Source organism: Dromiciops gliroides, chromosome 4 (assembly GCF_019393635.1).
Source record: "Dromiciops gliroides isolate mDroGli1 chromosome 4, mDroGli1.pri, whole genome shotgun sequence".
Classification (NCBI taxonomy): Eukaryota; Metazoa; Chordata; class Mammalia; order Microbiotheria; family Microbiotheriidae; genus Dromiciops; species Dromiciops gliroides.
In genome coordinates, this window is record NC_057864.1 from 453,843,093 (window position 1) to 453,915,181 (window position 72,089).

Here is a 72,089-nt window from a genome sequence, read left to right on the forward strand (position 1 = left end):
GTTACCTAGAAGATGAAGATGTATTTTATAGAAATAGAAGATGACTGCTCATGGAAATATTACTGGCTGCGAATACTTTAGAGAACACTAAAATAAGTAATATTCTGAGTCAAGCTCAGAACCAGAGCCTGAGCCTGAACCTGAGCAAGAACAAGAGTTAGAACCAGAGCCAGAGCCATATTGGCTAGAGCTGGAGGACTGCTGGGAACTAGAACTATGCCCTAGTCTACCACCACTGCTTGACCTGCCACCTGAACGTGACCCATGTCCCTTGCTGTTGGATGACTGACCTGAACCTGACCCATGCTGTCCAGAGCTAGAGGACTGCCTGGAGCTAGAGCCGGATTGCCTTGAGCTAGAGGACTCTTGGGAACTGGAACGATGCCCTTGTCTTCCACGACTGCTTGACCTGCCACTTGAACTGGATCTCTGTCCCTTGCTGCCAGATGACTGACCTGAACCAGACCCCGGTCGACCAGAGCTAGATGACTGCTTGGAGCCAGATCCAGAGCTAGAGCCAGAGCCAGAGCCAGAGCCAGAGCCAGAGCCAGAGCCAGAGCTGGAGCCATAGTGGCTAGAGCTAGAGGACTGTTGGGAACCAGATTTTTGCCCTTGTCCTCCACGACTGCTTGAACTTCCTCCTGAACTAGATCCATGTCCCTTGCTGCTAGATGACTGACCTGAACTAGAGCCCTGTTGGCCAGAGCTAGAGCCAGAACTTGAGCCATATTTGCCAGAGCTAGAGTTCTGACGTGAGCTGGAACTTTGTCCTCGACGCCCACAGCTTCCTGATTCATCCTCTGAGCTGGACCTGTGTCTCCTGTGAGAGGAGGATTGACGTGAGCTTGAGCCTGACCTGGAACCATGTCTTCCAGAGCTGGAAGAATGGCCTGAGCCAGACCCCTGTTTCTTAGAGCCTGATGACTGGCCTGAGCCATACTCTGAGCCAGATTCAGAACCAGATTCAGAGCCAGAGCTGGAACCGGAGCCTGAGCCTGAAGCTGAGCAGGAGCCAGAGCCAGAGCCAGAGCCAGAGCCATATTTGCTAGAGCTGGATGACTGCTTGGAACTTGATCTCTGTCCTTGTCCTCCACGACTGCTTGACCTGCCACTTGAACTAGATCTATGTCCCTTGCTGCCAGATGACTGACCTGAACCAGACCCCTGTTGACCAGAGCTAGAGGACCGTTTGGAGCCAGAGCCAGAGCCAGAGCCAGAGCCAGAGCCAGAGCCAGAGCCAGAGCCAGAACAAGAGCCTGATCTGGATCCTGACTTAGAGCCTGAGCCTGAACCATATTGGCTAGAGCTGGAGGACTGCTGGGAACTAGAACTATGCCCTAGTCTACCACCACTGCTTGACCTGCCACCTGAACGTGACCCATGTCCCTTGCTGTTGGATGACTGACCTGAACCTGACCCATGCTGTCCAGAGCTAGAGGACTGCCTGGAGCTAGAGCCGGATTGCCTTGAGCTAGAGGACTCTTGGGAACTGGAACGATGCCCTTGTCTTCCACGACTGCTTGACCTGCCACTTGAACTGGATCTCTGTCCCTTGCTGCCAGATGACTGACCTGAACCAGACACCTGTTGACCAGAGCTAGATGACTGCTTGGAGCCAGATCCAGAGCTAGAGCCAGAGCCAGAGCCAGAGCTGGAGCCATAGTGGCTAGAGCTAGAGGACTGTTGGGAACCAGATTTTTGCCCTTGTCCTCCACGACTGCTTGAACTTCCTCCTGAACTAGATCTATGTCCCTTGCTGCCAGATGACTGACCTGAACCAGACCCCTGTTGACCAGAGCTAGAGGACCGTTTGGAGCCAGAGCCAGAGCCAGAACAAGAGCCTGATCCAGATCCTGACCTAGAGCCTGAGCCTGAACCATATTGGCTAGAGCTGGAGGACTGCTGGGAACTAGAACTATGCCCTAGTCTACCACCACTGCTTGACCTGCCACCTGAACGTGACCCATGTCCCTTGCTGTTGGATGACTGACCTGAACCTGACCCATGCTGTCCATAGCTAGAGGACTGCCTAGAGCTAGAGCCGTATTGCCTTGAGCTAGAGGACTCTTGGGAACTGGAACGATGCCCTTGTCTTCCACGACTGCTTGACCTGCCACTTGAACTGGATCTCTGTCCCTTGCTGCCAGATGACTGACCTGAACCAGACCCCTGTTGACCAGAGCTAGATGACTGCTTGGAGCCAGATCCAGAGCTAGAGCCAGAGCCAGAGCCAGAGCCAGAGCCAGAGCCAGAGCTGGAGCCATAGTGGCTAGAGCTAGAGGACTGTTGGGAAATAGATTTTTGCCCTTGTCCTCCACGACTGCTTGAACTTCCTCCTGAACTAGATCCATGTCCCTTGCTGCTAGATGACTGACCTGAACTAGAGCCCTGTTGGCCAGAGCTAGAGCCAGAACTTGAGCCATATTTGCCAGAGCTAGAGTTCTGACGTGAGCTGGAACTTTGTCCTCGACGCCCACAGCTTCCTGATTCATCCTCTGAGCTGGACCTGTGTCTCCTGTGAGAGGAGGATTGACGTGAGCTTGAGCCTGACCTGGAACCATGTCTTCCAGAGCTGGAAGAATGGCCTGAGCCAGACCCCTGTTTCTTAGAGCCTGATGATTGGCCTGAGCCATACTCTGAGCCAGATTCAGAACCAGATTCAGAGCCAGAGCTGGAACCGGAGCCTGAGCCTGAAGCTGAGCAGGAGCCAGAGCCAGAGCCAGAGCCAGAGCCATATTTGCTAGAGCTGGATGACTGCTTGGAACTTGATCTCTGTCCTTGTCCTCCACGACTGCTTGACCTGCCACTTGAACTAGATCTATGTCCCTTGCTGCCAGATGACTGACCTGAACCAGACCCCTGTTGACCAGAGCTAGAGGACCGTTTGGAGCCAGAGCCAGAGCCAGAGCCAGAGCCAGAGCCAGAGCCAGAGCCAGAGCCAGAACAAGAGCCTGATCTGGATCCTGACTTAGAGCCTGAGCCTGAACCATATTGGCTAGAGCTGGAGGACTGCTGGGAACTAGAACTATGCCCTAGTCTACCACCACTGCTTGACCTGCCACCTGAACGTGACCCATGTCCCTTGCTGTTGGATGACTGACCTGAACCTGACCCATGCTGTCCAGAGCTAGAGGACTGCCTGGAGCTAGAGCCGGATTGCCTTGAGCTAGAGGACTCTTGGGAACTGGAACGATGCCCTTGTCTTCCACGACTGCTTGACCTGCCACTTGAACTGGATCTCTGTCCCTTGCTGCCAGATGACTGACCTGAACCAGACACCTGTTGACCAGAGCTAGATGACTGCTTGGAGCCAGATCCAGAGCTAGAGCCAGAGCCAGAGCCAGAGCTGGAGCCATAGTGGCTAGAGCTAGAGGACTGTTGGGAACCAGATTTTTGCCCTTGTCCTCCACGACTGCTTGAACTTCCTCCTGAACTAGATCTATGTCCCTTGCTGCCAGATGACTGACCTGAACCAGACCCCTGTTGACCAGAGCTAGAGGACCGTTTGGAGCCAGAGCCAGAGCCAGAACAAGAGCCTGATCCAGATCCTGACCTAGAGCCTGAGCCTGAACCATATTGGCTAGAGCTGGAGGACTGCTGGGAACTAGAACTATGCCCTAGTCTACCACCACTGCTTGACCTGCCACCTGAACGTGACCCATGTCCCTTGCTGTTGGATGACTGACCTGAACCTGACCCATGCTGTCCATAGCTAGAGGACTGCCTAGAGCTAGAGCCGTATTGCCTTGAGCTAGAGGACTCTTGGGAACTGGAACGATGCCCTTGTCTTCCACGACTGCTTGACCTGCCACTTGAACTGGATCTCTGTCCCTTGCTGCCAGATGACTGACCTGAACCAGACCCCTGTTGACCAGAGCTAGATGACTGCTTGGAGCCAGATCCAGAGCTAGAGCCAGAGCCAGAGCCAGAGCCAGAGCCAGAGCTGGAGCCATAGTGGCTAGAGCTAGAGGACTGTTGGGAAATAGATTTTTGCCCTTGTCCTCCACGACTGCTTGAACTTCCTCCTGAACTAGATCCATGTCCCTTGCTGCTAGATGACTGACCTGAACTAGAGCCCTGTTGGCCAGAGCTAGAGCCAGAACTTGAGCCATATTTGCCAGAGCTAGAGTTCTGACGTGAGCTGGAACTTTGTCCTCGACGCCCACAGCTTCCTGATTCATCCTCTGAGCTGGACCTGTGTCTCCTGTGAGAGGAGGATTGACGTGAGCTTGAGCCTGACCTGGAACCATGTCTTCCAGAGCTGGAAGAATGGCCTGAGCCAGACCCCTGTTTCTTAGAGCCTGATGATTGGCCTGAGCCATACTCTGAGCCAGATTCAGAACCAGATTCAGAGCCAGAGCTGGAACCGGAGCCTGAGCCTGAAGCTGAGCAGGAGCCAGAGCCAGAGCCAGAGCCAGAGCCATATTTGCTAGAGCTGGATGACTGCTTGGAACTTGATCTCTGTCCTTGTCCTCCACGACTGCTTGACCTGCCACTTGAACTAGATCTATGTCCCTTGCTGCCAGATGACTGACCTGAACCAGACCAATGTTGACCAGAGCTAGAGGACCGTTTGGAGCCAGAGCCAGAGCCAGAGCCAGAGCCAGAGCCAGAGCCAGAGCCAGAGCCAGAACAAGAGCCTGATCTGGATCCTGACTTAGAGCCGGAGCCTGAACCATATTGGCTAGAGCTGGAGGACTGCTGGGAACTAGAACTATGCCCTAGTCTACCACCACTGCTTGACCTGCCACCTGAATGTGACCCATGTCCCTTGCTGTTGGATGACTGACCTGAACCTGACCCATGCTGTCCAGAGCTAGAGGACTGCCTGGAGCTAGAGCCGGATTGCCTTGAGCTAGAGGACTCTTGGGAACTGGAACGATGCCCTTGTCTTCCACGACTGCTTGACCTGCCACTTGAACTGGATCTCTGTCCCTTGCTGCCAGATGACTGACCTGAACCAGACCCCTGTCGACCAGAGCTAGATGACTGCTTGGAGCCAGATCCAGAGCTAGAGCCAGAGCCAGAGCCAGAGCCAGAGCCAGAGCCAGAGCTGGAGCCATAGTGGCTAGAGCTAGAGGACTGTTGGGAACCAGATTTTTGCCCTTGTCCTCCATGACTGCTTGAACTTCCTCCTGAACTAGATACATATCCCTTGCTGCTAGATGACTGACCTGAACTAGAGCCCTGTTGGCCAGAGTTAGAGCCAGAACTTGAGCCATATTTGCCAGAGCTAGAGTTCTGACGTGAGCTGGAACTTTGTCCTCGACGCCCACAGCTTCCTGATTCATCCTCTGAGCTGGACCTGTGTCTCCTGTGAGAGGAGGATTGACGTGAGCTTGAGCCTGACCTGGAACCATGTCTTCCAGAGCTGGAAGAATGGCCTGAGCCAGACCCCTGTTTCTTAGAGCCTGATGATTGGCCTGAGCCATACTCTGAGCCAGATTCAGAACCAGATTCAGAGCCAGAGCTGGAACCGGAGCCTGAGCCTGAAGCTGAGCAGGAGCCAGAGCCAGAGCCAGAGCCAGAGCCAGAGCCATATTTGCTAGAGCTGGATGACTGCTTGGAACTTGATCTCTGTCCTTGTCCTCCACGACTGCTTGACCTGCCACTTGAACTAGATCTATGTCCCTTGCTGCCAGATGACTGACCTGAACCAGACCCCTGTTGACCAGAGCTAGAGGACCGTTTGGAGCCAGAGCCAGAGCCAGAGCCAGAGCCAGAGCCAGAGCCAGAGCCAGAGCCAGAGCCAGAGCCAGAACAAGAGCCTGATCTGGATCCTGACTTAGAGCCGGAGCCTGAACCATATTGGCTAGAGCTGGAGGACTGCTGGGAACTAGAACTATGCCCTAGTCTACCACCACTGCTTGACCTGCCACCTGAACGTGACCCATGTCCCTTGCTGTTGGATGACTGACCTGAACCTGACCCATGCTGTCCAGAGCTAGAGGACTGCCTGGAGCTAGAGCCGGATTGCCTTGAGCTAGAGGACTCTTGGGAACTGGAACGATGCCCTTGTCTTCCACGACTGCTTGACCTGCCACTTGAACTGGATCTCTGTCCCTTGCTGCCAGATGACTGACCTGAACCAGACCCCTGTTGACCAGAGCTAGATGACTGCTTGGAGCCAGATCCAGAGCTAGAGCCAGAGCCAGAGCCAGAGCTGGAGCCATAGTGGCTAGAGCTAGAGGACTGTTGGGAACCAGATTTTTGCCCTTGTCCTCCACGACTGCTTGAACTTCCTCCTGAACTAGATCTATGTCCCTTGCTGCCAGATGACTGACCTGAACCAGACCCCTGTTGACCAGAGCTAGAGGACCGTTTGGAGCCAGAGCCAGAGCCAGAACAAGAGCCTGATCCAGATCCTGACCTAGAGCCTGAGCCTGAACCATATTGGCTAGAGCTGGAGGACTGCTGGGAACTAGAACTATGCCCTAGTCTACCACCACTGCTTGACCTGCCACCTGAACGTGACCCATGTCCCTTGCTGTTGGATGACTGACCTGAACCTGACCCATGCTGTCCAGAGCTAGAGGACTGCCTAGAGCTAGAGCCGGATTGCCTTGAGCTAGAGGACTCTTGGGAACTGGAACGATGCCCTTGTCTTCCACGACGGCTTGACCTGCCACTTGAACTGGATCTCTGTCCCTTGCTGCCAGATGACTGACCTGAACCAGACCCCTGTTGACCAGAGCTAGATGACTGCTTGGAGCCAGATCCAGAGCTAGAGCCAGAGCCAGAGCCAGAGCCAGAGCCAGAGCTGGAGCCATAGTGGCTAGAGCTAGAGGACTGTTGGGAACCAGATTTTTGCCCTTGTCCTCCACGACTGCTTGAACTTCCTCCTGAACTAGATCCATGTCCCTTGCTGCTAGATGACTGACCTGAACTAGAGCCCTGTTGGCCAGAGCTAGAGCCAGAACTTGAGCCATATTTGCCAGAGCTAGAGTTCTGACGTGAGCTGGAACTTTGTCCTCGACGCCCACAGCTTCCTGATTCATCCTCTGAGCTGGACCTGTGTCTCCTGTGAGAGGAGGATTGACGTGAGCTTGAGCCTGACCTGGAACCATGTCTTCCAGAGCTGGAAGAATGGCCTGAGCCAGACCCCTGTTTCTTAGAGCCTGATGATTGGCCTGAGCCATACTCTGAGCCAGATTCAGAACCAGATTCAGAGCCAGAGCTGGAACCGGAGCCTGAGCCTGAAGCTGAGCAGGAGCCAGAGCCAGAGCCAGAGCCAGAGCCATATTTGCTAGAGCTGGATGACTGCTTGGAACTTGATCTCTGTCCTTGTCCTCCACGATTGCTTGACCTGCCACTTGAACTAGATCTATGTCCCTTGCTGCCAGATGACTGACCTGAACCAGACCAATGTTGACCAGAGCTAGAGGACCGTTTGGAGCCAGAGCCAGAGCCAGAACAAGAGCCTGATCCGGATCCTGACGAAGAGCCTGAGCCTGAACCATATTGGCTAGAGCTGGAGGACTGCTGGGAACTAGAACTATGCCCTAGTCTACCACCACTGCTTGAGCTGCCACCTGAACGTGACCCATGTCCCTTGCTGTTGGATGACTGACCTGAACCTGACCCATGCTGTCCAGAGCTAGAGGACTGCCTGGAGCTAGAGCCGGATTGCCTTGAGCTAGAGGACTCTTGGGAACTGGAACGATGCCCTTGTCTTCCATGACTGCTTGACCTGCCACTTGAACTGGATCTCTGTCCCTTGCTGCCAGATGACTGACCTGAACCAGACCCCTGTTGACCAGAGCTAGATGACTGCTTGGAGCCAGATCCAGAGCTAGAGCCAGAGCCAGAGCCAGAGCTGGAGCCATAGTGGCTAGAGCTAGAGGACTGTTGGGAACCAGATTTTTGCCCTTGTCCTCCACTACTGCTTGAACTTCCTCCTGAACTAGATCCATGTCGCTTGCTGCTAGATGACTGACCTGAACTAGAGCCCTGTTGGCCAGAGCTAGAGCCAGAACTTGAGCCATATTTGCCAGAGCTAGAGTTCTGACGTGAGCTGGAACTTTGTCCTCGACGCCCACAGCTTCCTGATTCATCCTCTGAGCTGGACCTGTGTCTCCTGTGAGAGGAGGATTGATGTGAGCTTGAGCCTGACCTGGAACCATGTCTTCCAGAGCTGGAAGAATGGCCTGAGCCAGACCCCTGTTTCTTAGAGCCTGATGATTGGCCTGAGCCATACTCTGAGCCAGATTCAGAACCAGATTCAGAGCCAGAGCTGGAACCGGAGCCTGAGCCTGAAGCTGAGCAGGAGCCAGAGCCAGAGCCAGAGCCAGAGCCATATTTGCTAGAGCTGGATGACTGCTTGGAACTTGATCTCTGTCCTTGTCCTCCACGACTGCTTGACCTGCCACTTGAACTAGATCTATGTCCCTTGCTGCCAGATGACTGACCTGAACCAGACCCCTGTTGACCAGAGCTAGAGGATCGTTTGGAGCCAGAGCCAGAGCCAGAGCCAGAGCCAGAACAAGAGCCTGATCTGGATCCTGACTTAGAGCCTGAGCCTGAACCATATTGGCTAGAGTTGGAGGACTGCTGGGAACTAGAACTATGCCCTAGTCTACCACCACTACTTGACCTGCCACCTGAACGTGACCCATGTCCCTTGCTGTTGGATGACTGACCTGAACCTGACCCATGCTGTCCAGAGCTAGAGGACTGCCTGGAGCTAGAGCCGGATTGCCTTGAGCTAGAGGACTCTTGGGAACTGGAACGATGCCCTTGTCTTCCACGACTGCTTGACCTGCCACTTGAACTGGATCTCTGTCCCTTGCTGCCAGATGACTGACCTGAACCAGACCCCTGTTGACCAGAGCTAGATGACTGCTTGGAGCCAGATCCAGAGCTAGAGCCAGAGCCAGAGCCAGAGCTGGAGCCATAGTGGCTAGAGCTAGAGGACTGTTGGGAACCAGATTTTTGCCCTTGTCCTCCACGACTGCTTGAACTTCCTCCTGAACTAGATCTATGTCCCTTGCTGCCAGATGACTGACCTGAACCAGACCCCTGTTGACCAGAGCTAGAGGACCGTTTGGAGCCAGAGCCAGAGCCAGAACAAGAGCCTGATCCAGATCCTGACCTAGAGCCTGAGCCTGAACCATATTGGCTAGAGCTGGAGGACTGCTGGGAACTAGAACTATGCCCTAGTCTACCACCACTGCTTGACCTGCCACCTGAACGTGACCCATGTCCCTTGCTGTTGGATGACTGACCTGAACCTGACCCATGCTGTCCATAGCTAGAGGACTGCCTAGAGCTAGAGCCGTATTGCCTTGAGCTAGAGGACTCTTGGGAACTGGAACGATGCCCTTGTCTTCCACGACTGCTTGACCTGCCACTTGAACTGGATCTCTGTCCCTTGCTGCCAGATGACTGACCTGAACCAGACCCCTGTTGACCAGAGCTAGATGACTGCTTGGAGCCAGATCCAGAGCTAGAGCCAGAGCCAGAGCCAGAGCCAGAGCCAGAGCTGGAGCCATAGTGGCTAGAGCTAGAGGACTGTTGGGAAATAGATTTTTGCCCTTGTCCTCCACGACTGCTTGAACTTCCTCCTGAACTAGATCCATGTCCCTTGCTGCTAGATGACTGACCTGAACTAGAGCCCTGTTGGCCAGAGCTAGAGCCAGAACTTGAGCCATATTTGCCAGAGCTAGAGTTCTGACGTGAGCTGGAACTTTGTCCTCGACGCCCACAGCTTCCTGATTCATCCTCTGAGCTGGACCTGTGTCTCCTGTGAGAGGAGGATTGACGTGAGCTTGAGCCTGACCTGGAACCATGTCTTCCAGAGCTGGAAGAATGGCCTGAGCCAGACCCCTGTTTCTTAGAGCCTGATGATTGGCCTGAGCCATACTCTGAGCCAGATTCAGAACCAGATTCAGAGCCAGAGCTGGAACCGGAGCCTGAGCCTGAAGCTGAGCAGGAGCCAGAGCCAGAGCCAGAGCCAGAGCCATATTTGCTAGAGCTGGATGACTGCTTGGAACTTGATCTCTGTCCTTGTCCTCCACGACTGCTTGACCTGCCACTTGAACTAGATCTATGTCCCTTGCTGCCAGATGACTGACCTGAACCAGACCCCTGTTGACCAGAGCTAGAGGACCGTTTGGAGCCAGAGCCAGAGCCAGAGCCAGAGCCAGAGCCAGAGCCAGAGCCAGAGCCAGAGCCAGAACAAGAGCCTGATCTGGATCCTGACTTAGAGCCGGAGCCTGAACCATATTGGCTAGAGCTGGAGGACTGCTGGGAACTAGAACTATGCCCTAGTCTACCACCACTGCTTGACCTGCCACCTGAACGTGACCCATGTCCCTTGCTGTTGGATGACTGACCTGAACCTGACCCATGCTGTCCAGAGCTAGAGGACTGCCTGGAGCTAGAGCCGGATTGCCTTGAGCTAGAGGACTCTTGGGAACTGGAACGATGCCCTTGTCTTCCACGACTGCTTGACCTGCCACTTGAACTGGATCTCTGTCCCTTGCTGCCAGATGACTGACCTGAACCAGACACCTGTTGACCAGAGCTAGATGACTGCTTGGAGCCAGATCCAGAGCTAGAGCCAGAGCCAGAGCCAGAGCTGGAGCCATAGTGGCTAGAGCTAGAGGACTGTTGGGAACCAGATTTTTGCCCTTGTCCTCCACGACTGCTTGAACTTCCTCCTGAACTAGATCTATGTCCCTTGCTGCCAGATGACTGACCTGAACCAGACCCCTGTTGACCAGAGCTAGAGGACCGTTTGGAGCCAGAGCCAGAGCCAGAACAAGAGCCTGATCCAGATCCTGACCTAGAGCCTGAGCCTGAACCATATTGGCTAGAGCTGGAGGACTGCTGGGAACTAGAACTATGCCCTAGTCTACCACCACTGCTTGACCTGCCACCTGAACGTGACCCATGTCCCTTGCTGTTGGATGACTGACCTGAACCTGACCCATGCTGTCCATAGCTAGAGGACTGCCTAGAGCTAGAGCCGGATTGCCTTGAGCTAGAGGACTCTTGGGAACTGGAACGATGCCCTTGTCTTCCACGACTGCTTGACCTGCCACTTGAACTGGATCTCTGTCCCTTGCTGCCAGATGACTGACCTGAACCAGACCCCTGTCGACCAGAGCTAGATGACTGCTTGGAGCCAGATCCAGAGCTAGAGCCAGAGCCAGAGCCAGAGCCAGAGCCAGAGCCAGAGCTGGAGCCATAGTGGCTAGAGCTAGAGGACTGTTGGGAACCAGATTTTTGCCCTTGTCCTCCACGACTGCTTGAACTTCCTCCTGAACTAGATCCATGTCCCTTGCTGCTAGATGACTGACCTGAACTAGAGCCCTGTTGGCCAGAGCTAGAGCCAGAACTTGAGCCATATTTGCCAGAGCTAGAGTTCTGACGTGAGCTGGAACTTTGTCCTCGACGCCCACAGCTTCCTGATTCATCCTCTGAGCTGGACCTGTGTCTCCTGTGAGAGGAGGATTGACGTGAGCTTGAGCCTGACCTGGAACCATGTCTTCCAGAGCTGGAAGAATGGCCTGAGCCAGACCCCTGTTTCTTAGAGCCTGATGATTGGCCTGAGCCATACTCTGAGCCAGATTCAGAACCAGATTCAGAGCCAGAGCTGGAACCGGAGCCTGAGCCTGAAGCTGAGCAGGAGCCAGAGCCAGAGCCAGAGCCAGAGCCATATTTGCTAGAGCTGGATGACTGCTTGGAACTTGATCTCTGTCCTTGTCCTCCACGACTGCTTGACCTGCCACTTGAACTAGATCTATGTCCCTTGCTGCCAGATGACTGACCTGAACCAGACCCCTGTTGACCAGAGCTAGAGGACCGTTTGGAGCCAGAGCCAGAGCCAGAGCCAGAGCCAGAACAAGAGCCTGATCTGGATCCTGACCTAGAGCCTGAGCCTGAACCATATTGGCTAGAGTTGGAGGACTGCTGGGAACTAGAACTATGCCCTAGTCTACCACCACTGCTTGACCTGCCACCTGAACGTGACCCATGTCCCTTGCTGTTGGATGACTGACCTGAACCTGACCCATGCTGTCCAGAGCTAGAGGACTGCCTGGAGCTAGAGCCGGATTGCCTTGAGCTAGAGGACTCTTGGGAAGTGGAACGATGCCCTTGTCTTCCACGACTGCTTGACCTGCCACTTGAACTGGATCTCTGTCCCTTGCTGCCAGATGACTGACCTGAACCAGACCCCTGTTGACCAGAGCTAGATGACTGCTTGGAGCCAGATCCAGAGCTAGAGCCAGAGCCAGAGCCAGAGCTGGAGCCATAGTGGCTAGAGCTAGAGGACTGTTGGGAACCAGATTTTTGCCCTTGTCCTCTACGACTGCTTGAACTTCCTCCTGAACTAGATCCATGTCGCTTGCTGCTAGATGACTGACCTGAACTAGAGCCCTGTTGGCCAGAGCTAGAGCCAGAACTTGAGCCATATTTGCCAGAGCTAGAGGACTGACGTGAGCTGGAACTTTGTCCTCGACGCCCACAGCTTCCTGATTCATCCTCTGAGCTGGACCTGTGTCTCCTGTGAGAGGAGGATTGACGTGAGCTTGAGCCTGACCTGGAACCATGTCTTCCAGAGCTGGAAGAATGACCTGAGCCAGACCCCTGTTTCTTAGAGCCTGATGATTGGCCTGAGCCATACTCTGAGCCAGATTCAGAACCAGATTCAGAGCCAGAGCTGGAACCGGAGCCTGAGCCTGAAGCTGAGCAGGAGCCAGAGCCAGAGCCAGAGCCAGAGCCATATTTGCTAGAGCTGGATGACTGCTTGGAACTTGATCTCTGTCCTTGTCCTCCACGACTGCTTGACCTGCCACTTGAACTAGATCTATGTCCCTTGCTGCCAGATGACTGACCTGAACCAGACCCCTGTTGACCAGAGCTAGAGGACCGTTTGGAGCCAGAGCCAGAGCCAGAGCCAGAGCCAGAGCCAGAACAAGAGCCTGATCTGGATCCTGACTTAGAGCCTGAGCCTGAACCATATTGGCTAGAGCTGGAGGACTGCTGGGAACTAGAACTATGCCCTAGTCTACCACCACTGCTTGACCTGCCACCTGAACGTGACCCATGTCCCTTGCTGTTGGATGACTGACCTGAACCTGACCCATGCTGTCCAGAGCTAGAGGACTGCCTGGAGCTAGAGCCGGATTGCCTTGAGCTAGAGGACTCTTGGGAACTGGAACGATGCCCTTGTCTTCCACGACTGCTTGACCTGCCACTTGAACTGGATCTCTGTCCCTTGCTGCCAGATGACTGACCTGAACCAGACCCCTGTTGACCAGAGCTAGATGACTGCTTGGAGCCAGATCCAGAGCTAGAGCCAGAGCCAGAGCCAGAGCTGGAGCCATAGTGGCTAGAGCTAGAGGACTGTTGGGAACCAGATTTTTGCCCTTGTCCTCCACGACTGCTTGAACTTCCTCCTGAACTAGATCTATGTCCCTTGCTGCCAGATGACTGACCTGAACCAGACCCCTGTTGACCAGAGCTAGAGGACCGTTTGGAGCCAGAGCCAGAGCCAGAACAAGAGCCTGATCTGGATCTTGACCTAGAGCCTGAGCCTGAACCATATTGGCTAGAGCTGGAGGACTGCTGGGAACTAGAACTATGCCCTAGTCTACCACCACTGCTTGACCTGCCACCTGAACGTGACCCATGTCCCTTGCTGTTGGATGACTGACCTGAACCTGACCCATGCTGTCCAGAGCTAGAGGACTGCCTGGAGCTAGAGCCGGATTGCCTTGAGCTAGAGGACTCTTGGGAACTGGAACGATGCCCTTGTCTTCCACGACGGCTTGACCTGCCACTTGAACTGGATCTCTGTCCCTTGCTGCCAGATGACTGACCTGAACCAGACCCCTGTTGACCAGAGCTAGATGACTGCTTGGAGCCAGATCCAGAGCTAGAGCCAGAGCCAGAGCCAGAGCTGGAGCCATAGTGGCTAGAGCTAGAGGACTGTTGGGAACCAGATTTTTGCCCTTGTCCTCCACGACTGCTTGAACTTCCTCCTGAACTAGATCCATGTCGCTTGCTGCTAGTTGACTGACCTGAACTAGAGCCCTGTTGGCCAGAGCTAGAGCCAGAACTTGAGCCATATTTGCCAGAGCTAGAGGACTGACGTGAGCTGGAACTTTGTCCTCGACGCCCACAGCTTCCTGATTCATCCTCTGAGCTGGACCTGTGTCTCCTGTGAGAGGAGAATTGACTTGAGCTTGAGCCTGACCTGGAACCATGTCTTCCAGAGCTGGAAGAATGGCCTGAGCCAGACCCCTGTTTCTTAGAGCCTGATGATTGGCCTGAGCCATACTCTGAGCCAGATTCAGAACCAGATTCAGAGCCAGAGCTGGAACCGGAGCCTGAGCCTGAAGCTGAGCAGGAGCCAGAGCCAGAGCCAGAGCCAGAGCCATATTTGCTAGAGCTGGATGACTGCTTGGAACTTGATCTCTGTCCTTGTCCTCCACGACTGCTTGACCTGCCACTTGAACTAGATCTATGTCCCTTGCTGCCAGATGACTGACCTGAACCAGACCCCTGTTGACCAGAGCTAGAGGACCGTTTGGAGCCAGAGCCAGAGCCAGAGCCAGAGCCAGAGCCAGAGCCAGAGCCAGAGCCAGAACAAGAGCCTGATCTGGATCCTGACTTAGAGCCTGAGCCTGAACCATATTGGCTAGAGCTGGAGGACTGCTGGGAACTAGAACTATGCCCTAGTCTACCACCACTGCTTGACCTGCCACCTGAACGTGACCCATGTCCCTTGCTGTTGGATGACTGACCTGAACCTGACCCATGCTGTCCAGAGCTAGAGGACTGCCTGGAGCTAGAGCCGGATTGCCTTGAGCTAGAGGACTCTTGGGAACTGGAACGATGCCCTTGTCTTCCACGACTGCTTGACCTGCCACTTGAACTGGATCTCTGTCCCTTGCTGCCAGATGACTGACCTGAACCAGACACCTGTTGACCAGAGCTAGATGACTGCTTGGAGCCAGATCCAGAGCTAGAGCCAGAGCCAGAGCCAGAGCTGGAGCCATAGTGGCTAGAGCTAGAGGACTGTTGGGAACCAGATTTTTGCCCTTGTCCTCCACGACTGCTTGAACTTCCTCCTGAACTAGATCTATGTCCCTTGCTGCCAGATGACTGACCTGAACCAGACCCCTGTTGACCAGAGCTAGAGGACCGTTTGGAGCCAGAGCCAGAGCCAGAACAAGAGCCTGATCCAGATCCTGACCTAGAGCCTGAGCCTGAACCATATTGGCTAGAGCTGGAGGACTGCTGGGAACTAGAACTATGCCCTAGTCTACCACCACTGCTTGAGCTGCCACCTGAACGTGACCCATGTCCCTTGCTGTTGGATGACTGACCTGAACCTGACCCATGCTGTCCAGAGCTAGAGGACTGCCTAGAGCTAGAGCCGGATTGCCTTGAGCTAGAGGACTCTTGGGAACTGGAACGATGCCCTTGTCTTCCACGACTGCTTGATCTGCCACTTGAACTGGATCTCTGTCCCTTGCTGCCAGATGACTGACCTGAACCAGACCCCTGTTGACCAGAGCTAGATGACTGCTTGGAGCCAGATCCAGAGCTAGAGCCAGAGCCAGAGCCAGAGCCAGAGCCAGAGCTGGAGCCATAGTGGCTAGAGCTAGAGGACTGTTGGGAACCAGATTTTTGCCCTTGTCCTCCACGACTGCTTGAACTTCCTCCTGAACTAGATCCATGTCCCTTGCTGCTAGATGACTGACCTGAACTAGAGCCCTGTTGGCCAGAGCTAGAGCCAGAACTTGAGCCATATTTGCCAGAGCTAGAGTTCTGACGTGAGCTGGAACTTTGTCCTCGACGCCCACAGCTTCCTGATTCATCCTCTGAGCTGGACCTGTGTCTCCTGTGAGAGGAGGATTGACGTGAGCTTGAGCCTGACCTGGAACCATGTCTTCCAGAGCTGGAAGAATGGCCTGAGCCAGACCCCTGTTTCTTAGAGCCTGATGATTGGCCTGAGCCATACTCTGAGCCAGATTCAGAACCAGATTCAGAGCCAGAGCTGGAACCGGAGCCTGAGCCTGAAGCTGAGCAGGAGCCAGAGCCAGAGCCAGAGCCAGAGCCATATTTGCTAGAGCTGGATGACTGCTTGGAACTTGATCTCTGTCCTTGTCCTCCACGACTGCTTGACCTGCCACTTGAACTAGATCTATGTCCCTTGCTGCCAGATGACTGACCTGAACCAGACCCCTGTTGACCAGAGCTAGAGGACCGTTTGGAGCCAGAGCCAGAGCCAGAGCCAGAGCCAGAACAAGAGCCTGATCTGGATCCTGACCTAGAGCCTGAGCCTGAACCATATTGGCTAGAGTTGGAGGACTGCTGGGAACTAGAACTATGCCCTAGTCTACCACCACTGCTTGACCTGCCACCTGAACGTGACCCATGTCCCTTGCTGCTGGATGACTGACCTGAACCTGACCCATGCTGTCCAGAGCTAGAGGACTGCCTGGAGCTAGAGCCGGATTGCCTTGAGCTAGAGGACTCTTGGGAACTGGAACGATGCCCTTGTCTTCCACGACTGCTTGACCTGCCACTTGAACTGGATCTCTGTCCCTTGCTGCCAGATGACTGACCTGAACCAGACCCCTGTTGACCAGAGCTAGATGACTGCTTGGAGCCAGATCCAGAGCTAGAGCCAGAGCCAGAGCCAGAGCTGGAGCCATAGTGGCTAGAGCTAGAGGACTGTTGGGAACCAGATTTTTGCCCTTGTCCTCCACGACTGCTTGAATTTCCTCCTGAACTAGATCTATGTCCCTTGCTGCCAGATGACTGACCTGAACCAGACCCCTTTTGACCAGAGCTAGAGGACCGTTTGGAGCCAGAGCCAGAGCCAGAACAAGAGCCTGATCCAGATCCTGACCTAGAGCCTGAGCCTGAACCATATTGGCTAGAGCTGGAGGACTGCTGGGAACTAGAACTATGCCCTAGTCTACCACCACTGTTTGACCTGCCACCTGAACGTGACCCATGTCCCTTGCTTTTGGATGACTGACCTGAACCTGACCCATGCTGTCCAGAGCTAGAGGACTGCCTGGAGCTAGAGCCGGATTGCCTTGAGCTAGAGGACTCTTGGGAAGTGGAACGATGCCCTTGTCTTCCACGACTGCTTGACCTGCCACTTGAACTGGATCTCTGTCCCTTGCTGCCAGATGACTGACCTGAACCAGACCCCTGTCGACCAGAGCTAGATGACTGCTTGGAGCCAGATCCAGAGCTAGAGCCAGAGCCAGAGCCAGAGCCAGAGCCAGAGCCAGAGCCAGAGCCAGAGCCAGAGCTGGAGCCATAGTGGCTAGAGCTAGAGGACTGTTGGGAACCAGATTTTTGCCCTTGTCCTCCACGACTGCTTGAACTTCCTCCTGAACTAGATCCATGTCCCTTGCTGCTAGATGACTGACCTGAACTAGAGCCCTGTTGGCCAGAGCTAGAGCCAGAACTTGAGCCATATTTGCCAGAGCTAGAGGACTGACGTGAGCTGGAACTTTGTCCTCGACGCCCACAGCTTCCTGATTCATCCTCTGAGCTGGACCTGTGTCTCCTGTGAGAGGAGGATTGACGTGAGCTTGAGCCTGACCTGGAACCATGTCTTCCAGAGCTGGAAGAATGGCCTGAGCCAGACCCCTGTTTCTTAGAGCCTGATGATTGGCCTGAGCCATACTCTGAGCCAGATTCAGAACCAGATTCAGAGCCAGAGCTGGAACCGGAGCCTGAGCCTGAAGCTGAGCAGGAGCCAGAGCCAGAGCCAGAGCTAGAGCCATATTTGCTAGAGCTGGATGACTGCTTGGAACTTGATCTCTGTCCTTGTCCTCCACGACTGCTTGACCTGCCACTTGAACTAGATCTATGTCCCTTGCTGCCAGATGACTGACCTGAACCAGACCCCTGTTGACCAGAGCTAGAGGACCGTTTGGAGCCAGAGCCAGAGCCAGAGCCAGAGCTAGAGCCAGAGCCAGAGCCAGAACAAGAGCCTGATCTGGATCCTGACCTAGAGCCTGAGCCTGAACCATATTGGCTAGAGCTGGAGGACTGCTGGGAACTAGAACTATGCCCTAGTCTACCACCACTGCTTGACCTGCCACCTGAACGTGACCCATGTCCCTTGCTGTTGGATGACTGACCTGAACCTGACCCATGCTGTCCAGAGCTAGAGGACTGCCTGGAGCTAGAGCCGGATTGCCTTGAGCTAGAGGACTCTTGGGAACTGGAACGATGCCCTTGTCTTCCACGACTGCTTGACCTGTCACTTGAACTGGATCTCTGTCCCTTGCTGCCAGATGACTGACCTGAACCAGACCCCTGTTGACCAGAGCTAGATGACTGCTTGGAGCCAGATCCAGAGCTAGAGCCAGAGCCAGAGCCAGAGCTGGAGCCATAGTGGCTAGAGCTAGAGGACTGTTGGGAACCAGATTTTTGCCCTTGTCCTCCACGACTGCTTGAACTTCCTCCTGAACTAGATCTATATCCCTTGCTGCCAGATGACTGACCTGAACCAGACCCCTTTTGACCAGAGCTAGAGGACCGTTTGGAGCCAGAGCCAGAGCCAGAACAAGAGCCTGATCTGGATCCTGACCTAGAGCCTGAGCCTGAACCATATTGGCTAGAGCTGGAGGACTGCTGAGAACTAGAACTATGCCCTAGTCTACCACCACTGCTTGACCTGCCACCTGAACATGACCCATGTCCCTTGCTGTTGGATGACTGACCTGAACCTGACCCATGCTGTCCAGAGCTAGAGGACTGCCTAGAGCTAGAGCCGGATTGCCTTGAGCTAGAGGACTCTTGGGAACTGGAACGATGCCCTTGTCTTCCACGACTGCTTGACCTGCCACTTGAACTGGATCTCTGTCCCTTGCTGCCAGATGACTGACCTGAACCAGACACCTGTTGACCAGACCTAGATGACTGCTTGGAGCCAGATCCAGAGCTAGAGCCAGAGCCAGAGCCAGAGCCAGAGCCAGAGCCAGAGCTGGAGCCATAGTGGCTAGAGCTAGAGGACTGTTGGGAACCAGATTTTTGCCCTTGTCCTCCACGACTGCTTGAACTTCCTCCTGAACTAGATCCATGTCCCTTGCTGCTAGATGACTGACCTGAACTAGAGCCCTGTTGGCCAGAGCTAGAGCCAGAACTTGAGCCATATTTGCCAGAGCTAGAGGACTGACGTGAACTGGAACTTTGTCCTCGACGCCCACAGCTTCCTGATTCATCCTCTGAGCTGGACCTGTGTCTCCTGTGAGAGGAGGATTGACGTGAGCTTGAGCCTGACCTGGAACCATGTCTTCCAGAGCTGGAAGAATGGCCTGAGCCAGACCCCTGTTTCTTAGAGCCTGATGATTGGCCTGAGCCATACTCTGAGCCAGATTCAGAACCAGATTCAGAGCCAGAGCTGGAACCGGAGCCTGAGCCTGAAGCTGAGCAGGAGCCAGAGCCAGAGCCAGAGCCAGAGCCATATTTGCTAGAGCTGGATGACTGCTTGGAACTTGATCTCTGCCCTTGTCCTCCACGACTGCTTGACCTGCCACCTGAACTAGATCCATGTGGCCGGCTACCAGATGACTGACCTGAAGCAGACCCCTGTTGACCAGAGCTAGATGACTGCTTGGAGCCAGAGCCAGAACTAGAGCCAGAGCCAGTGCCAGAGCTGGAGCTATAGTGGCTAGAGCTAGAGGACTGTTGGCAACCAGATTTTTGACCTTGTCCTCCATGACTGCTTGAACTTCCTCCTGAACTAGATCCATGTCCGTTGCTGCTAAATGACTGACCTGAACTAGAGCCCTCTTGGCCAGAGCCAGAGCCAGAACCTGAGCCATATTTGCCAGAGCTAGAGGACTGACGTGAGCTGGAACTTTGTCCTCGATTCCCACAGCTTCCTGATTCATCCTCTGAGCTGGACCTGTGTCTCCTGTGAGAGGAGGATTGACGTGAGCTTGAGCCTGACCTGGAACCATGTCTTCTAGAGTTGGAAGAATGGCCTGAGCCAGACCCCTGTTTCTTAGAGCCTGATGATTGGCCTGAGCCATACTCTGAGCCAGATTCAGAACCAGATTCAGAGCCAGAGCTCGAACCGGAACCTGAGCTTGAACTTGAGCAAGAGCGCGAGCTAGAGCCTTTGTCATAATTCCCAGAATTAGAAAATTGTTTTGATCTGGAATTCTTTACTTCAATTTCTGAGTTCCTTGTTCTTTCTCCTGTGCTACACTTATTTCTTCTTTTAGAGCAATGTTGTCCAGATTCTGAAGTATTAGTTTTATGACCAGAGGAATTACCTGATCCAGAGCTCAGTTTTGAGCTTAAAGTTTGACCTGATCCATAATCTGTTTCAGAATCTGAATCTGAATGTGAGCTAGAAATGTATTTCCCAGATGTTGAGGTCTGAAGCCATCTATCACTTTCTTCTTTTTCTTCAAAAGTCACTGTCTGCATCCCCTTTTTAGTGTCATTTTCTTTTCTCTCAAATCTACCTTTTTCATTTTCCTTGTATGCATATTTTTTCCCACCCTGTTGTTTTGAGTTTTCAGAGTCACTTTTGTATTCTTCTCCTCCATATATTCTGGAGGGGCTTGTCTTTGAGTTCTTTGCTCTCCCTCCCCATCTGCCTGAGCTGCATGCATATTCATCTTCATTACTATTTCCTGAGTTGCTTGAATTTGACCTATGTTTTATTTTTTCTGAGCCCTCTCTCTTCTCTGAGCTTGAAAAAGAATTTCCCCTTTCCCTTCCTCTGCCGCTCAACCTATGCCCAACTTTTTGATTTTCCTGAGCTTGCCATTTCCTAGATGCTCCATATTCCTCTTCAGTGTTCCATCTTGAATTCCTGGAATCTGATTCCCCCCCTTTTTGTTCTTCTTCCTCTTCTTCCCTTTTAGTCTCTTTTTCATGATGATTTTGACCTTGGCAATACTCCTTCTTGAAAGCTTTGTTGAATGCCATTGTCAACTTGAAAATCAGCAATAGGAACTCAGTAAAGTCTACTCTCCTGTTATCATCTTCATCCATATTAAGCATGATTTCATCTACAGTATCTGGATCTCTTGAATTCTGTACAGGAGAAAAGCAGAAAACCCCCAATTAGTTCCAAAATACATCACCACTAATTGAAGGACTGTTGTTTAATGGTACATATTGGTGCACCTAGATGGACTCCAACCAATCCCTGTTGTCCTGTCCCACTGGTCATGGTGGTTTCATGGAACAATTAGTATGAGGTAGATGGGAATACTTTGATGGGTAAGAAGTTGAATAAATACATAATAGCTGGTACATTTGGACCTAGGCTGAATGCAACATTAAGTGCATGCTAAATTTTTATCACATCTTTGGGAATCACCAATAAAAAATTGGATTGGCTTTCTCTTCATCTTTGGTTTTCTGGCCCTCTGAAAAATTCTCATCTGGAGCTAATTAGATGATGTCTTCTACAAACTAATTTGGGGGATCATCTCATCTCTGTTTTTTATTTGGTGAACATGGCATTTGACATTTTGCCACTATAGTTTTTCTGGCTTTCTCTAGAACAAAAATATTTTTTCTTTGGTGCAGTAGTTGATTTGGCCAACATCTCATTAATGTGAATTAATTTTGAGTTTGTTTTTCTCAGCTGAGAAATAACTAAGATAAAAACAACACTAGTTTATGAAAATTGGAATAGGGATGGGATTACTGAAGGAGGGCAGATAAAAATTAGGTGGAGGCCACCAGAGAAAAACTTTGCCTAATTTCTGATTTTGTCAAGGACAAAATCCATTTCCTTGTAAATTCACAGATTTAGATAATTAAGATCAATTCCATTCAAACCAATTTGATTCACATCCACCCATCAATCATTTACATATCTGTGGTACCTTATCAAACAAATGAGATAATTTCAGTAAATTTTCTGCACAATGGGGACTGCCAATGAGACACTGAATGTGTGCTTTCAATGAATAGGTAATTCCCTAGTGAGGAACTATCACCTATCTATCTTTGCAGAATAGAAATTTTTAATGATACATAGTTATTGAGAGTTGCTGTTAATATTCAGAGGTTAAGTGACTTGCTATGAGAAAATCATGGGTTTTGGAATGCCCAAAGGCCCCAGCTTGATGGGATTGATTATATTTAGATTGATTGGATTGACTGACTTAGCTGATTAACTCACTTAAAGTTTATTCAGTTAAAACCACACCTGCCTGGCTCTCAAGAGGGTGTGAACTCTGACCTCAACAAGGAACCACACATCAAATTTTACACATCACATTGCCCAGGGTCACACAACTGGTATTATATGTGACAGTTTTAGGAGTCAAATACAGATCTTTTGGGGTTCAAGGCCAGCTCATTATTCACTACCTCACTAAATATTGGTATTATTGTTTGCTGTGCTAGATTCTAGAATGCTTTCTTTGGACTCAGAGATGGAATACTGATTATGCACATCTTTTGCTTCCTGCTTATTAGAAATAAATGCTAGCTAGGATTTTATATAGGTCTTTAAGGATTACAAAACATTTTATAAATATTCTCTCACGCTGATCCTCATAATAACCTTGGGGTTATTATGCTGCTCTTTCTTCCATTTTACAGATGAAGAAACTGAGGTTGAGACATGTTAAGTGCCTTGCTGAAGATTATACTGTTCATAAGTGTCTGAAGCAGAATTTGACTTCAGTTCTTCCCTTGTCCAGTATTCTATCCACTATATATCCACTATAACTGCCTTTTTAGGCAAGTGTGAATATGACAAATACCAAATAAAAGAAGAGATGCCTGCCTGTTGTCAAAACCCATTGCATCTAACAGAAAGATCTCACCTTCAGAATAAATTGCAGCTCATTTTTCAGAAATTCCTTCAGTTCACTTTGGCTCATTGTGTCACACTCATCATCTTGGCCACAGTATTGGTAGAAAACATCCAGGATGGTGGCGATGCTTGTCAAAAGATGGGACATCTTGGTGCACAATTTAATGAACCTGGAGGGTGAAAAATGTGACCCCTTTCTGTCATTTCTTTTCTTCCTTTAAGAGGCCTTAGTAGTAATTATTTGGAATAACATTCTTGGATTTATTTCCCATCTCATCTGTTTAACCTTTGAAACAGTGTCATGGGGAAATATGGGGTAGGGGTGGTTCATCCTTGTCAATGTAATAAAACACTCCTAGGGATCTTAAGATCCAAGGTCCTACAGGAAGCCAGGAAAGACAGGACTGGAAGCCAAGGCTGCTCTTACTCTGGGGGTGGTCTTAAAGGAAGGGGAAAGCAAAGCTTCCAGGAGTTTCTGGCACCTCAGCACATTATAGGCATCATAACAGCCTGAGTTGTGTTGGAAAGGACCTTAGAGACTATCTTGTTCCCCACCCTCACTTTACAGATAAAGAGAGTGGGGCTCAGACAGTTCAAATGATACACCTAAGGGAAGGGGCCAGATGAAAGGGAAGGGAAAAGGAATAAGAGTTTATAAAGTCCCTGCTATGTGCCAGGCACTGTGCTAAGCTCCCTGAAAATATCTCATTTGGTCTTCACACTAACCCTGAGAAGTAGGTGCTATTATGATTCCCATTTTACAGATGAGGAAACTGAGGCAGACTTTAATGCTTTGCTTAAGTGACTTGCCCAGGGTCACACAGCTAGTGAGTGTCTGACTTTGAATTTGAACTCAGGTCTTCTTGACTCTTTTTCTTAGCTGCCTAAGGTCACACAGCTGGTAAGGGGAAGAGCTAGCATCTGAACCCTGTTATTCTGTCTCCAGTTCAGAGTTCCTGTTACAATCACCCCAACTCCCTGATTTGCCCCTGGAAAAACACTAGGTGCTTCAGTCTTAGCAAGATGGAATAAATCCCCACTTACCTAGTTTACCAAAGGAACAAACAGGATGGAGATGGAACTTGCAGGGTACTGACTGTCTGGGATGCTGGGCTTTTTATACTGCATGTAATTGTTCATCTTAGGATGGTGACACCCTTTCTGTGGGATGGCCTGATTTTTTCTCAACCAAACCCAGTACCACCTCTTCCTCCACCCCTGTCATCAGGGACAATAGCTAAGGTAACTGCTTCTCACCTACTCATCTGTGATTACATTAGTAACTGCCCAATTTGGGCCAACATCAGCCCCCATTTATCATTGTGTTATGACATTTTACATAAGGACCTCTGTGGACATCATAAGTTTTCTGAAGGTAGGGACTATAGGATTATAGGGTTACAGGATTTAGAACCAGAAAAGGGCTATGGCAATTTCACAGTCCAATCTCCTAGTTTTCTAAATGAATAAAGACCTGAATAAATGAAAAACATTTATCAACTCTTACCATGTGCCAAGCAAAATACCACCTGCCATAAGTCATCTTCTATTCAAATAAAAGGGAATAATGAACAAATGGGAGTTGTGGTCAAGGAAGGGTCACAGGGATGCCAAATGGAACCATAGGAAATTTTACTGACATTCTTATATCCAAAATAGTGGTAGTGTTGAATTGATTGTGGTTCTTTGATCAAGTAGCAGAAAATTGTGTGTAGAGGGTTTGGTTTGCATGGAGGAAGAGAAAGAACAAGGTAAATGATGGATATCAATAAGAATCCTGGGGTGGTTCTTTGGGTGGGATAGAAAGCATGGTTTGGCCAGCTCTGTGACATGCTAGATATGATGGGTTGAGGAAGTTTGAACTCATTTTTCAATCATGTCATCTTCACCTCATGGCAGGAATTTCATAGTTAAGTAGATTAACTTTGCCCTTTAAATAGTCTTTAGACTTATGGTAGTTCAAAAAGTTTAATGCAAGAGTGGATTACAAGGGGCAGCTAGGTGGCACAGTGGATAAAGCACCAGCCCTGGATTCAGGAGAACCTGAGTTCAAGTATGACCTCAGACACTTGACACTTACTAGCTGTGTGACACTGGGCAAGTCACTTAACCCTCACTGCCCCGCAAAAAAAAAAAAGAGTGGATTACAAGAAGATGATCAGTGTGTATGGAGCCTCTTTCTGTAAAAGTCACCATGATCCTTCCAATCACCCAGGTTCAAAACTTGAGGCATACATGAGGTCATGTTTTACCCTCCTCTTGTACCCAGAAGGGAATAATATTAATGAATTGAGGCTTTATTCAGATATTTTAAATGGCCTTTTGGAAGCAACTCAATGGCTTCAGGAAGGAAGAAGGTGAATATATAACAGAGAAGACCTTTTCTTATCTGGTGTAGTGGAGATACTCATGATCAATATCTTATTCTTAGAGCCCTTTGTGGTTACTTTCAAGGAGTGAGCCTTCCTAGCCTTCTATTACCAGATTGTTCATAACACCAGGCTGAACTTCAGCTGTTTTGCTTCTCCAGGCCTAGAGACTTTGGAAATGTCTCTTGTTGAATATAAAGGGTTTATACAAGGTGATTCAATGAATAAGTGAATGAAAGCCTAGAATACTAAGCTATGGACATGAAGAACTAGCAAATATTAGTGCTATAACCTGTGAAAGGCCCATTAAGAAGATCTAGCAATGGTGGAGGGCCTGGCCAACCAAGGGTGGCCTTCATTCCTTTTTCATTCCAAGATGTTAAGAATTGAAGGCTCAAAGGAAGATTGCTTTCCTAAAGTCTGACTTCCACATTTTTTTGGTATGGCAGTGATGTAGTGTTCTCAAAGTCTATGCCAATGATTCATAAGGTCTGGAATTTTCTATGACTCACAGAAGTAATTAAATCCCTGTTCTACAACCAATGATCTGTTTTTCATAGGACATCCATTCTTTTTTTGTGCATTACTATGTCACTTGCAAGATGGTCTATGTTTCAGTGGCTACAACTGACAAAAATGTTCTATAAAGATGTAAAGGACTTCTTGCTTACATTGGTGCAGGGTAGACCCTCTGTGATGAAATCATAGACCGCTGAAATATTGAAGTCAAAGAGACCTTAGTCCAAAGATACTCTGTCTCCCTTTTGTGCAATATGGCTTCATTCTCAGGAAGTGCCCTACTTCTGAACTTGTTTTCAATGTGATGAATATAGGATCAGAGAGCATGATGGGGGTAGGGATTGGAGTAGATTTGGCAAGAGGCAGGTAGGCATAGTACTAGACCAGGGGACTGAAGAAGTTTAAGATGATAATGATGATAAAGCTGCTAGGTAGCCTCGGTCCTGGGGTTTGGAAGACCTGAGTTCAAATCTAACCTCAGGTTTGTACTAGCTGTTGTAAGGGCTTAAAATTCTAGCTGTGATGTCTAAAATCTAATGAGTGGTTGCCTTAAGTTAGAACCTTTAAAGAGAGTTTAGCCGTTTAAGTATTTATTAAAGTGCATTAGAAGTTAGTGAAGCGAGAGAGAGAGGTAAAAAGCAAACTTGATCTATCTATCTAAGAGAGCCCAGTGTCTGTCCTCCCACCAAGCTGAGGTCCCAAAATGAAAGGCCTTGCTCCTCCCAGAAGCCTTCTGTGAAACAGGAAACAGGGCTGTCCATGCACACAGAGCTCTAAGCTAATTGGTTGGTAGCTCTGATTGACAGGACCCATCAGGGGCAAATATCACTTCCTGATGCCAATCTGACCTTCAAAACTCCAGAAAAGGTCACTTCCAGACACTAAAGTCACATGGTTTCTTTTCAGGCCAGAGCTCACAATGTCCCTCCCAGCAGGGGGTGTCATTCCAATTCTCACACTGTATGACCCTAGGCAAGTCACTTAACTTCTGTCTTCAGTTTCCTCTTCTGTAAAATGGGTGGTGGTGGTGGTGGTGGTAATAATAGCATTCATCTCATGGGATTGTTTTGATGATAAAATGAAATAATATTTGTAAAGTATTTTGCATACTTTAAAGTGCTATGTAAATGCTAGCTGGTATTAAGAATAATGGCAATAACAAGAGTAATTGCTGATATACAGCTATATATGTACATGTGTACATGTGTATATAGACTATATATGCACACATATATGAACAAGAGCATATATCATGCATATGTATATATCAACCTGAATTATGTATATCTGTATATATCACCACTATTCATAAATATAATGTACATATATATAGCTTTTTATTCATGTACATACATATCTCATAATGTATATATACCATGCACACATACACATAATACACATATATGGCCATATGCATATAAATATGTATAAACACGTATATATTATTCATAAGTGTATATGTGCATATTTATGTTGTATATGCACCCATGTATATATACACACATGGGAATATATATTGATATGTCCACTGTTACTCTTACTATCATTCATGATAATAGCTAGAATGATATATATGTGTGTATATGTCTATATCTTTAAGGTTTACAGAGTACTCTGCAAAATTTATCTCATTCGATCTTCATAACAGCTCTGTTGTTGTTCGTCCCTCCTTTCTGAAGAGGACTAAGAACATTACAATGTGATGGGTGATGTCTCGACTTTCACAGGAATTGGATTTAAGTGAGGCAGAGGGGTACAAAGTTGTCAGCTTCATTCTCTTTTCCTGGATTATTGAAGAGCAGTGGCAAGACAAAAATCAGGATGACTGGTGATGACCCAGGATGACATTGAAGTCTTTGATTTCTGACCAAGTTCTAAGCACTCCACAGTGTCTGCTTCAGCCATCTTTGTGACCTGTGGAATAATTTGTTCTCATCTACCTGTTCCACTGGGGGTAGACATCTCCCTAACTCACCAATGGGTCTGAGGCCTTTTCGTTACCCTTAACCTAGTTTAGCTCATTTGCTGCAACAGTTTATTGGGGTATAGCCTTTTTGACATAGCTTCTTGTAGCCACAGGTGAGAGTTGGGTCACAGGTAGACACCAAAAGTAGGTGAGCAGCTCTGAAAAGGGCTCTGCAAGCCCTCACACCAGAGGTGAGCACCCCATACACTTAAGTGATACAGTGGCTAGAGTGCCAGGTCTGAAGTCAGGAAGACTCATTCTCCTGAATTCAAATTTGTCCTCAGACACTTACTAGCTATGTGACCCTGGACAAGTCATTTACATCTGTTTGTTCTGTTTCCTCACCTGTAAAATGAACTGGAGAAGGAACTGGCAAACCACTCCAGTATCTTTGCCAATAAACCCCCTAAAGAGGTTCCCAGAATCAGCCACAACATCATTATCAACAGCAATGACAAAGCATTAATGTAGCACTTTAAGAAACAGACCTGTTAGGGACCATAGACATTGATTGCTATCCTTGACATTTCATAGATAAGGAAGCTGAGGCACAGAGAAGTAAGTGATGACCAACATCACACGGTTAGTAAATAACCAGGGCAGGATGTAAACCCAGGTCTCTCTTGACCCAGTGCTCTTTCTACCATACAGTGGTTATCTGAGTGGTAGTTTTGTCCATACCAGTGACTGACTATGACTTTGAACAATTTCCCTTCGCTTTTTGTGCTTTGATTTCCCTTCCACAAATACAAGTTGTTATTATTGTCTAGGCACATGTAGGCAGTTAAACAAACACCCTGTGCCATCATCAACCATTGTGTAGCATGGTCCTGGTCCACCCAGTGTTTGCCAACAGATAGGAGGGCCAAGTAAGATGGAATCCAACCCCCCAGGAGCAAAGGGATCTTGAGGATTCAGTAATGTCTACTCAGCATTTTGGCTACCAGCTGTTCTGGCTGCTAATTCCAGTGAGTCAAAGGGCTGGGGCCAAGAGTACTATATTCAGAATGCTCCACTGATTTTCCAGAAACCACTTTGTTTCTCTTTTCATGCTAAAGATATAGTGTGGGTACCTAGAGCTTATCATTATTACACTTAATGTTTTGTTCATTAAAATAGATAAACTTTCTTGAGGGGGAAGTTAGAAGGTACTTTAACAAGTTGGAAGTTACTTTCAGATAGATTTGATTTAGCTCATAAAAATCCCAGATTCAAGATTCCTCACTGAACTAAAAAAAATGGTTTTATGAAACAATTCAATTTCATTTTTTAATTTTATAAAGCCTCTGGTATTTACTGAGAACTTTATATTAGGTACTGAGGAAGATAGGGTATTTAGGAAGGACATGGTATTTGTCCCAATGGAGGTAGTCTATTAAGTGGAGAGGGAAAACACAATTATACTATAAAATAAAACATGGGAAGTCACAGCATTGGAGTTGAAAAGGACCTATTTACTCCAACTAAAACTTGAACAAATTTTTTGTTGTTGTTCAGTTGTGTCTGACTCTTCATGACTCCATTTGGGATTTTATTGGCAAAGATATTGTAGTGGTTTGCCATTTCCTTCTCCAGTTCATTTTATAGATGAGGAAATTGAGGCAATCAGGGTTAAGTGATTTACCCAAGGTCACACAGCTAGTAAGTATCTGAGGCTAGATTTGAATTCATGAAAATGAGTTTTATTGATTCTAAACTTAGCACTCTATCCACTGTGCCATCTAGCTGCCCCAAAACATGAACAAGAATCCCCTCTATAAATGGCCTTCTGGCTTCTGCTAAAATAATTCCTGCAGTGTCTATTCTGCTTCCATAAGCAGGTCAATACATTTTTGAATAGCTTTAATTGTTAAGAATTTTTCCCTTATATTCTATCAAAACTTGCCTCTACAGCCTTCACTGCTTAATCCTAGTTCTGTGGTCTGGGGAAAAGCAGAGCCAGTTTAATCCCTCTTCTAAATGACAGCTCTTCAAATACTTGAAGATAGCTATCTTTTCCAGGCTAAATGGCTCCATTTGCCTCAATCTATCCCAATTTGATGAGGTTACAAGTTGCCTCACTTTCTTTGTCATTTTCCTTAACTCTTCCATTTTTTACTTGTGAAGCTGTTTTTGTACCCAAGTATATGACTTGTCAATTATCCTTATTATATGTCATCTTATTGGATTTGGCTCATTGCTCTAGCCTGTTGACGATTTTTGTATCTTTATTTTGGCTCCAGCATCTTAGCTATCCTTGTAAGTTCTGTGTCTTCTGAAAATTTGTTGAGCATATTATTTTAAAAATTGACATACATTAAACTTTATATATATATATATATATCATAGGTATTATACTTTATATATTATGTGTATCATACCTTTGTACTATATTATCATTATACCTTTATCCAAGTCATTGATACAAATGTTTTCCAGAATAAAGCCAAAGATTGATGACCACAGTATACCACTAGAGACTTCCTCCTAAATTCACATGGATCCATTTGTAACTACTTTATAATCTAATCATTGAATTGATTTTTAAAATTTCTCCAATGCCCTATCGTCCAATCATATTTCTCTCTCCTGCCTAGTGGGATATCATGAGAAGTTTTGTGAAATGTCTTGATTAAATCCACATCTCCCTACTGTGGAAATTTATTTTGATTTGGGGACCCTACCTTTAGGCTGAGATTAGAAAGCCTTAGGCCCTCAGGGTCTCTTCTGTGTGGGAGGTGCTGGTGCCCCTCCCCCTCGATTCAGCTGAGCTGGAAAGCCCCGTGGACTGTACAAGACGCCAGGTCAGACAGCTGGGGAAAAAAAGCCCCCAGCTCCCTCCGACCCGAGCAGAGCTATCTGAAGGATCCCAGATAGCCTGTGCTGAGGCACGTGAGGCTGAAGCTCACCCCACCCCACCACCAGCCACAGCCCTGGCTGGAGGATTAGCTTGGTCTGTGGGGGCGCAAAAAGCCCCGAGATTTAAGTGGAGATAAGAAAGGTATATATAGACCTGGGAGTTAGACAGCAAGGGGTTCAGTCAGACGAGAGAGGCTGAGAAGAGGTTCGGATGGACGAGAGGAGGCAGAGAAGAGGTCAAGTGGCAGCTGACGAGATTAGAAAGGTTGGAGCTCGGCAGACTAGAGACAGGGCTACAAGGATGCAGGAGAAGACGAGAAGGACTAGGAGCAGGGAAAAGAGAGGCTGAAGGGCAGACTGATAGAGCAGACAGACAGAAGGTCGGTGAGAGAGAAACACAGGGGTTCAGCAGTGGCAGCAAGGAGAGGAAAGTTAGAAGCAGGGGGATTTACAAAGTGAAAGGGGCTCAGAGTTAGAATAAAGTACCTGAGGGCCCTAAGGCAAGCGGCGGCTAAGGCCCTTATTGTATTAAAGAAGTTCCAAAGAGATGCAGTGGAAAGAGAAATGCCACAACGCAGTCAGGTTGTACATGTTATTTCTGTGTATTCTTTTTTAAATAGTATCTCATAAATAAACTCTGCTTTGATTATTTACTTAAGAGGCTTCTTAATAATTTGCTTATCAATTTGGGAGTGGAGCAGTGTGGTAGAACTTTATAAACGGCCCATGCTAAATTAATAGCAGGCAGATAGCCAAATAGTCAAAAGTCCCAGATTAAGTACCACAATCAGATTAGCCCCAAAATTAGCCCTAGTCGTCAAAAATATTTTCACACTACCCTACAGATATAATAACTATGTAACAAGAGGAAATGAGATTAGTTTGGCAGAACCTGTTCCTAATAAATCCAGGCTGATTCTGTGTGATTATTGCTTTTTTTTTCTAAAAGCTCGCAAATCATCTCTTTAATCATTCATTATAAAACTTTTGCCAGGAGTGGAACTGAATGATTACATGAAGAATTCCCTACTTCCTTTTTTAAAAATTTGATATTTTTGCTGGTTTTCTGACCTCAGCTCTTCCGCTTTCCTGAATTTTTCTAAGTGTATAGGAAAGATACAATCTAGGAGCTACCTATGATGTGAATATACATGGGGTACTCCTTAGATGAAGTGAAATATGAGACATTATTATAAAATGAGTCATATTTTTATAGTGATTTAAGGTTTATAATACACTTTCTTCAAACCAACTTTGTTATTGGTAGTATATGTATTATAATCATTTTACAGATGAAATTCCAGCAATTTAGGTAATCTGCCTATGATCACATAAGTTCAGAGCCAAGATCAAAACCCGGATCATCTTACACCAAGTGAGGAAAGTTTTTTTTTTCTTTTAAAAATGTCTACTTTTCTTTTTATTATGAGCTTGATAGAATTAACACATATGAATATTTCCATATGCAAAGAAGAACAGACAACATGGATTGAATTGGTGGTTGTAACACAGGGACCATGTCTTGGAGTTCCCCTGGAAATTTCAAGGGACTCTAGGGACTTTCATGACTCAGCATTGAAGCGCTTATACTTTTAGATGGTGAGGCAATCCTCTGATTTGCCAATGAATTAAAAGGGCTGCTGACTCAGTGGATCTTTCTTTTTTTTTTAATTAAATTTTAGTGATAACTTTTATTCTTAAATAATTTACATTTCTCATTTTACTTCTCCCACCATCTCATGCCAGAAAGCCATCCCTAAATATATTTGTTTGTTTGTTTAGTTTTTTTGTGGAGCAATGAGGGTTAAGTGACTTGCCCAGGGTCACACCACTAGTAAGTGTCAAGTGTCTGAGGCTGAATTTGAGCTCAGGTCCTCTTGAATCCAGGACCAGTGCTTTATCCACTGTGCCACCTAGCTGGCCCCATTGTTTCTTATAGCACCACAATATTCCATTAAAAACCTATACCAACAGGGCAGCTAGGTGGTGCAGTGGATAGAGCGCTGGCCCTGGAGTCAGGAGGACCTGACTTCAAATCCGGCCTCAGACACTTGACACTTAATAGCTGTGTGACCCCGGGTAAGTCACTTAACCCCCATTGCCCGGCAAAAAACAAAACAAAAACAAAACAAACAAAAAACCAAACCAAAACAAAAAATTAAGAAAACAAAACAAAACCCTATACCAAAGGGCAGCTAGGTGGAGCAGTGGATAGAGCACCAGCCCTGGATTCGGGAGTGCCTGCGTTCAAATCCAGCCTCAGATGCTTGACACTTACTAGCTGTGTGACCCTGGGTAAGTCACTTAACCCCAATTGCCTCACACACACACACACACACACACACACAAAAAGAAGAAAAGAAAAGAAGAGAAAAACCTATGACATAAAAAAAAAGCTATCCTCCAATTGATGGACATATTTGTTTTAAGTGCCTTTTGCAATAACAAAAAGTACTACTATAAATATTTTTATCTCTTTTGGTACTTTCTTTTTTGTTGTTAACTTCCTTAAAATATTTACTTAGTAGTGTGATCTCTAGGGCAAATGGTATAGACGTTTAGTCAGCTTCTTTGTGGAACTCAAATTGCTTTCCAGAGCATATGGGCCATTTCACAGCATAGGCTAATCTTGAGCGTTTCCATCTTCCCACAATTCCTTCAACATTATCTATTCTCATCTTTTGTAATTTTTGTCAATTTGCTGGATATGAGGGAAAACTTTAGAGTTGTTTTGATTTTTTTCACTTCTCTTATTATTAGTGATTTGGAACATTTTTTTTCTTAAATGTTGAAAATTTGTACATTTGTACATTTTTTTTTTTGAAGAACTATTTGTCCACATACTTCTAACAACTTCTCCCTTTAAGAATGACTTTTGGGGGGCAGCTAGATGGTGCAGTGGTTAAGCACCGGCCCTGGATTCAGGAGTACCTGAGTTCAAATCCGGCCTCAGACACTTGACACTTACTAGCTGTGTGACCGTGGGCAAGTCACTTTACCTCCGTTGCCTGCAAAAAAAAAAAAAAAGAATGACTTTTGGTCTTATACAATTTTACTAGTTTTCTATATATCTTGGATATCAGATCTTTACCAAAGATATTTGATAGAAAGATTTTCTTGTTTCCCCGTTGACATTTCCTTTCTTAAATCTAGTTGTATTAAGTGTATTTATGTACAGGCCTTTTTATTTTGTATAATTGAAATTATCTATTTAGTTTATCTAAACGAATCTAATTATTAATTTAATTAATTAAATCTAATAAGCCAATCTAATTAATAATTAAGCTGATTAGATTAATTAAACTATTTAAATTAATTAAATTATTTAATTTAATCTAAATTTATCTTTTATAATTACTTTTATTCTTTTTTTTTTTTTTTTTAGTGAGGCAATTGGGGTTAAGCGACTTGCCCAGGGTCACACAGCCAGTAAGTGTCAAGTGTCTGAGGCTGGATTTGAAATCAGGTACTCCTGACTCCAGGACCGGTGCTCCATCCACTGTGCCACCCAGCTGCCCCAATTACCTTTATTCTTTGGTTTAAATTCACCTTCTTGGAGATAGGTATCTCAGAAAGCCACACCTTTGTGCCATGCTTTCTCCCCATGAGAAGAAGTCCAAGGATTTCTCTCTTGGTTTCCTTTCCCTAGCACCTAAATAAACTATTATTTTATTCTAATTGAAAAAAAAAAAGAATTCACCTTCTAACTGTACCTGTAAAAGATACATGCATTTCTAAATTTATTGGGAAAGTTTCTAGCATTTACCAATTGCATATGATGTTAACTTTTTGTTTTATAGATAATTTTGTTTGTATAGATCCTTTTTTATAATAAGAAAGGTAGCTTTGTATATATGGATAGAGAGCTAGTCAGGAAGATCTGGGTTCACATCCTGCCTCTGACACACACTTGTTATGTGACATTGGGCGAGTTATTTAACCTCTTAGTGACTTACAAACAACTATTTGATAATTGAATTAGTCTTGACCTGCATTGATAGAGGAGCTTTTCTCCCTTGGGTGTTCCCTCAATCAATGAAATCTTAGGTCTAGTTGCTGTCACTTTTATTTTCTAATATAAGTTTCATCATAATGGGGAGTTCTGGACTATAGTTCCTGAATATCATCTATCTTTCTGTTTCCTTTTTCTGAGACTGGACTCTTTTAGCTTTGGGGAGTATCATGAGTTTGAGAATTTCCAAATTATAGTCTTCACAGTATAGTGCTTAGAGGCTCCACCAGCTCTAAGACTAGGTTTATCAGAGAATGGCTATTTCGGGTTCAAGTTACTCTTTATTCAAATAGCTTATGAGCCCCCATGGATGTGGTTACCTATGTGACTCTCCAGAGAGCAGAATTAATTTAAAGCAAAAACTTTTAATGGAGCAGTGTAATCAAAATTGTAGTATCACACAATATTGCCCCCATAAACCTAGGGTGTACTTTCTAGCAAATACACATATGAGTGGTAAAAATATACATACATAGAGAAAATATGCCCCATACCTTCTAAATTATGGGATCATAGAATTGGAAGGAACATCAAGAGGCCATTTAATGCAATGGTCACATTTTTTTTTTTTTTATGAAGAAGCTAAGACCCAGGAAGGTTAAGTCACTTGCCTAAGGTTATTCAGGTAGTAAGGATGAGAGGCAGAATATAAGTCCAGGTCCTGTGACTCTAGAGTCCATTCTCTTTCCTTCCTAGGGCATTAATCCATCAGCAAACATTTCCCAAGTGCATGCTATGTGGCAGGCACTGTGCCAGTCACCCAGGATACTAAACAAGAAATGAAACAGTCCTTGCCCTCCAGCAATGCTGGAGCCCTTCCTTAATAGTCTTTAAATACATTTCATGGCTACTAATGCTGTTTATCTGTTATCCCATGCCCTCAAAATATGACTGACCTCATTATTTTTTTCACACACTTCCTAGTTCTTTTGTGTCCTTTCTTTTGCACACATCACTATTGATATCATGCATCAGCCTACTTCCATTGGCTATGTATCTCTTTTCATCCTTTGGGTCATCCATTATTTTGATACTTTGGAGACTGTTTTCCCATGGTTCATAGGCATGAAATATATCAAGAAGAATATTGATGTTTAAAATGAGTGTGTGTGTGCATCAACTCAGCACCATTGAAAGTATTAGACAAGTTCCCAAGTACAATCCAACTCTCTTTCTTCATCATTTTTTTTCCCTTTTTTTTGGCAGGGCAATGAGGGTTAAGTGACTTGCCCAGGGTCACACAGCTAGTAAGTGTTAAGTGTCTGAGGTAGCATTTGAACTCAGGTCCTCCTGAATCCAGGGCTGGTGCTTTATCCGCTGTACCACCTAGCTGCCCCCTTCATCATTTTTTATTCTGGATTCAGCTCACTGACAAATGTAGCTGTTTAAGATATAACTACAGAATAGACTAACTCTATGGACTACCAATTTAACCACATCCTAATCTGGGCAGTATGCATTTTGAGGCCATACATTTTTTTAAAACACATACACATACATATTAATGTATAAATGGGTAGGTAAAAGGCAATATGTGCCAAATGGATAAAACCATTGCCACCCCCTCAACCATCACTTCTTTTTAGACCCTAGGTGAAGTAGTATAAGACTCAGAGTTCAAGAGCCCCAGGAATCTGAAGTGCCTCTTTGACCATCTGTTCTGCATCCAGTTCACTCCACCACTGCCCTGTGTATCATCAAGAAGAGCAACCCAGTGGAAAAAGGGCATATTATTGCCATCATTACCAACAACACTTGCCAATCATCAATGGACAGGTAAGCCCAAGAGATTCAGGAGTAGCATCCCCTTCCCCTGAACCCCAGAATACCCAGCCTGGCTCCTGTATCTCTGTATCTGGAAACTGTTTTTTTTTTTTCTTTTCTTTTCTTTTCTTTTTTTTTTAGTGAGGCAATTGGGGTTAAGTGACTTGCCCAGGGTCACACAGCTAGTAAGTGTTAAGTGTCTGAGGCCGGATTTGAACTCAGGTACTCCTGACTCCAGGGCCGGTGCTCTATCCTGGCAACTGTTTTTGCAGAAGCTGCAGGCCCTGGATCTTGCACCTGGAGGTGGCACAGTGGATAGCGCACCATCCCTGGATTCAGGAGGACCTGGGTTCAGGTCCAGCCTCAGACACTTGACACCTGCCAGCTGTGTGGTCCTGGGCAAGTCACTTAACCCTCATTGCCCCACCAAAAAACAAAAAAGCTGTAGGCCCTGCTCCTCAACTCCACTCTCAGTAGCCATAGCTATAGAAGATCCAGAAAAGAAAATTCTGGCCATTATAGTCCTTGGAACTTTCAAATGGTTCAGGACCAGGGGGGAAATATATATATATATATATATATTTATATATATATTTATCAAAGGAAAGGACATTTTGTTGTTCAGTTTTTTTCAGTCTTGTCCAAACTTCCATGACCCGTTCAGGGTTTTCTTGGCAAAGACACTGGAGTGGTTTGCCATTTACTGCTTCAGCTCATTTAACAGATGAGTAAACGGAGGAAAACAGGTTTAAGTGACTTGCCCAGGGTCACACAGCTGGTAAGTATATGAGGCCAGATTTGAACTTAGGAAGATGCATCTTCCTGACTCCATGCCTAGTGCTCTACCCACTGAGCCACCTCGCTGCCGCATTAAAGAAGAGTTATTATCTTGTAGCTGTATCGTAAGGACCACTGGGCCTTTCCATTTGACTTAAAGATAACCTAGTCTGTGTTGTCTCCTCCATTTGAATGCAAACTACTTGAGAAGAGGAGCTTTTTTTCCTTTTATTTGAATCCCTACGTCATAATGCAATCCTTTGCACATAGTAATGGTATGATGAAGATGGTAACAGCTATAGTGATGACTACTGTGACCACCACCACTACTACAAATTACATTGACAGTAAAAATAATAGCTAACATTTATACAGTGGTTACCATGTGGCAAGTACTGTGTTAAATGCTTTTGCAATGATTATTTGATTCCATTGTTACAACAACCCTGGGAGGTAGGTGCTATTATTAGCCCCATTTTACAGATGAGGAAACTGAGGCAGAGATTGTGACATTTTGGGGGGTCACATAGTAAGGATCTGAGGTCACATTTGAACTTGGGTCTTCTGAATTCCAGCCCCAGTGCTGTATTGACTGTGTCACTTAGCTGCCCCTAAAAGTGTAATAAAGTATAGTATGTGTATATGAAGGATTCATATATGAATTAATATATGAATTAATGTAAGATTATGCAGGCATAGGTCTAGTTGAAATGACCTCCAGTTCACCCTTATGTGACTAGAATTTCATGACCTCCAAATTATCTTTAGTGTTACTTGACTGTCATCCACAGTGTATGTTTATGTCAGGAGAAGCCTGAGAACAAGAAGGATAACAACCTTGATGAACCCTGGCCAGGTCCTCAAGGCTGCACCTGATTAAACTGCCCTTGAATTCCTGGAACTATCCATTCCTGGGAATCAGCATCAATTCTTCTTAGGTCTTTTCTGGGTTGGTCCCTCCTGGGACTTTATGTAAGGATTGACATTATTCCAATTCTTGACAGTAAGCCTTCTTTGTTCTCAGACTTTTTAAGCTCGGCCCTTCCCCAGTGTAGTTGAGTCTCACTCGAGGGGCAGCGGATGTGTCCAACCGGGACCTTCCCGGTCAGGACTCTGGAGGCTTTGAACCAGGACTCCCCAGCTAGAAAAAATACAGATGTTAGTGCTCTCCTGACTTGGTAATGTTTTTATTTTCTGTTTCTTTTGGGAACCTCACCCGTGGGGTGGACGTGCCGCCCAGGACCCTCCTGATAGGGACTCAAAAGCTGTGAATAGCGGTTCCCCAGCCACTAAAGTGAGAGTTGTTTCTTCTTTGATTTGGTGATATGTATATATTTGCAGGATTTGCTTTATGTGTGATCATACTAAGCTGTATTGGATATTTTCTTTATAAAACTGATCTGCTTTGGAGGTGGGGCCAAGATGGCGGAGAGGAATCAACAAGCTGCCTGAGCTCTCCTTCTGTTCCCTCAAAAAAGAACATTAAATCAAGCCTCTGGACAGATTCTGAAACTACAAAACTTGCAAAGAGACAGAGAGACACAGTCTTCCAACCAGAGATAATTTAGAAGAGTTCGGGAAAGGTCGGTCTGACTCGGGCAAAAGGGAGGCCCAGCGCAGGGCCACAGCCGAGCAACTGAGGCCCCTGGATCCTGGCTCAAAAATCTGGTGGCCCAGCAGGACAGTGGTAAAACACACCTTCACCAGCTGAGAGGTCAGGTTGCCAGCTGGAGGGCCACAAACAGGATAGGTGCGACTAGGCCCACTGATTCTAGTGCACTCAGATAGGAAGTGCAGGGCGGGGGATCTCCACACACCATAAAGGCCTCAGTGTAAAAAGCCGGTGACACAGCACCTATACGCAACAACAAGAAGCTCAAAACAGGGACCCTGGTGCCCCCAGAGCAGACCTCAACTTAAAAAATAAATAAATAAGCTGCAATAATGAGTAAGAAGTAAAAAAGAGCCCTCTCCATTGAGAGCTTCTGCATCAACAGGGAAGAGGCAAACACAAACACAGATGAGGACAATACCCTCAAATTGGCTACATGTGAAGCCTCAAGAGGGAAGGTGAATTGGACTCAAGAACAAAAAGCCTTCCTGGAAGAGCTCGAAAAGGATTTTAAAAATCAATTGAGAGAGGTAGAAGAAAAAATGGGGAGAGAAATGAAAGCAAAACAAGAAAACTATGAAAAAAGAATCAGCAGCTTGGAAAAAGAAGCACAAAGATTGACTGAAGAAAACAATTCCTTAAAAAATTCATCTGGTCAAATGGAAAAAAAGGTGCATAATCTCATTGAAGAAAACAATGCCTTAAAAATTAAAATTGGATAGTTGGAAGATACGGAATCCATGAGACACCAGGAATCACTCAAGCAGAATCAAAAGAATGAAAAAATAGAAGAAAATATGAAATACCTCATTGGAAAGACAACTGATTTGGAAAACAGATCCAGGAAAGACAATTTGAGAATCATTGGACTGACTGAAAGCCATGATCAGAAAAAGAATCTAGACACCATATTCTAGGAAATTATTAAGGAGAACTGCCCTGATATTATAGAATCAGAGGATAAAATCATCATTGAAAGAATCTACCAAATTAAAGGTGAAATTAATAAGATTGAAAGCAAGAAAACTATAGAATTAATCAATAAAACTAAGAGCTGGTTTTATGAAAAAAACAATAAAATAGATAAAATATTGGTTAATTTGATTAAAAAAAAAGAAAGAAGAAAACCAAATTACCAGTATCAAAAATGAAAAGGGTGATGTTACCACCAATGAAGTGGAAATTAAATCAATAATTAGGAATTATTTTGCCCAACTGTATGCCAATAAATTTGACAATCTAAAAGAAATGAATGAATATTTACAAAAATATAAACTGCCCAGGTTAACTGAAGAGGAAATAAAATCCTTAAATAAGCCCATATTAGAAAAAGAAATTGAACAAGCCATTAATGAACTCCCTAAGAAAAAATCCCCAGGGCCAGATGGGTTTACAGGTGAATTTTACCAAACATTTAAAAACAATTCATTCCAATATTATACAAATTATTTGGAAAAATAGGTGAAGAAGGAATTCTACCAAATTCGTTTTATGACACAAATATGGTGGTGATACCAAAACCAGGAAAAGCAAAAACAGAAAAAGAAAATTATAGACCAATTTCCCTAATGAATATTGATGCTAAAATCTTAAATAAGATATTAGCAAAGAGATTACAGCAAGTGATCACCAGAATAATACACTATGACCAGGTGGGATTTATACCAGGAATGAGGGCTGGTTCAACATTAGGAAAACTATTAACATAATCAACCACATCAATAAGAAAACTAACCAAAATCCTATTATTATCTCAATAGATGTAGAGAAAGCTTTTAACAAAATATAGCACCCATTCCTAATAAAAACTCTAGAGAGCTTAGGAATAGGTGGAGCATTCCTTAAAATAATAAGCAGTATCTACCTAAAACCATCAGCAAGTATTATATGCAATGGAGATAAATTAGAGGCCTTCCCAATAAGATCAGAGGTGAAACAGGGATGTCCATTATCACCTTTATTATTTAATATTGTACTAGAAATGTTAGCTTTAGCAATCAGAGGAGAAAAAGGAATTAAAGGAATTAGAATAGGCAAGGAGGAAACAAAACTATCACTCTTCACAGATGATATGATGGTATACTTAAAGAATCCTAGAGGATCAATTCAAAAATTACTTTAAATAATTAACAACTTTAGCAAAGTAGCAGGACATAAAATAAATCCACATAAATCATCAGCGTTTCTATACATGACCAACAAAGTCCAGCAGCAAGAGATAGAAAGAGAAATTCCATTTAAAGTAATGGCAGATAATATAAAATACTTGGGAGTCTACTTGCCAGGACAAACCCAGGAACTCTATGAACTCAATTACCAAACACTCTTCACACAAATCAAATCAGATCTAAATAATTGGAAAGATATCAATTGCTCATGGATAGGCAGAGCTAATATAGTAAAAATGACAATTCTACCTAAATTAATTTACTTATTCTGTGCCATACCAATCAGGCTACCTAAAAATTATTTTGTAGAGCTAGAAAAAATAATAACAAAATTCATCTGGAAAAACAAAAAGTCAAGAATATCAAGGGAAATAATGAAAAAAAAAATGCACAGGAAGGTGGGTTAGGTATACCAAACCTGGAGCTTTACTATAAAGTGGCAGTCATCAAAACTATCTGGTACTGGCTAAGAAATAGAATGGAGGATCAATGGAATAGGCTAGGCACAGGAAACACAGTAGTAAATGACACTAGTAATGTAGTGTTTGATAAACCAAAGACTCCAGCTTCTGGGATAGGAAGTCAGTATTTGACAAAAACTGCTGGGAAAACTGGAAGATATTATGGCAGAAATTAGGCATAGACCAACATCTTACACCTTATACTAAAATAAGGTAAAAATGGATACATAATTTAGACATAAGAGGTGATACCATAGGTAAAATAGGAGAGAAAGGAATAGTCTACCTTTCAGATCTTTGGAAAGGAAAACAGTTTATGACCAAACAAGAGATAGAGAATATTATAAAAAGCAAAATGGATGATTTTGATTACATTAAATTAAAAGGCTTTTGTACAAACAGGAGCAATGCATCCAAAATTAGAAGGGATGCAGAAAGCTGGGAAACAATTTTTATGGCCAGTACTTCTGATAAAGGCCTCATTTCTAAAATATATAGGGAACTAAATCAAATTTATAAGAATCCAAGTCATTCCCCAATTGAGAAATGGTCAAAGGATATGACCAGGCAGTTTTCTGATGAAGAAATCAAAGCTATCTATTCCCATATGAAAAAATGCTCTAAATAACTATTGATTAGAGAAATGCATATTAAAACAACTCTGAGGGGCAGCTAGGTGGCACAGTAGATAAAGCACTGGTCCTGGATTCAGGAGGACCTGAGTTCAAGTCCGGCCTCAGACACTTAACACTTACTAGCTGTGTGACCCTGGACAAGTCACTTAACCCCAATTGCCTCACAAAAACAAAAACAAACAAAAAAAACAACTCTGAGGTACCACCTGACACCTATCAGATTGGCTAAAATGACAAAAAAGGAAAATAATAAATGTTGGAGAAGCTGTGGAAAAATCAGAACACTAATATCCATTGTTGGTGGAGCTGTGAACTGATCCAACCATTCTGGAGAACAATTTGGAATTATGTCCAAAGGGCTATAAAGCTGTGCATACCCTTTGACCCAGCAATACCACTTTTGGGTCTTTTTCCCAAAGAGATCATGGAAAAGGGAAAAGGACCCACATGTACAAAAATATTTATAACTGCTCTTTATGTGGTGGCAAGGACTTGGAAGTTGAGGGGATGCCCATCAATTGGGGAATGGCTGGACAAGTTGTGGGTATATGAATGTAATGGAATACTATTGTGCTGTAAGAAACAATGAGCAGGAGGAGTTCAGAGAAACCTGGAGGGTCTTGTGTGGGCTGATGATGAGTGAGATGAGCAGAACCAGAAGAACATTGTACACAGTATCATCAACATTGTGTATTGGTCTACTGTGATGGACTAGATTCTTTTCACCAACGCAATGGTACAGAAGAGTTCCAGGGGACTCATGATGGAAGAGGATCTCCAAATCCAAGGGGAAAAAAAGAACTGTGGAGTATAGATGCTGATTGAACCATACTATTTCTTTTGTTTTTGGTACTGTTGTTTTTCTGTTTTGAGGTTTTTCCTCATTGTTCTGATTTTTCTCTTATAACATGACTAATGCAGAAATATGTTTAATATTATATATCTATATCTATATCTATATATATGTAAATAAAACCTATATAAAATTACCTGCTGTCTAGGGAAGGGGGGAGGGAAGGAGAAAAATCTGAAATTGGAAAGCTTGTATAAACAAAACTTGAGAACTATCTTTACATGTAAGTGGGAAAAAATAAAATACTTTATTAAAAAACAAAACAAAACAAAACAAACAAAAAACTGATATGCTTTTATCTTTCCTTTAATTATTATATTCTATTAAAATCATTTTAATCTCTATTTGAGAGCGTGTCATTTTGTAGGAGCAAATTGAAACCAAACTTCCTTAACTAAACAATATAATAAAGCATTTTTCATTCACTCACTTGTTTCCTTCCTTCCTCATTCATTCATGTAAAAAAACCCCAGAGAGATTTGAAGGGGAGATGCTATTTGCTAATTTATCTATATCTATATCTATTTGTGCCAATACTTCTTATACAATAACATTAGCTTTTGGGGGATTTTTCCTTTGTGTTAACATTGCTCATAGTTCATTTTTTTAATTGTTAAAAATAAATAAAAGGAAAATCCAGTTGCATTTTCTCGTGGTTAAGGGGAAAAATGTTGACCATCCCTTGCCTAGAGATTTAGGGGTCTAGGGAACAGAGGACACACCAGAAGCAAGGTGAGAGGGGGCAGTGAAAGAGAGAGGTAGCACTATCACAGATAGCTGAAAAGGATAATCTCAGATGTGGAAAGTAGAGTTCAGCTTTGAAATTCGGTCACTCTTTTAGTCTGGATTATTTCTTTATATGTTACTTTCATCCTTTCTTAGTCTTTCTTCTTCATTCTCACCATTCCCCAATCACCAAGCACACAGATGGCCTAAGACAAATCCATATTTCATGGAAATTTATCTCTTATGTCAGACCAAGATTGAGTTGATTTCTCCTCCTCTACTATGATAAGCCTCTCAGATAATATCCATAGTCCATTCCTACTATACTTTCCCCATATCTCTATGGTGCCTCCCTTTGCCAGCTCCCTTTTTCTCCTCCCTTCCTGATCTCTCCCCTGTCCTTCACCATCCATCTTCATTCCCTTCCTTTTGCAATGAGGTGATCTCCCTAAAGGGTCCATTTCTATCTATTTCGGTGCTCTAAATATTTTACTTTCATTAGGCTTCCAAAATATCCTTCAAAGAAAAGGGTCAAACAACTGGTCAGACAGAGATTAAAGGGGTCTCTTTGCTAGCACTGAGATAAGACTACTGCTTTGACCATACTGGTTCCAGGTCATAGTCCTGGGTGTCATGGAGGAGCACTAGCACACCAGAATTTGTAGCCACAACAGAACAGGGACTCGTCACAGTTTCAGGTCAGAAAAGAGTACTCGTGGTTGTTCACAAACAGGAGAATAGTAAACATACCTCTCCTTAGATCATACCATCTTGGAAGAATTGAAAACTTATATGTCCCTAGAAGCATCTCTGAAAACAGTTACACAAAACCCCTGAAGCTTAGGACAGTGCATCTTCCACACTGGAAGCAGAGCCCTGCTTTAGCAAATAGTTGAAAGTCAGGAAATAGGTTGGGAAAATGAGCAAACGACAGAAAAAAAATTCTGACCCTGAAAAGTTACTGGGGTGACAAGGAAGATCAAAACTCATGCTCAGAAGATATAACAAAGTCAAATCTCCTACATCCAAAACCTCCAAGAAAAATATGAATTTGTCTTAGGCCATGGAAAGGCTCAAAAAGGACTTTGAAAATAAAGTAAGAAAGGTAGAGGAAAAATTGGGAAGAGAAATGGGAGTGATTCAAGAAAATCATGAAAAATAAATCAATGACTTGGTAAAAGAGACATATCAAAAATACCAAAGAAAACAGCACCTTAAAAAACAGAGTAGGACAAATTGTAAAAGGTAAGAAAGCAATTGGGAGAAGAATGCCTTGCAAAGTAGAATTGGCCAAATGGAAAAGGAGGTACAAAAGTTCACTGAAGAAAATAATTCCTAGGAAATAAATAGAAAAAAATTTCCTAGGAAAAGAACTCCTTTCAGGATGTGATTGGTGGATTCTTTCAATTTCTATTTTACCCTCTGGTTCTAGGATATCAAGACAGTTTTCCCTGATAATTTCTTGAAAGATGATGTATTTTTTTTTTTTTTACAGATCGGGAAAATGAGGCTCAGGGTGGTAAAGTGATAGCCTTTTTTGCACTTGGTCCAGGGGAACACATGTTTAATTCAAAGCTATACAAACCTGGATCCAGAAGCCCCTGTTCATACCTACTTATAGAATGATATGCTGCCATACTATCTTTGCTTCCATGACAAAAGCCAACTTCAGATACACAGTCACATAGTTACACAGTAGACACACTCATGTTTATGACACTCAATGAAAACCACCTTTGGAGACTTTCCATTCTTGAATTCCCCACTGAAGTCCTAATCCAAAACTTCATTGCTGCAGAAAGGTTCCCCTGCATTCTCTGAGACTACACTAATGGTATGTGATCTCTGACAGGTCATCTTAAGCTAGAAAGGCTCAGAGAATGGGCCCAGGAATGCCGAATGTCTGTGAGCCAGCCTGCTCAAGTTCAGATAGGCACAGAATCAGGTTCATCACAGGGTAATGAATTTTTCAACCAGATCAACTTTCAAAATCCATTAAATGAATTATAGTCTGGTTGTGACCTGAGTCAGCAAAGGAAGTCATCACACTGACAAAATTATAGATCCTTGATGTATTGAAACATTCTAATAATAAACCAGACCTGTTCAGATCTGGTTTGTAACTCCCCTCCCACTTACCCCTGCCTACTCCTGATTCACAGGAGGAATTAGCATACTCCTTGTTCTCTATTGCCACTTTTGGTCCTTAGTTCTGACACACTTATTTGACAACTCCTCAATTCCTTTGAAATTCTCACTGTATCATTTTGCCAAAATCAGGGCTATCTTCCAAACTCCAGGATGCCTTCCCATATTTCTTATTGATTTTGGCACTTGGGTTGAAGACTTTGTTCTCCATTCCTCTCCCTAATGATCTCTGCCATAATCCTTAGAAACTTTAACACACCTATTAATGGCCATTCTGAGATGCTTTCCTCACAATTCCTTTACCTCTTCAACATCTATGACTGCCATCTTTAACCTCTCAGTGGGTATAGTTGCATGTTGAATCTTACAATCTCTCCAAATTGCTTTAGATCTGAGATCTTGCTCTCTGAAACTCCTATAGCTAACCGTAATCTCTTGCTTTTTTATGTTTCCTGTGTTAAGGGCTAAAATTCTAGCTAATCTGTCTAAAATATCTAATGAGTGGTCGCCAATAAATTATAAGCTTTAGCAAGAGTTAGACTTTTAAGCATTTATTAAGGAGAATAAGAATTTGGTAAAGAGAGAGAGAAAGGCCTAGATTCCTATCTATTAAAGGGAGAGCACATTTCTCGCTCCGCTCTCCACCAGAGTCCAGAGGAAAGAGACTGAGACTGCGCGCCAGTCTCTTCCTTCCTCCTCCCACTCGCCCGCGTCACTTCCTGACTCCTGGTCTTGCCCTCAAAGACCTTCGCTTCATGGGCATTACTCTTCTACAGTAAGTCTCCAGCAGGTGGCGTTATTCCAATCGTTACACCTGCTTCTTCAGTTATATGAACTTTGATTTTCAGAATGTCTATTACATGAACTCCATTTTCTCATTATGTCCTTTGATATTTCAGGTTCCTGCTATTTTCCTTTTCCATAATTCGTTTTTTGGTCTTTCTTCTCAGTCTGACCCAGTAGTCAGCCCTTTCATTTGCCTCTACCCTTGCATCACTTACTCTTATGCTTTAAGCTGATTCTGTCTAGTTAATCGATATCACTTTCCCCTTGTACTTTCTCCTACTCTGTTGCCTTATTCTACTGGTGGAAACCACAAATCTTGCTGTTATAAATAGCATAACATTTTGTTCACTCATCTGTTCAGAGAAATTATTTTATTCATTTTGCTGTTGTTTATATTGTTGTTCATTCAAATTGTTGTTGGCTTTTTAGAATATACCTAGATGAGGCTGTTGTAAATCTTTTCATCATTCCTTAAGTCTTCCTATTTTACTGAGAAAACCTCACAAACAAAAGTGGAAATATTAAACACATGCTTTACAAATGACAACACAATAACAATAATACATAATAAAAGTCCTTTGGAAAAAAAAGATTAAGAATTAATTTCAGGGGCAGCTAGATGGTGCAATGGATAGAGCACCAGCCCTGGAGTCAGGAGTACCTGAGTTCAAATGTGGCCTCAGACACTTAACACTTACTAGCTGTGTGATCCTGGGCAAGTCACTTAACCCTAACTGCCTCACTAAAAAAAAAAAATTTTTTTTTCAACTAATTAGCAATCCAAAATAATTGTTGGGTTAAAGAGCAAATAATAAAAACTGCAGAAAATGTTGCCAAATAAAATGATGATACAACATATAAAACTTATGGTATATGGTTAGAATAATTCTTAGGGCAAAATCTGTATCTTAAATATTTTCAGGAACTAAAGTGAGAAAGACTAGATCAATTAATTGGAAATACAACTAAAAAACTCAGAATAGTAACAAATGAAAATGCCCCAACTAAATACCAAAATAGACATTCTGAAAATCAAAGAGAATAACAAAAAGAAAAGGAAAAGGAAACAAAACAAAATAAAACCACTGGAATGGATAAAAGTAGGAGCTAATTATTTTTGGAAAAAATTAAGAAAATAAAACTAATCTGCTTTTTGGGGGGGGGCAGGGCAATGGGGGTTAAGTGACTTGCCCAGGGTCACATAGCTAGTAAGTGTCAAGTATCTGAGGCCAGATTTGAACCCAGGTACTCCTGAATCCAGAGCCGGTGCTTTACCACTGTGCCACCTAGCTGCCCCAATGTACTTTTTTTTTTTTTTTAGTGAGGCAATTGGGGTTAAGTGACTTGCCCAGGGTCACACAGCTAGTAAGTGTTAAGTGTCTGAGGCTGGATTTGAACTCAGGTACTCCTGACTCCAGGGCCAGTGCTCTATCCACTGCTCCATCTAGCTGCCCCCCCAATGTACTTTTAAAAAGAGAAGAAAAACAAATTGTAGCAAAAATGAAAAAAAAAAGAGTTAAAAATTCAAAATGAAATAAAATTAACTATCAGAAACTATTTACCGCAATTATATACCAAAAATCCTAATAACTTAAATTACATAGATAAATTTTAACAAAAACATGAAATAGCCAGGTTAACAATTAAGTCAACAAGCATTTATTAATTGCCTACTATGTGTAGCCACATCGTAGAACAAAAATTTATTATTTAGGTAACCTATTATGAGGACAAAAGGTTGAAATAGCTATAAATGAAATCCCAATGAAAAAAATTCTTGGAATTAGATGGATTTGCAAGCATATTTTATCAACTCTCCAAAGTAAATTAATTTCAATATTATATAAACTATTTGCAAAACTAATGGTCAAATTATAACAAAATCAGAGCAGAATATATTTGGGTACTTCTAACAGTTAAGCTAGTGGATGATTCTTAACTGAACAAGTACTAAAAAGAACTAAAATTATCACAAAAGATAATTCTGTTTATATAAATTTGAGGAAAAGTTTGCCACAAACAAGATCAATTCAGGTAGGAACAGAAGAGAAGATGTTGATTGAAGAAAAAATAGTATGGCTACCAAATATCTTCTATAAGGGTTTAAATTTAAGACATAAAGACAATCAGTACAAACATATATGAGCAGGAATCATTCCATAATGGATAAAAATGGACAAAAGAAGATGAACTAGATTTCTTAAAAGAGGAATGAAAAAAATTAACAACTCCTTGAAAGATTGCTCCAAGGGGCAGCTAGGTGGCACAGTGGATGGAGCACTGGCCCTGGAGTCAGGAGTACCTGAGTTCAAATCCAGCCTCAGACACTTAACACTTACTAGCTGTGTGACCCTGAGCAAGTCACTTAACCCCATTTGCCTCACCAAAAAAAAAGGAAGAAAGATTGTTCCAAATCAATTACAGTCAATTAATCAATCAACAACCATTAATTGTGTCTACTATGGCTAAGTGCTGAATTTATGAGGAAAAGAAATCATCCTTTCTCTCAAGGAATACACATTTTATTGGAGAATAATTACATACAAAACAAATACATAAATACAAGATAATTTTTGGGTGGAGAAGATACTGGAACCTGGAGGAGATGAGAAAAGACCTCATGTAAAAGGTGATGCATTTACTTGCTACTTGAGAGGCAATAGAAAGCTAATTAATTTTATTTAGGATCGGAGTGTCATGGTTAGACTTAAGTGTAGAAAAAAAAAGATCACTGGACAGCTATGTAGTGTCATGGGGTGCAGAGCACCCCAGAAATTCTCTGGGGCACATCAAGGAACCTTCTCCTTGAGAAACTAAACCAGAGGACAGATAACACCTAGAAGAGATAAGCTGAACCAAATCGGACTGAGCTAGTTTGGGATTCCTACTCTTCATTCTGGTCTCCCTTACCCTGGGGAGATAAATTTGGGTGTGGCTGCGGCCTTTCTGTTCTGAAGAGGGATCTGTTGCCACCCCTCACCCAATTCCTCTAGTCACTACCAGTGGGGGATGGTCCTCCACTCCTCACCCAATTCCCCCAGCTACCACCAGTGGGGGATGGTCCTCTCTCACTAACGGAACTTTTCACGGGCAGATGGGCCATCCCCATCAGTCCTCTATAAAAGTACCTTCCAGTCTCCTGTTCGAGGAAATTTGGTACCTCTGAGCCATGTGCTTTATGCCAAATCTCCCCATGAAAAGTCCAAGGATTTCTTTCATGGTTTCCCTCCCCCCACCCTTCCCTTCCCTTGCTCCTAAATAAACTATCACCTTATTCTAACTACGTTTTGTGTGCAAGAGGGTGGAATTCTTTAAAGAGGAATTCCTAAGAACCCCAACTCCTACCCCAACCCCGTACCCCATTTCCCACCATTACATCAGAGAGTGGCTTGGATTGGGGAAAAATTTGAAGCAGAGTTACTAATTAGGAGGCTGTTGCAATTAGGGCAGAGGTGATTTAGGGTGATGGTTCTGTTAGAAGAGAAAGAAGAGAACTGACATCAGAGTTCTTCTGGAAGTATAAATAAAATGTAGCTCTTAAAATATTTAAGTATTAAAAGTGTTGGCTAATGAATTAGTCATGAGAATTAGGAAGCTCTTGTAGGATATTTGTTGTTTCTCCAAAGTAAAGAAAAAATATTTTGAGGAATAGAAAAGATGAAGAGGTATTGGAAAGTTTAATATATGTGACAAGTGAAATAACACTGAGTAAAAAGGTCATGATTTTCTCCTGAGCAAGATTAAAGTTTATTAATAGTGAGGAGTATAATTGTTAATAAAGTGGGTCAGACTGTCCTCCCCCCTCCTCAGTTGGGTGATCAACTACAATGGGACTGAAGAGACTGAAAGGAGGGTGAGGTTGGGGCAGTTGAAATGCTTTAAGATTAGTTGCAGCTTGGGGAAAGAGGATTGGCCTTTAGGTGTGGCTAATCATGCTCCTCACTGACAATTAAGGAATGCTAATTGCTTAAAGCCCTCAGATGCCTCTAGTAATCTTGGCTAGAAAATCAGAACCACCCCAGTCAGGATCCCCAGATTAGCTTTCCCCTTGGAGACCAAATCACCTGTTATGGGGCCCCTTGGTACCTCAGAAGTTTTCTGGGGTACATCAAAAACCCTTCTCCTTGAGAAACTAAAGCAAAGGACAGACACACCTAAAGAGATAAGTGGCACTGGGATCCGGACTGAGTTAGACCCAGGACAACCATCCTGCATTCCAGTCTCCCCCACCCCTGTTGAGATAAGATTAGGTGTGGCTGCTGCCTTTGTGGTGTGAGGGGGACAGAGATGGCCTGAGAGATTTGTATCCGCCCCTCACCCAATTTACCCCAGCCACCACCAGTGGGGGATGGTCCTCCCCCAGTAAGGGAACTTTCCATAGTCAGATAATCACTCTCCTCACTCCTCTATAAAAGGATTTCCCTGTCTCCTGCTCTCAGAGAGCCGCACCTTCTCCCCATGAGAAAAAGTCCAAGGACTTCTCTCTTGGTTTCCTTTTCCTAGCACCTAAATGCACTGACTTTGGACATGGATTCCAATATCTTAATCAGCTTCTTGGGAGACACTTCTTTGCAATGGTACAAAACAGATAGATGGGCATAGCTCACATTGATAGGGAAACCTGATAGGTAAATTTTTTGTTTTGTTTTGTTTCTTTTTGGAGCTGGACAATGAGGGTTAAATGACTTGCCCAGGGTCACACAGCTAGTGTCAAGTGTCTGAGGCCAGATTTCACCTCAGGTCCTCTTGAATCCAGGGCCAGTGCTTTATTCACTGTGACACCTAGCTGCTCCTGAATAAAGTTTTAAGAAAATTAAAACTTAAATGACCATTATGAAAATAAAAATCTCAATAACAGTGACACGTGCAGACATTTTAGTACTCAGGGCAGAACCTAAGTAATATCCAATTTTCTGTACCCAGTTACAGCCCCTGGTTATAAGTATATCTTGCTTATAATCACAAGTCAAAACCAGCTCTAAATACTTAGCATTTTGTAACATCTCTCACACATGACAGTCCAATCTCCCAGCATTTTCATTGGCTGTCTAACTGAAATGCTTCCCTCCTTCCCTCTGCGGCTTCTCTGACTTTGAAATCTTTTGTAGTGGAATAGATAAAATCAGGAACTATTTGTAATGTGTAAAAGTTTTAATGAGGGATGATTTCTCCCCTCCAAGTGCTGGCCATGCAGCATGTCAGGGTGAGAGGGAGAAAATGTTTAGAGAATTTTAAAGTGTCAAGAGAATTTTAAATAATTGGCAAAAGCAAGTAGAAAGAAAGTGGTGTTGTTTTAAAACTGAGAAAAAGAAAAAGGGGGGAATGTACACTTGCCACAATTTAAGGTGCACTGCCACTTTAAGGGCTAACCTGCTAACCTGCAATTTCAAGGTCTGTGAATTCTGGAAGAAATCAAAGAGTAATTGAGTTTGATTGGAAAATTAAAATACTGTTAAAGTTTTAAAGTTACTTTAAATGGCTATATGTGTGATGAAATTAGGAATAACTGTAAGTTATGAGACTTAGAGGAAACAAAACAATTGAGGGTCTCAGTAAAAACAGGCATGTGTTTCCTCTAGGACACAGAAGAAAGCATTGGAAGAGACTTCTTTTAATTTGTAAACTGCCAGATAGATTGTGAAAATTCCTAGATAAGGAATCTATGGCAGGCTCTTTTCTGACAAGGTTGCTTATTATATCTTTACATCAGGAAAAGTGCAAATTTGAGAAGAAGGAAAGAAAAACCAGGCAACATGTGTGAGTCTCCTGGTAAATATTTTTGCTCATTGCAACTTCATGAGAGTAGAGGTTTGCTATTTAAGATAAAATATTTTCGGACTGTAATTTATAATATTGTTTTGAGTTTTGAATTCAGGTATAGTTATCTGGAATCATCAAGCCAGTGATCAAGTATTGGAGAGAATGCCACAGAGCAATACCATAAGAGGGAATGTGCTGCTTACAGGTGGAAGTATCTGGGAAAAAGCCGAAAGGATAATCTGGGTCTCATCTGAGGTAGGCTCTTTCTGGCTTGTTGTGTTCCTGCTGAACAGGAATTGTTTCCCCACCTGGCCATCCCTAAATCTGACCATTTATACCTGTGAATACTGATGCACTGGTTGTTACTTGTGACTTGCCTGAAATCAAACAAAGCTAAGGATGCTTTATCCTGGCATTATAATCATGCCCCTGATTTTTCTTTTATAGCAGATTTCTATAATCAGAGGAAGTAGTCAGTAGAAGAAATGAGCACAATGCAAGTATTTAAGATCTTGCTGTTTGCAGTCTAAATGTGTGGTATATTAATATTCAGGTTTGTCATCTGCCTGCAAATATTTATATGGTATTATGTGGTGTTACAATAAGGTTAAATTAGCCGGATATCTTTTTGGTTTGGAAGAAAGTAAATTCATCCCCATTGCAAACATGAGAAGGAGGATGGTAAAGAAAAAGGACTTATTTAAGGTCATAAATCTACCCAGTCATATCTTTGTTATGTACTGCCAAGGGCACCAAGTTACCAACTCCATAGCACAAGGGAATCACAGGGCAGACATTGCTGCTAGCTATTCACCTATCTACCCTAGCCATGGTCCCCTTACACCCTATTGGGCCCCAAAGATATCACCCCTTCCTAAACCAGATAGCTGCAGGATTTGAATCCCTGTTCTGGTGGGTTACTATAAATAAAAATGTGGATTGGATAAATCACATATATCAAAATCAACAGAGGTTTATAAATTATACCAGAGATGCTGTGAAAAGCATGTCCCAACAACTGGACACTACCAGACGTATGGCTTGGGAAAACAGAATGGCACTAGACATGCTCCTGACAGAAAAAGGAGAGGTTTATGTGATGTTAGGAGGAAACTGCTGTACATTTATACCTAACAATACAGCCCTGGATGGTTCTATTACCCAAGCATAAAAGGACTTGCTGCCCTATCTGAGAAATTGGCTAGAATTTCAGGAGTGGACTCTTTGTTTTAATATTTGGAGTTTTTCTTGTACTTCCCTGTTTAGTCCCTTGCTTTATAGGTTTGATACAATGGATAATCCAACAGATGCAGCTGACTGTGACTCAGCAGTTCATGTAAAAAGGAGAAAAGACCCTGATTCTAAAACTTCAGAAAGGAGAGACTGGTAATGATCTGGACTTGGACCAGCAGGCTGAAATCTTGTACAATCATTGGGAGAAGGAAAAAGGGGGGGATTGTGTGGGATAGGTAGACTTGAGTCAGTTCAGATTCTGAGGATAGAATCTGGAAAATACTTAGCTCCCGGTCCCTGTTACTGTCAGATCATTCTGTTTATGTTTTATCCCATAGATTATAACAGAAATCATGTATTTTGCTTTGCTGAACTTGATGTACCCTGCCTCCTGCCCCCTGCCTACGTTCCAAACCCCCAGTCCTTGTTATGGGTTAGTTATGCCATTGCTACAACACACCTCATACTCCCCCCTTGTTCTATGATTAGGTAGGAAAAGCTTTCTTCCAGATACTTGCATTCCTAAGCCCAGCTCCTGGTACCATCATTCCCTTCTTCCCCTTTGTCCCTCCTTGCAGGGGTGGAGTGGCTTCACCTTTTCCCCCTCCCCTTCCCCCTCACTCTTGGAGCATGTATCCATACTCTGATCACTCGCTGAACATGCATACTGAGTGAGACACGATTGGATGTTAGATTGTGAGCTCACCCTGTGCACGAGGGGACCCCCCCCCCCAAACTTCTATGAAAACCCAACTCATGAGCCTATTAGTGTGCTCCTCTTCCCTTTCATGGGGTCACCCATTCTCATGAGAATGTAATAAATCTGTCTCTGCTTGACCCCGTGGTTTCCTTGAATTATTTGGGTAAACTGAGGCAATTTTGTCCCGAACACATGCTTAGTTCCAAAACATCTTCATTTATCATTTGTTCCTAGTTTGAGTTTCTATAGCCTGTCAAAGTACCATTGTTATAGTCTTAGGCCTTCATGGCTTAGCTCCCTCTCTTCCCATTATGGGTACTGATTGCTGTGGGTGAGAGAACCTAGCATCCTGACTTGTAAGTTATCCATTAACTGGGATCTGAATCCCTCTTAGAGCTCATATCTGAATTAAAGCTTGGGTCTTAAGATTTTCTGTTAACCCCTTTTTTTGCCTCCTACATCAGGCAGAGAAAAAAGTGAAATAAAACAATGAGAAAAAGGAGAGTTTAGTCAGCTTTCATCACAATATTTCCCCTAATTTCCATTGTATTTATTTCAATATATTTCAATCTCTGCCTGAAGATTTGGCTACTATAAATTTGCAATTGTCAACAACAACAAAAAAAAAAAAAAAGAGAGAGAGGAAGAGGAAGGGGGAGGAGGCCACAACTGATGATATTAAATGTATCATTGTTTAATATGCCATAATGATGTGAAAAAAATTAAAATTATACTGTATCATTTAATAACCGATTCTATTCTGTAATCAATCCCATTTCTTGATGTAGCTCAAAAGGCCCTCTCTCCCAGTCTGAGCCAAAGGCAAGGAGATTGGTGATAACTGCAAATTTACTGAGAATTGACTGATTCCCCACCCAGTCTCCTCTACCCAGGCAGGTTAATTGCCTGGGGCTGACTGGTCTTTGTCTATTCCAGACTCTAGATTGACATATGGATCTCCCCCAAGAAAACTGTCCCCTCACAATGATTCCCCACCTTACTCCCTGAACTTTATGTTATTATGTAAAAGGGTTCACCTTACATTAACTAGTTTCTATTTAGAGTTAAGTAGCTTCTATACTTAACTCAGGAGCAGTTCTACAGTTTCTTTTGTTAAAGGATCATTTACATTAAGTAGTTAAGTAGTTTCTGTACAGGACTTGGAGCAGTTTTTTGGTTCCCTTTTGTTCTGTTTACCCATAAAAACCCCATCTTTGTATTAGAGATATTTACCACTGTGGTAAAAAGGAAGTTTTAACTGAAATTTAAGAGTTGAATGAATACTACTGAAACGGTTTTTGAAGGACCGCCCTTTTGGGGAGGAGACCGTGACGAACAGCTGTGCGCCTGCTGCTGCCCGGGAGAGCGTGGCCAAGCACGTGATACTTCAGGGAGGCCAGCTTAAAACTGAGTAGTATAACAGAAGTTCTCGCTTGGCTCGCACACTCTGGCTTCTGAGTTTAGCGGTGATGGCGCGTTCTGGTGATCGGCTCTGGTTCTCGGTGGTGGCACCCATTTGACTCTGGTTCTCAGCCTGAGAGGCAGTTTTGGGATTCAGTGAGTTTTATAAAAAAATATAGACTAAGCTTAGATCTAAGACTATTCATTTGTATAACCACTGTCCTATTTCCCTAATCAGTATCACCTGTTTGTTGCCCAAACAATAAAAGCTAATCCTTCTCTGATTAAAGCTCAGAGGCTTCTTTTCTTACTGGTCTGGGAGATATATAAAGGAAAAAGTTAAAGGGGAAGTTTAATGATCTTATATCCAATTTTAAATCTCACACCACAAAGGCTTTTCTTAGTTCACCACTTCTCTTCTAATATGAACTACATTGATTTTGTTTGTGCAAAAGCTTCTCAGTTTTATGTAATCAAAATTGTATATCCTATCTTCTAGGATTGCCTTTACAAGTATCTAATTATGATAATTAATGTAATTACTATAATTACTATAATTAATAATTCTTCCCCTAGCTACAGTTGTGAAAGGTATTTCTCTAAATTATTTTATGGGATGATCTTTTATTCATGCATACCTTTAAAGCTTATTATGGGATTTGGAGTAAAATGTTGGTCTAAATCTAATTTTCTATTTTCCCTATAGTAGTTCTTGCCCTTTTAGTTGATGTCCTTGCATTTATTATGTTCAATTATTTCATCTACCAATTTCATTAAACTCATCTATTTTTCTACTTTTTAACAAGTATGAGATAAATTTTATGATTCCTCCTTTCTAGTATAGCCTGAAAACTGATAATGATAAGCCCCCAGCATTCCTACTTTTTAATTTCCTTTTTCTTTTCCAGATAAATTTTGCCATTTGTCTAGTTTTTAAAAGCAAGTCTTTGTTAGTTTGATTGGTATGACACTAAATTTACAAATTTTCTTCTGCAAAAAACTAATTTTTGTGTGAGGCATATATAATCTGCCACTTTCCTGAAGTTTCTGTTCCCCAAATAAGTCCAATTAAATGTACTTGAATCTATAACATTCTTTAAGTAAATTGTATCATTTGCAAATAGTGATTTTTTTCCTTTGCTTATTAACACAGTTTTTCTTCTTATATCACAAGAGTCAGCATTTCTCAAACTGTATTAAATAATTGTGGTGATGAGGGAAATTCTTGTTTGGTCTCTGACCTTGGTAGTCAGTCTTCTAGGGTTTCTCATTTATAGATTATTATAGCTATTGTTTTCCATAATAAGGAAAGGTATTTTATTCCTATGCTTTACAGTGTTCTTAACATAAATGAGAACTTTATTTTATCAAAAACCTTTTTTCTCACCTTGAACTCTTTTGAAGGTCATCCTATTACTCATGTCCATGATCCTGGGCTAGGATTTTAGATTTAGAGGCCCAAGTGACCTTAGAGATCATATTGTCCAAATCCATCATTTTGTGGAGAAGGAAATTAAGACTCACAGACCTAAGGCAAGTCGAGAAACATTTATTGAGTGCTTACTATGTGTCAGACATTGTGCTGAACACTGGGGATATGGGAAAGGCAAAAACATGTTGCCTGCCTTCATGGAGCTCATATTTCTAATGAGGAGACAATGTGCAGATGGCTGTGTGCACACCAGATTAATACAGCTTAAAAGAGGTAGCATGGCCCAGGGAAAAGAAGGCTGGTTTTGGAGTCAGGGGTCCTTATTTGACCCTTGACTCTCACACCTACTCCCTTTGTGACCTTAGGCATGTCACCGAATCTCTCTGAACCTCAGTTTCTTCATCCATATAATGAGGGTTGTTGTTGTTCAGTTGTGTCCAACTTTTCATGACCCCATGGACCATATAATCCATGGGGTTTCCTTAGCAAAGATAATGGTGTGGTTTGCCACTTCCTTTTCCAGTGGATTAAGGTAAACAAGGTTAAGTGACTTGCCCAGGGTCACACAACTAGTAAGTGTCTGTGGCTGAATTTGAACTCACAGCTTTCTGACTCCAGGCCCAGTGCTCTATCCACTGAGGCATCTAGCTGCCTCATAGAATGATAGTCGACCATCTCTGATGTCTCTTCTGGCTCTGCAGCAAAGAGAGGCACAGCTGGAGTTTAGGAGACAGATTCATATGAAGTATGCCAAGAATAATACAACTCTAGTTTCATGAGTGGTCCAAACTACGTTCCTTCTCCCAGGGGGCCAGAGCCTGTGTGAGAATGTACTCCTTCATATATAGGGATCAGACCTGGTAACTATGGCCCTGTGTTACTGTCAGGAAGACCAAAATCTCATTCCCTTTCATAGTTATCAACTTTTGTCTATTCCTGCTCCTTACAATTAACTTGACCATCCTTTCAAACCATATTATATCTATCCTTCCTTTTGTAGGCAAACTCCTAGAAAAAAATCATCTACATTCATTGTCTCTGTTTCCTCATGTCTCACTTATTACTTAATCCCCTGTAATGGTGTTTCCCATACCAGGATTCAACTGAAAATGCTCTCTGGAAAATTAACAGGAATCTCTTCCTTCTTAAATGTGATGACCTTTTATAGCCTCTTTCTTGACCTCTTGTCAGCCTTTGACACTGTCATTCATGTGTTCCTCATGAAGAATGTTGATGGTGACAATGATGACCAGAATGATAATAGCTCACACTTAGATTTGTAAAAGGCTTACATGTGCTCCCTCCTTCCTCATATCCATGTGTTGTCATCCATAGGTAATTTCAAGACTCAATTTAAGCAACAACTTATACATAAAGCCTTACTGATCCCTTCAACTACTAGTGCCCTTCCTCTCAAAACTACCTTGTATTCATCATTTTCTTTGAAGATGTTCTGTATTGGCTCATATTTGTACATACTGACCCCCATAGAAAATCTAAATTCCTCCAGGGTAGGGTCTATTTCATTGTTTTTGCATTTCCAGTGCTTAGCACAGTATCTGACATAAAGTGGGTACAGAATAAATGATTGATAATAAATTAAGCTTTCCTCATAACAATTCTGTGAGGTAGGGAGCATATCATTTAAGATGAGGCCTCTGGGGGACAGCTAGGTGGTGCAGTGGATAAAGCACCGGCCCTGGATTCAGGAGTACCTGAGTTCAAATCCGGCTTCAGACACTTGACACTTACTAGCTATGTGACCTTGGGCAAGTCACTTAACCCCCACTGACCCGCAAAAAGCAAGCAAACAAACAAACAAAAAGATGAGGCCTCTGAGGCTCAGAGAGGTTAGGAATCTCCTCAGTGTCACTCAGCTAGAAAAGCAGGATTCACACCCAAGGTCTTCCTGACTCTAAGGACAATGCTCTATTCTCTATCCCTGGGTTTCTTTTCTCTAAATTTAATTTACTTATCTGTTCTATTTTAAGTTCTGAACTGTCTCTCCCCACCCCACCCCTGCCCCCAGCAGTAGTAAAGGTCATCATTTGATGCAGATATATGCTCATACACACACACATATAAATGCATATAGATGATATAGATTAAATGTAGATGTAGATATAGATATGGATATAGATAGATCTATAAAACCACACTACATGTACTTCTGTGTATTTTATCAGGTTTTTCTATGGAGGTGGATAGCATCTTCCTTCATGGGTCCTTTGGAATGGATTTGATTATTTATATTAGAATAACTTAGTCATTCACAGTTGTTCTTCAAACAATAATGCTGACACTGTATACAGGGTTCTCTTGTTTCTTCTCATTACACTCTTCATTATTTCAGGCAAGTCTTTCCATGTTTTTTTTCCCCCTAAAATCAACCAGCTCATTATTTCTTTTTTCTTTTTCTTTCTTTCTTTCTTTTTTTTTTTTTGCGGGGCAATGGGAGTTAAGTGACTTGCCCAGGGTCACACAGCTAGTGTCAAGTATCAGAGGCCAGATTTGAACTCACGTCCTTCTGAATCCAGGGCTGGTGCTTTATCCACTGTACCACCTAGTTTCCCCCAGCTCATTATTTCTTTTTCTTCTTTTTTAAAAAAATAATTAATTAATTAATTAATTTTAGTTTTCAACATTTGTTTAGCTAAGATTTCCAATTTCAAATTTTTTCCCCTCCTTCCCCTCCTCCCCTAGACAGCAGGTAATTTAATATAGGTTTTACATATATATATATATATATATATATTTAATTTATTGTGTGGGGCAATGAGGGTCAAGTGACTTGCCCAGGGTCACACAGCTAGTGTCAAGTGTCTGAGGCTGGATTTGAACTCAGGTCCTTCTGAATCCAGGGCTGGTGCTTTATCCACTGTGCCACCTAGCTCCCCCATAGGTTATATATATATATATATAAAATATTAAACATATTTCTGCATTAGTTATGTTATACGAGAAGAATCAGAGCAAAAAAGGAAAAACCTCAAAAAAGAAAAACAACAGCACCCAAAACAAAAGAAATAGTATGGTCCAATAAGCACCCATATTCCACAGTTTGTTTTTTTTTTCTGAATTTGGAGAGCCTTTTCCATAATGAGTCTTTGGAACTTTTTTGTACCATTGTACTGTTGAGAAGAATCTAATCTATCACAGTTGATCAATACATAATGTTGATGATACTATGTGTAATGTTCTTCTGGTTCTGCTCATCTCACTCATCATCAGTTCATGCAAGTCCTTCCAGGTTTCTCTGAACTCTTCCTGCTCATCATTTCTTACAGCACAATAGTATTCCATTACATTCATATACCACAACTTGTTCAGCCATTTCCCAATTGATGGGCATCCCCTCAATTTCCAATTCCTTGCCACCACAAAAAGCAGCTCATTATTTCTTATAGCACAGCAGTAGTATTCCATCATGATCATACACCACAACTTGTTTAAACATTCCCCAATAGTCAGGCATCCTCTCAATTTCCAGTTCTTTGCTACCACAAAGAGAGTTACTATAAATATTTTAGAATGTATAGGTTCTTTTCCTTTCTCCCTGTTGACCTTGGGAACCAGAACTAATAGTGGCATTGATGGGTTAAAGGGTATACACAGTTTCAGAGCTCTTTGAGAATGATTCCAGATTGCTCTCCAAAATGGTTAAGTCATTTCACAATTCCACCAACAGTGTATTAGTGTCCCAAGTTTTCCACATCCCAAACAATATTTGTTACTTTCCTGTTCTATTATTTATTATATAGGTGTGAGATGGTATCTCAAAGTTGTTTTAATTTGAATTTCTTTATTTAATAATGATTTCAAACATTTTTTCATATGACTGTATATAGTCTTGATTTCTTCATCTAAAAGCTGCCTGTTTATATCCTTTGACTATTTATCAATGGGGGAATTTTCATATTCTGATAAATTTGACAGAGTTCCCTATATTTGAGATGTGAGACCTTTATCTAAGAAACTAGCTATAAAAATTTCCCCCAATTTTCAGCTTTCCTTCTAATTTTGACTACATTGGTTTTATTTGTGCAACCCCTTTTTAATTTAATGCAATTAAAATTATCCATTTTACATCTCACCATGTTCTCTAGTTCTTCTTTAATCACAAATTCTTCTCCTATCCAAAAGTCTGATAGGTAACTTTCTTATGGTATGTCCCTTTATATCTGGGTCATAATGACAGAAATTTGGACTTCCAGGGTGGAGCCAAGATGGCAGAGGAAAGGCAGTGAGCTCTCGAACTCATGACACTATCACTCAAAAAAACATCCAAATAATGCCATAGGACAATTCCTGGAGCAGCAAAATCCACAGATAAATGTGCTGAGATCATTTTCCAACCAAGGACAGCTTGGAAGGCCAGAAAGAGGGAGCTGTGCTGAGACAGGAGTGGAACCCAACACCATAGTCATGCTGACACAGATCCAGTCCCAGGAAGGCCTTGCCAGAGAAAGAGACCCCCAGAGCCTCTGAATCAGCTGCAGTGCCAGTGTCATCTGGAACTAAGCTCATGGTCTGGTGAGAGGGCTGAACCATTGGCAGGGGTTAGATTACAGGGGTCTCTGCTGGTGCTGAGGCAGAACTTGAGTTTTTCACCCCTGCTGGGAACCAAGAGGTAGGCTTGAGTAGCAGTAGCCCAGGTCGGGGAGGAGCACAGGCTCATAGGAGCTGAGAACCATAGCACACAAAGCTATTTGATTAGTAAGTTGTTCTGGGGTCATGTATAGACCAGGGAACAGGCCAAGCAAGTGAAGAACCTGTTCCTTCGTAAATCATACCACCTGGAACCTCCTGAAGCTTGGGATAGTGCAGCCTGGAAACAATGCCCCACTTTAAGGCACTAAAAGTCAAGTAAAAGAAAGGCAAGATGAGCAGACAGAGAAAGGTGAGAACCAAAGAAAGTTTCTTTATAGACAAGGAGGACTGAGGTGCACCCTCAGAAGGAGATGTCAATGTCAGGGCCCCTACATCTAAAGCTTCCAAGAAAAATATGAATTGGTCTCAGGACATAGAGGTGCTCAAAAAGGACTTTGAAGATAAAGTTAGAGAGGTAGAGTTAAAAATGGAAAGAGAAATAAGGGTGATGTAGGAAAGACATAAGAGAAATGTCAACACCTTGAAAAGCCAAATGGAAAAGCTCTCGGATGAAAATAATTTCCTAAAAATTAGGACTGAAGAAATGGAAGCTAGTGGCTTTATTAGAAACCAAGACACAATAAAGCAAATCCAAATGAATAAAAAAACAGCAGGCAATGTGAAATATCTTCTGGGAAAAACTGCCAACCTGGAAAATAGACCCAGGAGAGATAATTTGAAAATTATTGGTCTACTTGAAAACCATGATCAAGGAAAGAGCTTAGACATCATCTTCCAAGAAATTGTCAGGGAAAATTGCCTTGATATTTTAGAAGCAGAAGGTAAAATAGACATTGAAAGAATCCACCAATCACCTCCAGAAAGAGATCCCAAAAGGAAAACTCTCAGGAATATTATAGCCAAATCCCAGAGCTCCCAGGTCAAGGAGAAAATATTGCAAGCTACCAAAAAGATATAATTCAAGTACTGTGGAACCCCAGTCAGGATAGCACAAGATCTAGTAGTTTCTACATTAAAGGACTGGAACTCAAAGGAATTGGGATTACAACCAAGAATCATTTATTCAGCAAAACTCAGCATTATCTTTCAGAGGAAAAAATGGGACTTCAATGAAAAAGAGGACTTTCAGGTATTTATGATGAAAAGACCTGAACTGAATGGCAAATTTGACTTTCAAATACACACCCTAGAGAACCATAAAAAATTGGAATTGGGGGACATACCTGAGGTTGTGCAGTGGGTGAGTGTCTTGTGTCTGAGGCCGGGTTTTGTCTGGGCTGCTCCTGGGTCCAGGGTGGATGCTTTGTCCACTGTGTCACCCAGCTGCCCCATGATGACATCTTTAGGGTAAAATTGAGGGGTTAGAGGAATGTACTGGGGGAGGGGGAAGGGTAGGGTGAAATCCCACATGAAAGAAACAGGAAAGGGCTTATAGAGTGGGGGAAAAGATGGGGGAAGAGCAGGGTAGTAAATGAACTTTCCACTCATCAGAGTAGGCTCAAAGACCTTAATCTCATCAGAGTTGTCTCAAGGAGGGATTAACACACACACACACAATTGGGTGGAGTAATCTATTTAAGATGGGCAAAAAATGAGCCTAACACTCATCAGAATTGGCTCAAAGACCTTAATTTCATCAGAACTGGCTCAAGGAGGGAATAACATACACACTCAATACACACTCAAAGGAAAATAGGAGGAGAAGGGGATATAGAGAGAGGGGCAAAAGGAAGGAAGGCAGGTTGGGGGAGGGGACAGACAGAAGCAAATCCCTTTTGAAGAGGGATAGGATGAAAGAAGATAGATAATAGAGTAAATATCATGGGGAAGGGAATAGGATGGAGGGAAACAGTTAACAATAGTAATTGTGAAAAAGAGAAAAGGGGGAAAATTGTACAAAAAATATTTATATCAACTCTTTGTGGTAGCTAAGAATTGGGAATCAAGGGAATGTCCGTCAATCAGGGAATGACTGAAGAAGCTGTGGTATATGATTGTAGTGGAATGGTATTGTGCTATAGGAAATGACAAACAGGATGATCCCAGAAAAACCTGGAAAGACTCATATGTACTGATGTATAGTGAAGTGAGTAGAACTGGGAGGACATTATGCACAGTGACAGCAGTATTGTTCAATGAACAATTGTGAATGACTTAATTACTCTCAGCAATACAATGATCCAAGACAATCCCAAAGGACTAATGACTAAGCATACTATCCATGCCTATAGAAAGAACTGATAAAAAGAGCACTTGTGGATTGTACATATATAACCTATATCAGATTGGTTGCTGTCTTGTGGAGGGGGGAGGAAAGGGAGGGAGGGAGAAAAATTTGGAACTCTAAATCTTATGAAAATGAATGTTGAAAATGACCCTTACCTGTAGCTGGAAAAAATAAAATAAATGTTTGTTGCATTGAAAGAGAGAGAGAGAGAGAAAACACATTGGGTCATTTATCCATTTTGACCTTGGTAAATAGTATAAGATATTGATCACTACCCAGTTTGTACCAGACTGTTTTCCAGTTTTCCCAACAATTTTACAGTGAATTCTTATTCCAAAAGCCTAAATTCTTACATTTATCAAACACAAAGTCACTATAATCATTTACTACTATATATTGTATGTCTCCTCTGTTCCACTGATCCAATTTTCAATTTCTTAACCAGTACAAGACCCACTCACACTACACCCTCTTCCCAGCCCCTTCCTAAAGCTGGAAATGGGAGGGGGCCTCAGCAGTCAGGGGGACCCCTTGATCCAAAGGCATTGGAAGGGGCTGGGGCACCTGGGTACCCCCTCTTTTTTTCAATGCAACATTTATTTTACTTTTTACAGTTACATGTAAGGATAGTTTTCAACATTCATCAATTTTGTCTCATTGTTATCATCCTCTTTAGTGAAGTTATTTGTGGTTTCTATAATTTGTTCTTTGACCACTCATTCTTAAGGATTCTTTAGATTCCAATTAGCTTCTAATCTGCACCTCCACAGCCCTCTACTAAATGTAATTTTTATTGCATTATTGTCTAAAAAGGGTGCATTTAATGTTTCTGGTTTTCTGCATTTATTTGTGAGATTTTTATGCCCTAGCACATGGTCAATCTTTGTCAAGGTGCTATGTACAACTGAGAAAAAAGTATACTATTATTTATTCACATTAAGTTTTCTACAAAGGTCTATTTTATCTGGATTTTCTAAGATTCTATTCATATCCTTGACTTCTTTCTAATTTATTTTATGGTTAGATTTATCTAGCTTTAAGAGGAGAAAATTGAGGTCTCCAAGTCAGATAGTTTACCATCTATTTTCTCCTATAATTTAAATTTTCTTTAAAGAATTTGGATGCTCTGCCATTTGTTGCATATATGTTTAATATAGATATTACTTCATTGTCTATAGTTCCTTTTAGCAAGATGAAGTTTTCTTGCTTATTCCTTTTAAATGAGTCTATTTTTGCTTTTCCTTTGTCTGATGCTGATTACTACTTCTGCCCTTTTTTTTTTTTGGTGAGGCGATTGGGGTTAAGTGACTTGCCCAAGGTCACACAGCTAGTAAGTGTTAAGTGTCTGAGGCCGGATTTGAACTCAGGTCCTCCTGACTCCAGGGTCGGTGCTCTATCCACTGCACCACCTAGCTGCCCTGCCCCCCCTTTTCTTTTTGCTTCAGATGAAACATAATAGATTTTGCTCTAGCCCCTTATTTTATTTCTGTATGACTCTCTTGTAAACAACATATTGGATTCAGGTTTCTAATCCATTCTGCTAAAAAAACAAAACAAAACAAAACCCAACAACAACAAAAAATTCCAAATGAGGTCACAGACTGTGAGACAGAATTGAACATTATCATTCATCATCATAAAAGGGGCAGCTAGGTGGCGCAGTGGATAGAGCACCAGCTCTGGAGTTGGGAGTACCTGAGTTCAAATCCGGCTTCAGACACTTAACACTTACTAGCTGTGTGACCCTGGGCAAGTCACAACCCCAATTGCCTCACCAAAAAAAAAAAAAAAAGAAAACTCCATTCTGCTATCTATTTCTATTTTATGGGTGAGTTTATCCCATTCACATTCAAAGCTATGATTACTAACTGTGCATTTTATTTTATCTTATTTTCTTCCATTTATCCTTCTCACTCTTTTTATCCAGTCTCTCCTCTAACATTTTACATCTGATTGTTGTCTCTTTTATGTGCTTTCTCTTTCATTGCTCCTCTCCTTTTTATATCCTTTCCCTTCTATTTCCCCATTGGATAAGAGATATTTCTATTTCCAAGTGAGTATGTATGTATAAAATTACATATACACATATATGTATTTCCCTGTTTTGAACCAATTTAGATATCAGTGAGGTCCTCAAAGAGGGACAGGTGAGAAAAGGGTGCTTTCAGGTATGGGGAAGAGTCTGTATAAAGACACTAAGAGAGGAAAGGGAAGCACTAGTGCATTGCAATCACCAGATAAAAAATGTAACTGGGAAATATTTAACAAAATGAAAATGCAATAAAACATGAATAATGTTAATATGTGGATTTCTAAGTCAATAAGGCAAGAATCCTTGTGTATGGTTCAGTGGTCCTCATTTCTATTTGAGTTTGATACCATTAGTGTACAGTAAAGGTTTGACTAGATTTCCTGTGAGGTTTCTTCTTAGCTCTGAAATTCTCTGTTTCTATACCATGACAATTTGATAAATATGCCATTACCATCCAATACAGCCTAGTGTAAGGGTGATTTGAACCTTTTCCCCCAGAGAGAGGAGAAAGTGCAAGAAAACTGCTAGAATGACTATTGAGTCTGTAATCAGATATGAGTTATACATGTATGGTTATACAAAACATTACCATATTTGTCACTTTGTACAAGGAAACTTGATTAAAAGAAAAAAAAGATGAAAGTGAAAAATAGCCTGCTTCAGTCTGTTCCATCAATATCAGCTCTTTCTTTGGAATTGGATAGTATGTTTCATCAATAGTCCTTTGGGATTGTCTTGGATCATTGTATTGTGAATAGTCAAGTCATTCACAGCTCTTCATCAAACAATATTGCTGTCTCTGCATACAATGTTCTCTTGGTTCTGCTCACTTCACAATATATCATTTCATACATATCTTTCCAGGATTTTCTGAAGTCATCCTGCTTGTCATTTCTTATAGCACAATAATATTCCATCACCATCATATACTGCAGTTTGTTTAACCATTTCCCAATTGATGGGCATTCCTTTGATTGCCGATTCTTTGCCTCCACGAAAAGAGCTGCTATAAATATTTTTATACAAATATGTCTTTTTTCGTGTGACCCTGGGAAAATCACTTAACCCCAGTTGCCTTATAACCCTCCCCAAGACCCCCAAACAAACAAAAAAGCCAAATAGGTCTTTTTCTGTTTTGGGGAATGTCTTTGGGATATAAACCTAGCAGTGGTATTGCTGGATCAAAGGGTATGCACAGTTCTATAGCCTTTTGGGCATAGTTCCAAATTGCTCTCCAGAATGGTTGGATCTTTTCACAACTTCACCAACAGTGGATTACCATACCAACTTTCCCACATCCCCTCCAACATCCAATATTTTCCATGTTTGTAGAACAATTTCTAAGTGAACATAATTTTAATGTCAAGTTAGAACCCATATTTCTGCTCTTTAGATCATATCTCCTATTCTTCATAGAAAACCACCCTACCCAATTGTAAGGGAGAAGGACATGGTGTCAGTTTTTCATGGTAATTGTTAAGTTGGCTATACCATGATGGAAGGAGTATCAGAGGAGAGAAGGGGGCACATTTGAGATATGATACCAAGGCAGAATTGATAGTCCTTGGTGACATATTAGCTATAAGAGGTGAGAGATAGTGAGGATTCAAGAATGACTCCTAGGTTGTGAGCCTCAGGTACTGGGAGGATGGTGCTGCCATCTACTGTAATAGAGAAGGTAGGAGCAGTGAGTGTTTAGGGATAGATTAGTTCTGTTTTGGTTATGTTGCATTAAAGATATCCAATTAGAGATGGCTGAAAGACAGTTGCAGATGCAAGATTGGAGGTCAGCAGAGATATTGGGGCAGGAATGGTAGATTTGAGAATCATCGTCATAGAGATATTAATTAAATCCATGAAAGGTGATGAGATCACTAAATGAGGTAGTATAGAAAGAAAAGAGAAGCTGGACCAGGATAGAATCCTGTGACTATGAACTGGATGGGGATTCAGAAAAGGAGACTGAGAACAGATAGGTAGTAGGAGAAGCAGGAGAGAGAGAGGTGTCCTGGAGACCTAGAGAGAAAAGTATCAAAGAGAGGGGTGATCAATGATGTCACAGGCTACAGAGAGTTCAAGGGGCAATGAAGGTTAAATGATTTGCCCAGGGTTACACAGCTAGTAAGTGTCAAGTGTCTGAGGCTGGATTTGAACTCAGGTCTTCCTGAATCTAGGGCCGGTGCTTTATCCACTGTGCCACATAGCTGTCCCTGGAGAATGAAGTTTAAGAAAAAGCTATTATCTTTGGCAACTAGGAAATAATTGGTAACATTGGAACAGTAGGTTCTTTTGTTTTTGTTTTTGTTTTTGTTTTTGTTGTTGTTGTTGTTGAGGCAATTGGGGTTAAGTGACTTGCCCAGGGTCACACAGCTAGTAAGTGTTAAGTATCTGAGGCCAGATTTGAACTCAGGTACTCCTGAATCCAGGGCTGGTGTTTTATCCACTGTGCCATCTAGCTGCCCCGGAACAGCAGTTTTAATAAAATAATAATCACAAAATCAGTCTCTCACATGGTGGGACCTTAGACAAGTCACTTAAACCTCTGTTTGCCTCAGTTTCCTACAATCCAAAATGGGGATAATAACAGCACCTACTTCCTAGGTTGTGAGAACCAAATGAGGTAATATGTGTGAAGTACTTAATACGGTGCCTTATGCATAATAGGCACTATATAAATGCAAGTTCTTATTGTTATTGGTGGACTGATATTTCTGGAAGGATCAGTCCTTGTTCTTCACAACACTGTGGTTGACTCCTTGAGCTCACTAGAAGTTGTCTTAGGCTGAGTAACTGACTAGAACCAGTCTCGTTATCCACAGCTGTCTAACTTACCTAGGTAAGACCTACACTGTGCATGGATTGGAGGATTGTCTTGGTCTGTATTTATGTGGTCTGTGGTTGAAGAACTGATATAAAGTTGAAACATATATTTTTCCTCTTGAGATACATTTATGTTTTTCCTGACTGGTTGAGATGGATCTAAGAAATATTTATATTGCCCATAGGACTAATGGGAAGTGGAATTCAGCTTCAATTATCCATAACTTCCTGACTGAATAGTTGAATTTGATTCATGTCTTATGTGGCTGGATGATAGATCTGAATCAGATTTAGGGTATTCATAAAGTATTGGTATGAACTAGTCCTAGATCCTCATCTTCCATACTTCTTTGACTCACCCTCTGATTCTGACTCCTGGTCCTATACTTTAAGGCCACTTGACTGATGGTCCTTGGATTCATACCTTTGTTTTCCCTGGCCACCTGAGAGGTCAGAGCCAGACTCATATTCTTCAAATTTTATGGAGGGTTTGGCATGCAACTTTTATCTGCTTCCCTCTTACAGACCTGAGCTTAAACCATGTTTCTCTTGACTAATTTCCTGAGCTTGACCAATGGCATCTTTTCCTCCAGTCCTCCTTGTGCTCCAAGCTAGGGGATGAACTTTGCTTCCCTGATTAGTAGATTGGGACCTATACCCATGGCTGTGGGTTGTTTGTAATTATCGACAGCTGTGCAATCTGTATTCTTCTCTGACATGCTCCTAGCTGGGACTTAAATGACTGGAAACTGCCTCCTTCCCTTTTGACTCTTATTCTTTGATTCACTCTGGCCCTCCTGTCATAGGTGACCTGGATAGTTTCTTTTACCGGCCCTACAGCTGAACTTTCTTTTGTGTCTTTTGTCTCTTCCAATTGGGAGGAGGTAGGAGAGGAAGGGTAAATAAACATTTACAAAGTGCCTAGTATATGCCAGGTTCTGTTACCAGGATCTGTGGTAAGCACTTTTTGAAAAGTGGTGGTTGGGGAAACTGAGGCAAATATATTAGAGTGACTTGCCCAGGGTTATATAGCTATTAAGTATCTGAGGTTAGATTTGAATTCAGGTCTTCCTGACTCTAGGTTCAGAACTATATTCATTGAACCACCCTGTTGCCCTGAATTTTTCTTCGATATGCAAGAAAGAACAAGTAAAGACAGATATATCAATTGAGAAGAGATGCTATCTAATAATTGATAAGATTTCCCTTAGCAAGAAGAAATGAAGACAGGATCACTAGAGTTGGAGGGAGCTTACTGGTGGTTGATAACATTTCTAAACATTTAAAGGAGAAAATATGACATGCAAGATGGTGTAGATTCTAGAGTGCCCAGATGCAGGACCCAGCTTCTAGTCCTGCATTTGAGACATACTGACTGTATGACCCTGGACAAATCACTTAACCCCTTATTTCTTGAGGCAACAGTCTTAAAATTGCATAGAATGTGCTAACCATCCCTGATAGAGGGAGTTTATCTGAATATTTCCCTTTATCAATGAAATCTATAGGGACTAGGTCCAGTTGTCATCCTTAAAGGAACAGAGACAGCATAAAATAGAGAGAGCTGCAAGTATTGTTCATGCTTCACATCCTGTGTCACTGACTGAGAAGGCCTAATCATTCAGAATACTCATGAGGTGCCTTAGCAGAGTCAGATTTCTGTTATTGTGTCCCCCAAGACAGAGAGGGACTTGCATTAACAGTAATGGCAGGGGGTGGAGCCAAGATGGCAGAGAGGAAGCAGCAAGCTGCCTGAGCTCTCCTTCTGTTCCCTCAAAACGAACATTAAATCAAGCCTCTGGACGGATTCTGAAACTACAGAACCTGCAAAGAGACAGAGAGACACAGTCCTCCAACCAGAGATAATTTAGAAGACTTCAGGAAAAGGTCGGTCTGACTCGGGCAAAAGGGAGGCCCAGCCCAGGGCAGCAACCCAGCGCCGAGGGGGTCGGGGCAAGTCAGCAGGAGCTGCGGGCCACAGCTGAACAACTGAGGCTCCCGGAACCTGGTTCAAAAATCTGGTGGCCAAGAAGGACAGTGGAAAAACCTACCTGCACCGGCCGAGAGGGCCACGAACGGCGGGATAAGACGCCGGGATCAGACGCTGGGGTCTGGCGCCTGGCTGGCGGAGCACAATCGGACAGGAAGTGCAGGGCGGGGGATCTCCACACACCATAAAGGCCTCAGAGTAAAAGCCCGGTCACACAGCACCTATACACCTGCACAAGAAGCCCAAAACAGGGACCCTGGTGCCCCCAGAGCAGACTTCAACTTAAAGAATAAATAAATAGGCTGCAATAATGAGTAAGAAGCAAAAAAGAGCCCTCTCCATTGAGAGCTTCTGTATCAATAGGGAAGAAGCCAACACAAACTCAGATGAGGACAATAGCCTCAAATTGGCTACATCTGAAGCCTCACAAGGGAAGGTGAATTGGTCGCAAGAACAAAAAGCCTTCCTGGAAGAGCTCAAAAAGGATTTTAAAAATCAATTGCAAGAGGTAGAAGAAAAAATGGGGAGAGAAATGAAAGCAAAACAAAAAAACTATGAAAAAAGAATCAGCAGCTTGGAAAAGGAAGCTGAAGAAAACAAAGCCTTAAAAAATTCATTTGGCCAAATGGAAAAAAAGCTGCATAATCTCACTGAAGAAAACAATACCTTAAAAAATTCACTTAGCCAAATGGAAAAAAAAGGTGCATAATCTCACTGAAGAAAACAATACCTTAAAAAATTCACTTAGCCAAATGGAAAAAAAGGTGCATAATCTCACTGAAGAAAACAATGCCTTAAAAATTAAAGTGGGACAGTTGGAAGATAAGGAATCCATGAGACACCAAGAATCAGACAAGCAGAATAAAAAAAATGAAAAAATAGAAGAAAATGTGAAATACCTCATTGGAAAGACAATTGATCTGGAAAACAGATCGAGGAGAGACAATTTGAGAATCATTGGACTGCCTGAAAGCCATGACCAGAAAAAGAATCTAGATACCATATTCCAGGAAATTATTAAGGAGAACTGCCCTGATATCATAGAATCAGAGGATAAAATCATCATTGAAAGAATCCACCGATCACCTCCTGAAAGAGACCCCAAAAGGAAAACTCCAAGGAATATTGTAGCCAAATTCCAGAATTATCAGGTGAAGGAGAAAATACTCCAAGCAGCCAGAAAGAAGCAATTTAAATATCATGGAGCCACAGTCAGGATTGCCCAGGACCTGGCAGCTTCAACATTAAAGGACCGCAAGGCTTGGAATATGATATTCCGGAAGGCAAAGGAGCTTGGATTGCAGCCGAGAATCTATTACCCAGCAAAAATGTGCATTTTCTTTCAGGGGAAAAGATGGACATTTAATGACATTGGGGACTTTCAATCTTTCCTGGTGAAAAGACCAGAACTGAATAGAAAATTTGATCTCAACATACAAGACTCAAGAGAAGTTTAAAAA

At 43.1% G+C, this 72,089-nt stretch overlaps 1 protein-coding gene across 1 annotated transcript; it reads right to left on the reverse strand.

Annotated features, from left to right (window-relative positions):
* Window positions 1–221: 221 nt before the first annotated feature.
* Window positions 222–22,937, reverse strand: LOC122755256 (fibroin heavy chain-like). Its single transcript, XM_044003579.1, has 17 exons — window positions 22,800–22,937; window positions 18,657–21,045; window positions 18,129–18,563; window positions 17,409–17,905; window positions 14,624–17,205; window positions 10,202–14,527; window positions 9,779–10,099; window positions 8,114–9,607; window positions 7,058–7,942; window positions 5,786–6,886; window positions 4,791–5,677; window positions 4,241–4,535; window positions 3,995–4,102; window positions 2,969–3,943; window positions 1,407–2,872; window positions 611–1,177; window positions 222–511 (listed from the first exon to the last, which is right to left on the reverse strand). The coding sequence occupies exons 1-17, from the start codon at window positions 22,935–22,937 to the stop codon at window positions 222–224; spliced, it is 18,756 nt and encodes a 6,251-aa protein (XP_043859514.1).
* Between the last annotated feature and the right edge of the window lie 49,152 nt (window positions 22,938–72,089).

What these genes read in the sequence shown, in the direction of transcription:
- LOC122755256 (XM_044003579.1), bottom strand. Translation starts at nt 22,937, where the DNA reads ATGTCCCATCTTTTGACAAGCATCGCCACCATCCTGGATGTTTTCTAC. An exon ending in AGCTGCAATTTATTCTGAAG is followed by an intron (nt 21,046 to 22,799) that starts GTGAGATCTTTC and finishes TCTCCTGTACAG; the next exon opens with AATTCAAGAGATCCAGATAC. An exon ending in AGGTGGCAGGTCAAGCAGTG is followed by an intron (nt 18,564 to 18,656) that starts GTGGTAGACTAG and finishes GATCCAGATCAG; the next exon opens with GCTCTTGTTCTGGCTCTGGC.